General features: G+C 44.8%; 2 protein-coding genes across 4 annotated transcripts; one reads left to right on the top strand and one right to left on the bottom strand.

The window, feature by feature from the left end:
• The first annotated feature begins 38820 nt into the window (after nt 1-38820).
• On the top strand, nt 38821-43874 carry LOC115542799 (zinc finger MYM-type protein 1). Of its 2 annotated transcripts, XM_030355217.1 has the most exons (4): nt 38821-42035; nt 42962-43076; nt 43171-43324; nt 43491-43874. In XM_030355217.1, the coding sequence occupies exon 1, from the start codon at nt 39192-39194 to the stop codon at nt 41307-41309; it is 2118 nt and encodes a 705-aa protein (XP_030211077.1). In that variant the 5' UTR covers nt 38821-39191; the 3' UTR covers nt 41310-42035; nt 42962-43076; nt 43171-43324; nt 43491-43874. The 2 variants fall into 2 exon arrangements, with proteins under 2 accessions (XP_030211077.1, XP_030211078.1); XM_030355218.1 differs by lacking the exons at nt 42962-43076; nt 43171-43324.
• Nucleotides 43875-44174: 300 nt separating this feature from the next.
• LOC115542800 (uncharacterized) lies at nt 44175-45143 on the bottom strand. 2 transcript variants are annotated; one of them, XR_003976617.1, is made up of 2 exons: nt 44624-45140; nt 44175-44425 (listed from the first exon to the last, which is right to left on the bottom strand). XR_003976617.1 is itself a non-coding variant. In XM_030355219.1 (2 exons), exons 1-2 carry the CDS (start codon nt 45091-45093, stop codon nt 44246-44248), a joined length of 645 nt encoding a protein of 214 aa, XP_030211079.1. In that variant the 5' UTR covers nt 45094-45143; the 3' UTR covers nt 44175-44245. The 2 variants fall into 2 exon arrangements, 1 of the variants encoding a protein (XP_030211079.1); XM_030355219.1 differs by having other exon boundaries at nt 44175-44420; nt 44624-45143.
• Between the last annotated feature and the right edge of the window lie 21128 nt (nt 45144-66271).

Here is a 66271-nt window from a genome sequence, read left to right as displayed (position 1 = left end):
GTGTGTAAATATTATTAAATGTTTAAAGTGAATGGGATAAAAACGCTAGATTCAACCACTTCAAACGTGAATGCCTGAGATTTGCCATATTAAATGCACAAATGTAAACAGGGAGAAAAGAGGTTGTTAAGAGTTCCACTTTGACCACAGGGGGTGCTAGAACTCTCACCACAGGGGGTGATATAACCATGGCTATAACCCTGACCTTACGGGGCGCTATAACTCTGACCACTGGGGGCTCTATAACCCGTGGCCAAACCTAAGCGGCCACGCTGTATGAGACATTATTCTGAAACTTGTCAAGCAAAGTAATCTTAACAGTTTGGAATCTACAGCTGGTCACTTTCACTGGCTAAGCAAAATGAATCCCGAACAGTTGAACCTTAGAATTGATCCTGAAAGCCTGTCCTAGAATAATTCATTTGTAGTATTCCGTTTTAGGTCATCTCACTAAAGGTCACTTAAATGTAGCCTATTTAAGCTCACCATGTCCAGTATTCAGAATTCAAAGAATTTATACACAAATGCGTTCTATTTTTTTGCCAAGCGGAGCCAACCGTCCTGTGCACAAGTATGCAAATTAGCCATGTGCGCCAAACAGAAGACAGACGCAATGTATAGAACTGATTGTTGTGCATTGTTGTGGATATGTAGTTGTGGTTGTTTGTGGTCTTGGTGAAACAGCCTTGCCTTGGAGATGGAGTGATTGTGTGAATGTGCGAGAGAGAGCGCACCTGCCGTGGTGATTTTGGGCTTATATGTGATCAATGATGTATCTGTCTGATCGTAGGTGTTAGCTGTAGATGGATGGTTAAAGGGGACTTATTATACCACCAGGTGTGAGTGTGATTAGCCTTACAAGCCGTTTCGAAAATCGGCCTAATATGACATCACTAGTGGGTGTGTCCGCCTAGATCTGTGCTGGATAGATCTATCTACCAGCCTACCCAGTGGACTGAAGTAAACATTGCTCATCTATCCAGCACAGATCTAGGTGGACACACCCACTAGTGATGTCATATTAGGCAGATTTTCGAAACGGCTTGTAAGGCCAATCACACTCACACCTGGTGGTATAATAAGTCCCCTTTAAATAATGTCACGAGATCGGTCCTACTGCAGGCTCTCATCTGCAAGTGCACTGATTGTGTGCCCGTTCAAGTTGTTGATGAATGGTCACTTTTAGGTTTTCTACCCAGTCACCACAAAAAAACACATTTGGAACATATGCGCTGTGGCACGCACATGGTTTGTGTGTGTTACATTGAAGGCAAACAAAATCTAATCGTTTTTTTTTTTTTCTCACTAGTTTTTATACTTAATTTTTACTTGATCCGCTGACCGCTTGGGAGCCATCGGAGTAGGCCTACATATTTTTTTAGAAGAAAAGGGTTATGTGGTAGGAACGTTAAGAATTCTACTGGGATATTTATAGATTCATGGCTCAAATATTAAGGATCATGCTTTTGACGTGTAGCTAACGCATTTACGCGGTCAGCGATCCGCTGCCAGGCTTTGGTTTTCCGGGTTGCAGAGGCTTTAGCGTTCTCTTTTCTTGTGATAATGTCCTTCTCCTCGTCATAGCTCTCCAGGAGAACCTGGAATTCCATTTCATTGAAATAAGTGGCCCGTTTCGCCATTTCAATCAGGGTTTCCATGATCCATACATTACGTCTTTTTAGGTTTGGCGTGGTCGCGAACAACCCTGTGTTGACCAACCCCGAGTTGATTGAACTAATGCATAACCGCTGCTGTGGAACCGAAAACTCTGGGTTAGTCGGCATAGGGTCAATCAACCTAGAGTTCAGCGTTAACTCAGTTTATTAAACCTCCGTTTGTGGTATACCCCACAGATATGAAGAAGCAGCTAGCCTTTAGCCATATAAACGGGGTCCCCAAACACGGCCGATATGTATCCATCATATTTCCAATCGATAAATAATTTTGGCGCCAGTGAAACAAGAATTACCGTAACCATTTAAGATTAACATCGTTTCTAGGTTAAATATTGACATTGGTAGGCTCTGCAACGTCTGAAACGTTGAGCATTTGTGATAGCCCCCTCGGGCTACAGCGGGTGGAATTCACACACTCAAGCCTCAACATTAATCATCTGGCACATATCATATCGAAAATCTGTTTCGATATATTTGTGGATCAAAGTGTGTGGATTTGGTAAACGTTTGAAAGAAGATTAACAGTTACAAATTGACCGAGTTGCGAAGTCTGAAGTAGTTGAAGTGTCAGAAATTGGGCCGATGGATTTGACGTCCTCCAAATTGATTCATTCCCAATTTCTTCCAATTTCTCCCAATTTATTCGTCCTCCATATTTCCTAATATGTCACCTTTAAAGTGTAATTCTGGCAAAAATTGAAGCAAGGGTCTTTGCTTTGGCCTGTAAACGCATTAAATACTTTTTTCACTAAAAAGTCGAGTATAGTGTTCGCTCAGCACAATGTTTGGCTTTCATGTTATTGGCTAGGGGCACAGCGAACAGGCTTCAAAATTTGTAATTTTAGCCACTATAGCGCAAAATAGCACCAAACCTCTGCAGTAGCATGATTAGGGTCCCTACACATAAGATGAAGCATCAACAGCTTAGTTAGCGTTAGGGGTGTAACGATTCATGCGATGCATCGATGAATCGATTGTCAGTACCGATTCAACTAAATCGATCTGCTAAAATAAATAAATAGAATGAATCGCTTTGGCTTCACCAATAATCGATATAAATGGTTTAAATCGTATGAATCGATTATGATTAATGTTTTAAGACTTAGTTTACACGTTTATTTTGTGAAGTGCAGCTCGGTAATCCGTAACTCTGTCATCAGCTAGTCAGCTTGCAAGGAAGTCCCACGAGAGTTTTTTTTCTCCCTCACCCTCTACTGGTGCATTTCAAACATGGCAGAGAGCGGCAGCGAGATTGTTAATGCACCAGCAAACTTGAAATCCAAAGTGTGGAAGCATTTTGGCTTCGCAAAGAATAATGGTAAAATTGACAAGGGGTGTGTGACGGGGCGCATAGCTTCCGTCAATGTTGCCTGTGTGTGTTTGTCTTGTTTGACTATGTATTCCGTTACCTTCCTACTGTTTTAAAATCATTTATCAACCATGTCATTTATCATGCGCGCTACGGCAGTTTAAAACAATCTTGCAAGTACCATCATTACAACGTTCTGTTTAATACCATTTACCATTAACGTCACCTGTTCTGTTGCAATAACCATTCAAACAAGTATGTCGTTGTCAAATTCCAGGTTTGTTTATTTCGTTTAAAAGTTACATGTTAACACAGCGTAAATGTTCGTCTTATCAGCGTCTCCTCTAGCCTGGTTCTACCAGACTCTCGTACTTCACTTCATTTCATTTCATTTGTACAGAGAGTCTGGACCTAATCAATTGACAAACGTTAACTCACTTGAAGGCGGGTGTCTGTTGAAGTTTAAAATGATTGGATCTGCCCAGTGCCACTCTGGATCTGCCATAACCAATCGCTAACGTTTGGTTGTGACGTATGTCATGCGCCGGGAATCACGCGCAGGTTGTACACAAACCAAACACCTTGCGCGTCTGCACGAAAATGTCCGTCAACGACAGCTGCAGGTTTTGTTCGTCAAATTTAATTTATCAGGGAAAAATTGCACATTGTAAATCAACTACCGACCTACAACAACAACTCAAACTGGCGTACGACTTTATCGTCATTGTTCTCAGACATGCCCTCTGTTCGCTGATTGGTGGCCGCTGTGGCGGCACCAGAAAACCAAATTACATACAGCAGGTCCAGACCTAGTACTGAAGGGAAATTCAAATTGAGCGGAAGTACTTAGGCGGGCGGAGCCAGGCTACGTCTCCTCTAGGGGACTCTCTAAATCGACGCCACTTCGACCTGGGCTGGACTTTACGTCCTACGTCACTCGCTATGGGTGTGCATGTGTGCGCGTAGCCGTCACTCGCGATGGGTGTGCATGTGAGAAAGGTTTTGGCTTTTAGTGTCTATGGGTTGGTAATAACGGTTCTGATGATTTTTCTGATGGAAAATTGGTCTTTTATTTCCATAATCTTTGTTCAGTGAACGCATAAACCCGTTTGTTAGTTAGCAGTTAAACAAATGCGATCTCTTTGTTTACAGTTACCAACGACCAACGTTTAAAGGGGACTTATTATACCACCAGGTGTGAGTATGATTAGCCTTACAAGCCGTTTCGAAAATCTGCCTAATATGACATCACTAGTGGGTGTGTCCGCCTAGATCTGTGCTGGATAGATCTATCTACCAGCCTACCCAGTGGACTAAAGTAAACATTGCTCATCTATCCAGCACAGATCTAGGTGGACACACCCACTAGTGATGTCATATTAGGCAGATTTTCGAAACGGCTTGTAAGGCTAATCACACTCACACCTGGTGGTATAATAAGTCCCCTTTAAAGACTGATGATTGGGGGTTCGATTCCCTAGTGATGCAAGGTTTTTTCTTTCATTTTGGACTGCACACACATCGCGAGTGACGGATACTCGCACAATGTACACACATCAGAAGCCGCGTTTACATGGCACATCTGATCCGCATAGATTTCTATGCGGCATAGATCTGTTCCTAAAATGTGTTCCGAATGTACTGTATACATGGCAGTAACAAAAGTGTCCGTTATGTCTCTCGCGCACACCTGACACATCGCTGGACCGTCGGCGACATAATGGATGTCTTATCACTATCGGGGGTTTTAAATTAGATTTTAATGAAAGCACAGCAGGAGAGAGCTTTTCTCTGCCTGCTCCTTCAATTAAGAAGGAGCAGCACAGCGCAGCAACGTCAATTTCTCGTCAGATCTTTATATTTACCCTAAGCTCCGTCGCAAACAAGAGGAATTTGGATGCGAGTCCGCAGCCAAGACTGGTGGGAGAGAGTGGTCTTACGGAAATTTAGTGACCAGGAATCCTCGAAGGTCCAATTGCGCACTACTGCAGATGCCATCTCTCTAAGTTAAGAAGTATTTTAACGTTCAGCCTGCAAAAGTACTAGTAGTAGCCTACTCATTTACAGTTATTTCGGACGCAACACGTCATTAATAAACACCCGTGTCCCGTCGCTAAGCAACCGGACACGCTTACCGGACTACTTTTACGGAGTGATAACAAAGAGGTGATTCAGGCAATAAATCCACTTTCCTTGACAGCGGTGAAGTTCGGTGTGCTTAAAAGTACCGACGGAGCTCAGTGGACCAATGGCGAACTACTGCGGCTGCTCTAAGTTTAACCCCAATCTATTCGGAATAAGTGTATACATGGCGATTAAAACGGACTACACCACCTCTTCTATTCGGCCTAGAATCTATGCCGAACAGATAATTGTATTCCGAATGAGGCGTATACATGATCATTTTCTGTTCCGCATAGAAATCTGATGTGTTCATGTAAACGCGGCTACTGTCTTTACAATTTCTAGGCAACCGAAGTTTGAAGATTGTCAAGTGGTTAACTCTTGAACTAAGACCTGATGGGTTAGTGGTCAGAGAACAACTCATTGTTACTGGGGTTAAGGTTAGGGTAACGGTAAGGGTAAGACACAAAGTGTTTTTGCAACACAATATTTCTTACAATAACAAAGTTCAAAGTATTGATGACTCCAGTAGGAAACTTAAGATACCTAGAGAAATGCCTGAGTGCTCACAAAACATCAACAAGTCAGCAGTGTGGTACAGGGTGATCATTTCTGATATACAGTACAAAAGCTGAAACTATTAGCCAGGAGTGGGAAAGATGCAGACGTGGGAAGCAATAAGACACACCAACACACAGTTGCCTGTTGTAAAGTGGTTCAGAGTTTAATAGAAATAGTTAGGGTTAGCTGGTATGGCGTTATCTGGTATGGCTATAGTCTAATGTTAGCTTAGTTCGTGTTGTTTCGTAATGTCATTTGTAGAAATATAGGCCGTTTCTCAATTCGCGTACTTGTGCGTGCTCGTGTGCTCGTGGACTCGTGTAACGTCATCAGTCGTTGCCCGAGCACTGTTCCAATTCGAAGGGGACTCTATGGCCGTTTCTCAATTCGCGTACTTGTGCGTGCTCGTGTGCTCGTGGACTCGTGAAACGTCATCAGTCGTTACCCGAGCACTGTTCCAATTCGAAGCACGCATCAAGCGAGTACTGTCGTAAAACCCGGAAGTGTTCTTGATGCGTGCTCGATCTCGCCGTTTCACCAAGCATGCATCGGAGGTGGCTCGTGTGTGCTTGCAATCGCTATAAATCCCAGGATGCATTTCGCACTCGCAGCAGTACGATGGCGGACAATATGGAGAAGACGCACAACTGTAGCTTAAAGAGCCCATGCCATTAAAATCACATTTTTCCTGTTGTTTGTTAAATAACATAGGTCTGAATAAGTTTGTGAGCTGTGGTAAGTTTGAAACCTATGCAGTTTGTCTTCTGAATGCAATAGGCAATGAAAGGAAAAAGGCAGAAGAAATGAGCCAATCTGGATAAGGTGACACTGTGACGTAGCGTTGTCAAACTATTATTCATGGCCCTGCCCACTTGGTTGGTTCGTAACCACCCACAAGAATTCTGAAGGAGTCGTGATTGAGCTAGTGCTAAATGCTAATACGTGTATGGTAGTTGCTTAGTTCGTAGTAACAGGCTAGTTACAGAATTTTGAATGCAATGGCAGAACGACATCGAAGTACATGAACTGCGACATGCTGCCTGCCGCCGGTTGCCGCGGCGCGAGGCACCACCGCCGCGAAGCACCACCGCCCGGCAGCGGGCAGCCGGGCGGTGGTGCCTTGTGCCGGCAGCAGGCAGCAGGCAGCGCGCGGCTCTGTCTACTACAGATTGATGTGGAAGTGGAAGAACCAGAGACGTCGGAGAACCTGACGAAGTCCTTTGTGATTCATTATATCGTCTGGACGTGCACACAGCTTTTGGCCGTGATAATATGTATTATTTGATATAGATATCTATGTATTATATGATATTATTTAGATATAGAGCTCCAGGACTGTAACGCAAGTGTTGTACACTTCCTTGTTATTTGGATAACCGTTCTGCTGTTGGTGTGATGGCGCATAACCAGAGGTGGGTAGGAACGCGCTACATTTACTCCGTTACAAATACTTGAGTAACTTTTTGGATAAATTGTAATTTTAGGAGTAGTTTTATTGCAACATACTTTTACTTTTACTTGAGTAAATATTTGAAGAAAGAACGGTACTTTTACGCCATTCCATTGGCTACGTGACGGTCGTTACTTTGTTTTTTTAGATCTTTTCTTTTATTACATGCGAGATCTATTTCTATCACGTGAATATTCCTTAGCCCAAGTGAAGGAGTTCAAGTACCTCAGGGTCTTGTTCGCGAGTGAGGGTACTATGGAGCGTGAGATTGGCCGGAGAATCGGAGCAGCGGGGGCGGTATTGCGTTCGCTTTACCGCACCGTTGTTACGAAAAGAGAGCTGAGTCGCAAGGCAAAGCTCTCGATCTACCGGTCGATCTTCGTTCCTATCCTCACCTATGGTCATGAGGGTTGGGAGATGGCCGAAAGGACGAGATCGCGGGTACAAGCGGCCGAGAGGCAATTGAATAACGCCTGCACACACACACAGGCACGCAGGCACGCACAACGCAGAGTGGTAATCGGGAGAGTTGGGAAAATTCCCTGTGGCCCGTTAACGGGGGGCGCCGGGTCAACGTCGACTCGCAACCAATTCGGTTTTGTCTAGAGGAGTAACTGAGCGCCCCCTCCCGAAGTGGCACAGCCCAGGTCGGCCTTGAACTGCGATTGGTCAGAAAGACGTTACAGCTAATGACAACATTGAACTCTCATGCAGGCTCGAACAGAGTGACACACAAACACACACACACACACACACACACACACACACACACACACACACACACACACACACACACACACACACACACACACACACACACACACACACACACACACACACACACACACACACGTTGATGTATTTAATTTTGCAAAGATTTAATTTGTTATTGTTTTAGTTCAAGGGTTATACATTTTTTTTTAAAGACCTTATTTATTTTATTTAAAAGGATGTTATTTGCATTATCTTTATTTGAACATTGCTGTTTTATATTTTGTTGGTGTCTATTTTGTACCGTTTGTGTTGCTCTGTTTATTTAAAAAATAAATCGGAGAAACTCAGTACTTGTACTCTTGAGTACTTGAGTAGTCTTTTCACTGCATACTTTTTTACTCTTACTTGAGTAATTATTTTTACGAGTACTTTTACTTCTACTTGAGTAATTCTAATCTTAAAGTAACAGTACTTTTACTTGAGTACATTTTTTAGCTACTCTGCCCACCACTGCGCATAACACGTCGGACTCTCGTCTCTGGTATTTCTACAACGAGACTCGTAGTGGGGGTTATCTCAGCCATGGTTGAGAATGAATTGGGGGAAAGGAACATTGGCTTTGACTCCCTGAAGTAGGCATGAACCACAACATGGAGGAGAAAGGGATTGTTGACCGCGGTCGTCTCCCGCCGGAGCCTCGCTGCCGATGGACCACCGCTTCAGGAGGCGGTGATTAGCGCTGACCTCTGCCGAGGCGGCGGGAAGCAGGGCTCAAGCGGGATACATTCGCGGCCAACAATCCTCTTCTCCTCCATGTCGTGGTTCATGTACTTCAGGGAGTCAAAGCCAAAGTTCCTTTCCCCCAATTCATTCTCAACCATGGCTGAGATAACCCCCACTACGAGTCTCGTTGTAGAAATACCAGAGACGAGAGTCCGACGTGTTGTTTAGATCCTAATAACAACTCCAGCAGCGTTACAGTCCTGGGGCCTTTGGCCGTGATAATATATATTATGATATAGATATCTATGTATAAAATGGGTTTCTAAGAGCCATTGCGATACATCCACCGTAAACAGAGCGCATGGTACCGTGGCTACAAGCTGCTCAGGGCCAGGTGATAATATATATTATAGATTATATGATATAGATATCTATGTATAATATGGGTTTATAAGAGCCATTGCGATACATCCACCGTAAACAGAGCGCATGCAGGGCCAGGTGATAATATACATCATATATTATATTATATTATATTATATAGATATCTATGTATAATATGGGTTTCTACGAGCCATTGCGATACATCCACCGTCAACAGAGCGGCGAGCGCATGGTACTGTGGCTACAAGCTGCTCAGGGCCACAGCCCCACCCCCCTCCTTGACCTGCCTTGACACACCCACCGTAACCAGAGCGCATTGTACTGTGGCTACAAGCTGCTCAGGGCCACACCCCCACCCCCCTCCTTGACCTGCCTTGACACGCCCACCGAAACAGCGCGTTTGGGGGAAGCTCAATGTGCGACTGGTTTGGAGTGGCTGTAACTCTGCACCACGGCTGAATTTCGGGGACGTCTTTGAATACTGTGTTTGTAGCCCACTAATACCTATATTAAAGCATCCATAAATAGCATGGCATGGGATCTTTAAGTTACTCTTAACTTATATATATATTTATATAATATAATAATAATATAAGATAATATATAAATATATATAAAGTCGTGTGTGTATAGCTTATACACTTGACAGGACACGCATATCTTTTCAATTTTTATTCATTCAGAATATTTACATACTATTTGAAAATGAAAGAGGCTGGGACTTTGTTTTATATCATTTGTTTATATTGTTCAGTAGTATATGCCTAAATGAGGCCGTAGCACAGTTAACGGACGAGCAGAGGTGGTGACGTCATCGAGTCCGCTGCTGTTCCAATCGCAGGTACGTACTCGCGTGCTCGCAAGTATGTGCTTGAAGTACAGACTTGCCAAGTACGTGCCTGCAAGTCATCGAGTCCGTAGTACGCGTGCTAGGAATTGAGAAACGGCCTTAATCGACGCCACTTCGACCTGGGCGGGACTTTACGTCCTACGTCACTCGCTATGTATGGCGACACATTAGTGCCATAATTCACTAATGTGATAAAAGATGCATTCGGGCGTATTATATTATTCCACACGCGTAGATATTAACTGCGAGCGCGCAAATGATCTCTGCGCGCGCAATACAGCCTCTCGCGCGCGCAAATTACCTCAGCGCACGCAAAACAGCCTCTCACGCGCGCAAATTACCTCAGCGCGCGCAAAACCTCTCGCGAAAGATGTTTTTACGCTCTCGCTCGAATTTAATTTTGGCACTATGGGGGAGGGAACCAAGGCAGGGCGGGCTTTCCTATGATTGGCCGTTTCTGAAGGGCGATATTTGATTGACAGCCCTCCTCAGCCCTCCTCTCATTCAATTCTGAATTGTACAGTAAATGGCTGAAACGATAGTTACGTATTGTAACTCCAGATTCTATGAGTATAGGCGCAGCCTTTTAAGTGTCGGCCTCATTGTCCTTTAAATAGCTGAAGAAAAGCTGTTTATTGGGAGCAGAACGTCCGCCGGCGCCCGACTATATCTGCGAAATGCGGACGTCGTTGAGGCACGCCGCACGCGGACGTAATTGAGGCCCACGCTGTTGGTGGGCGGGGATTACAAATTTTTCAGTGCTACGGCTCACGCCTAGGGATAACCCAATAGCGATAGCCTTAAAAGGCTGCGCCTATACTCATAGAATCTAGAGTTACAATAAGTAACTATCGTTTCAGCCATTTACTCTACAATTCAGAATTGAATGAGAGGAGGGCTGAGGAGGGCTGTCAATCAAATATCGCGCCCCAGAAACGGCCAATCATAGGAAAGCCCGCCCTGCCTTGGTTCCCTCCCCCATAGTGCCAAAATTAAATCTGAGCGAGAGCGTAAAAACATCTTTCGCGAGAGGTTTTGCGCGCGCTGAGGTAATTTGCACGTGCGAGAGGCTGTTTTGCGCGCGCTGAGGTAATTTGCGCGCGCGAGAGGCTGTTTTGCGATCATTTGATCATTTGCGCGCTCGCAGTTAATATCTACGCGTGGGGAATAATATAATACGCCCGAATGCATCTTTTATCACATTAGTGAATTATGGCACTAATGTGTCGCCATAGCTATGGGTTTGCATGTGTGCGCGTAGCCGTTTGTCTCAGGGATCTGTGCACGAACTCCCTTGCACTACAGATTATGAGCGTCAGTGTCGTACGCGATTGAGGGTGGGTGACATTCCTACAGTCTGTGATGATAGGCTATTTTTCTACAAATGACTTGTACGTCCATACCAGAAGCGAATACAGCGACCAAATCGCCGGAAGTCATTCACTTTCTATGGGCAAGATCGACCAAAGCGACCAACGCAACCAGCGGCCAAAGTTGAGCGACCAGAGCGTCAAAAAGAAGTTGAAAACTTTTTAACTTTATGCAAATGACTATGACGCGCTTCAGCGGCCAAACACTGACAGCCAATCGGAATGTAGACGCTCTTCGCTTGCGTGGATCCCAGGGAACACCGGCAGGCACATTGGTTCCTACCTACCTTTATTCACTCACTGAACAAAATGTCGGCTGAAGTATTAATCGCGGCTGTAACTGGGCACCCGTGCCGTGTTCCAATACCCGTACTTCCATGAGTACACTTAAAGGAAGTACGCTATCTGCACTATCCGTACTCACTTGAGTACGCTAATTCTTCAGATGTGAGTGCTGTTCCAAATCGAGTACTCTGTGGTGCACTTACCGGAAATGACGATCACGACTGCCGCCGCGGCTCCTCCCCCGCAATAAACATCCCGCTTTGAACGGTGAACTCTTTACGCCTAGCAGCTATAAAAAGCTATAAAAACTACAAAATGACTATTAATGCAGGCTTTGTGGAAAATACGCCGACTTTTGCTCAGCCTGGCTCCGCCTCTTCCGCCACGTAGCTAAGATGGCTGCCGTTGAGTACGGAGAGTGTCCTTCGATCCACACTTCACGATTAGCCCATTTTGAGTGCGGCATCCGGGTCCTTGAAGTATACTTCTTTCGCCGGATCTGAATTGGAACGTACTGCGTACTCAAATTTTGAGTACGCAGTACGGACAGTACGGGTATTGGAACACGGCCCCGGTGTTGTATGAACCAAACCCTTTTTCAGTTCAGAGATCAAAACGCCATAGTGGTTTGGATACCAAGTGATGACAAGCGGGATTATTTATACATCTAGAACGTTCGTATTTAAGCGGGAATCATTTTCATTTGCTCTCCATGCCACCAATCTAACCAACCAATCGCGTGTAGCATGCTTTAAACAAAACCAAAAAAGTTTTTGAAATCGTCACATAAACAAACTAATCGACAAGACGAGGGATACGACAAGGGATATATCTCTTGTCTTTTATCCCTCTATTCCCCACTATTCACGGAGCCTGAGGTGAATAATTGTTAATTAAATAGTCTAGTGTTACGTATTTTAGGAACACAAGCTGTATTTCCCTCACTTAACCAATAGGGGGTAGGACCAAATATATAAGCCGTAAATACTACACATAGCCACAAGGGAAAGCAGGACATTACTGAAGGCTACAATAGATACTTTAGCCACAGAGGGCAGCATCACAGACCAGGCGAGGAAAACCGAGGATTACGTCACACCGGTTTCTCTCCAAGTCTTCCGGTCCTCGCTGAGTCCATAAAGAAGACCACCTGGCCACGAAAACTTTAGAACTCTCCCGGCAGCGATTACCATACGTGGGTTTGTGGCTAGGATCAGCTAGGAGAACACTCTCGCACGTGCTAAGGCACATCTCCAATCTCTCTTTACTTCAGAGCATCAGTTTACCATACCGAAAATACTTTATACAAATAAAGTCTCGTTAAAGCTATTCCTTTGGATTCGACCCCTCTTTCCAAGAAGTACATTGCAATTTGGTAACCCTGACGTGATTGGAAAGTTCCGGACCGTGACTTGCGACCGCGGGGCCGTCGGGAGCAGTACAAGCTACTTACAGGCGCCACAAGAAAGGTAAACAGAACCTGTTGTCAATGACTAAACTCTGTATAGTTAGATTAGTAACATTAGGTGAATAGCTTGTACTGCCTTCGACTGGTTGCGGGGACGTGTAATCTCGGACTGGTTTAAATTCATACAGCCGGTTAGACGAACGGCCTAGGATACGCTAACAGATTGAAATTGAATAACGAGCTCACGAAGTAAAGGGCTGGGAGTGTGTTTTATATGGGTTTGTAGATAGACTGTATCCAATCCTGATTAGATCTAAATGTTTGTACCAACGTGGGAGACGTATTACCTGTGGTTAAGTGTTATTTATTTGGTGATAAGCTTCGAGTTCAGCCGGGCCACCATAAGGTATATTTATTACCGACCATAAACTTCTGAACTCTTACGGCGGGGCGAGGAAAGGTCAGGTTTTTAACGTTAATCTAGCTTAGTTGCATATTGAACCGGAGGCTTGGCCGGCGTTAGCCAAGGAGTTCAAATCTAATTGATTCCTCACAGCCCGGTTCATGTAACATCTAATGTGCAATTTTGGTTAGTATAAAACGCAGCCGTAGAGGTAGAACTTACGCAGTACAACCCATCTGCTATCAAGTCCCTCGCTAACCCGCCGTGGGGACAAACTTGCTGGAATCTCATACTTCTTATAGAGATCCAAAACTAGTTTGTTTCTGCAGCATTTTGGATGTACCACGTGGTGTACGATTTAAAGGGACAACGCGTCTTGGAAACGTGCGTTTCCTTTGTTCGTACCTCCACAGTCTTTGTAGTCTGAGCCCTTTTTGAAACAAACGCCATTGCTCAAGAGCAACAGGGGGCCTCGACTTAAGTGTTACATTCTCTCTCTCTCTCTCTCTCTCTCTCTCTCTCTCTCTCTCTCTCTCTCTCTCTCTCTCTCTCTCTCTCTCTCTCTAGAGATATGTTCTATCTCTCTCCAAGCACACACTTATTGAAGACAACAAGTGTCATTTTTGACCTGGGTGTTTTGATAAGGCAATGGTAGCCTGCACAAAGGGACCCCCGGTGTGCTCTGTCTGTCTGTCTGTCTGTCTGTCTGTCTGTCTCTAGAAATATGTTCTCTCTCCATAAAAATATTCCCTTTAAAATCCATCTGTTTCAAATGATAACAATGTTTTGGCAGTTACTTATTCAGCCAATGGTATATAATTGTCACATTTCACTAGTCAATAGCTGGAAGTATTATATTGTATATTTCATTCCAATATTTGAGGTATTCCGCACGCTCATTAAGTGCCCTCATCCTCTACGAATCAATAAATCCATAGCATTAAGTTGAAAACCATCGGTAAAGCAATAGTTTCTGACGCATAATATTTTGGCTATAGTTTTGTAACTAATAGAATTCAACATCTATGGGAGAACAATATTTATGCATACATGTGATAAATCTGTAAATCCACTTTGTTTGTACAGACATATTGCTTTTGGGCAACCAGGAAGGTTGTTCCACAGTTTCAATATGGAATATTGAAAAGTAATTAACGTTGTACAATCTTGTAACTCCCAATTCCTCGCTCTTTCTCTCTGTCTGCCTGCCTGTCTAAAGATAGGCCCTCCCTCACCCCTTAAATTCCTTCCCCATCCTTTAGTCCCTATCTCCCACCCCCCCCCCTCATAAAGACCCCCCCTCATAAAGACCCCCCCCCCCCCCCCCCCTTCCCCAGAGAATAGAACGAACCCCCACCCTTCCCACATCACCTCTCTCTATCTCTCTCTCTATGTCGCTATTTTTAACAACAATGACTTCTATTTGTAGTTCCCCTTATCATCCAAGGATCTCATAGGGCTATCCGTGTACATATAAATTTACACAAAGCGCAGAAACAGAGTGTATTAAGAACACAAATTGCGGTTAAGTGGTAGCCTTATGCCATAAGGTAGCACCGTTTTCAGCCGGACAGATAGAACTCTGAGAAGTTTCTGTAGTCAGCTGATACGCATGTAGTTTGCACCGCAGCCATATTTGTAGTTCTTGGTAGTGAATCCAACCCCCCCAAATCCCCCCCTTCGTAGATCTCCTCGTCTCTTCCTCCCGCCTAAACCCCCTCTCGTAAATTCCCTCCCCACCCTTTTTTCCCTGTCTCCCACCCCCCCCCTTCCCCACAGAATAGCTTTGTCTTAAATGCCCCACTGGCGTCGTTTTGAGTACTTGTCGTTAACGATTGTTCATGGTTATGGGTGCGAGGTAAGGTCCTCCACTGTCGGTCTCTGTGAAGATCGAGCCACAAAAGAACATTAACGAGAGTTCCAATCATTATTATCTTTAACTTCTCCCATTCTTCTGAACTTTCCTGAGGCCGGCACGGTCTGTGTTCCTAAGCAATAGCTCCATTGCGGACGGTCAGAGTAAATACCACCTATCTGATGATCCGCTAATAACATCCAAGACTGCATGATTACTTTTATATTCAAGTCTGTTGATATTTTGTTATTAAAAACGATGAATTATTAATCTACAAGTCCCTCCTAACCCTTTACACTCGTAAAAGTCCCCACCACCCCCCCTCCAGGCCCAGTCTAACACCCTGTCCCCTCACTGGCCTTCCATCTCTCTCTCACTCCAACCCCGTCTTTCTCCGCGTCTCCTCCTCCACTGTCTTAATGAACCCCATCCCCACCACCAATCTTCCTCCCTCTAAACCCTCATCATAAAGACCACCCCCCAGCCTCTCCCACGACACATCTCTCTCTCTGTCGCTATTTTTAACAACGATAACTTGTGTACATATAAATGTACACACAGCGCAGAGCCATAGTGTATTGAGAACACAAATTGCGGTTAAGTGGTAGCCTTATGTTATAAGGTACCACAATTTTCAGCCGGACAGATAGAACTCAAAGAAGTTTCTGTAGTCGGCTGATACGTATGTAGTATGCACCGCAGCCATATTTGTAGTTCTTGGTAGTGCCCCCTACTCGTTAACACGAGATTATTCCCAATTACATCTCAACATCTCCAAATGTACCACAAATATATAACTATTATGAGTCCCAACTAGACTACCCCCAGCTTTCCAAGTAGCCGATCTCTTGCATTCGTACTAAATTTGTTCTCTTTTCTCGTCAGGCCTTGGCAACCCGAGCAGTAATGGATGCCCGACATTCATCATTTTTAATCGTTAACATTACTACAAATATTCTCTTTTCTAATCAGGGAGTGGCAACACAACGATCAGTTGCCCACGATCATCATTTTACTTCTGTGCATAAAATATTAATTCTCTTTTCTCTTTAGGAGGTGGCAACACAAGCAACACAAGGTGGCAACACAAGCATTATAGTTGCCAAACACTCATCTTTTTACTTCTCTGCATTGATCTTAATTCTTTCTCTCTCCAGGAAATGGCAGTATAAGAACGAATGCCAAACACACGGACAGTAATTATTATTTTTTTTCAGGTTGCTGAGCGCTTCTGTCTATTCAACATGCGTTTTGTGTAGCAAGACAGGTAGAGAACCAGGCTGGTTCAAATAGACACGGGGTTCAACTGCTAGAATAATATGTCTAATTAATAAATGGTGCACATGGTTTTAAACGGTGCCCAAGGAGGGAGTTAGCTCAACTGCGGTAGACACAATTACAATACGTTTTTTGCGAATATTAAAGGTACATGGGTTAAATTCTACTATAATCAGCTACTACATACGAATAGACTGAATAACACTGCGTGAGGTGTTCAAAGGTCAACTATTGCTTCCATTGGAGCGATTGCAATAGATATAATATCATACCACCAATATGCATGCAATATCTTGTATTCAACAATTAGGAATGCCGGATTCCAGAACCGAAAGAAGTCCTACAAAAGGACACCAACCCAGGGGTCTTGCATCAAACCAGATCCCTATACGACAGTTACACGGTGATCTTAAGATAGGAATAATTATCTAAACTCCGCATCATGAACGGTTAGCCTTTAAAGTTGTCCATAGCATGCATACCGCTCGTCCACAGAAGTCCGGGGATTAACCAGGCCTGGGAATTCTTATTAGAAGAGTTTTGGGATAACCTGCCTCATAGGAGAGCAGAAGAGTCCCCCCCAATAGAGGATCCTGAGGACAAGCGGTAGAAATGCATAGTTCAACAAACCTGACGAGGTCCAAAAATACCAAAATAAGAACGATTAAAATATATATTTCATTGCAAACTATAAAAAACGTTACGGTAACAACAGAAGTATGATGCCTAATATTGAAATGCAGATTTTTTTGATATTTAAATTTAAGTTTTGTATGTTTGTATTTTCCCATGTGGTCTTGTCACCCTGTTATTCTGCAGGGTCGTTCAAAATCCTTTGAGGTTAGTGGAAATCAGTTCTCACTCTGTTCCTTTGTTGTCCTGTGTTGGTTTGGGCCCGTTATCCTTGATCCCCAGAGAAGCGCAGAGACGCAAGTGATAAGGAACGGCCAACCCCATATTTATGACATCTTAAGGAATGATGACTTAGATGACCATATGGTTAACAAAGGCTTTTGGTTTGTTGTGAGGCAGCTGTCCTCAGCAACACTTCTGAATGTGTAAGAACTCCTGGCCACTCAGCAGACCTCTCTGCGGACCCTTTAGAAAATGAAGGGCTCCGCAGGAAGAAATCCCATCTGAGGTCTCAAATTGTTGAATAATATGCTTATTTTTAGGTCTGTCTAGCATGTTATGATGCATCTTCGTTCGTGCTTTTCTTACAAATGTGTATATAGAGATAAAAATAAAATGAAAATAAAAATATAGAATGAAAACAAATGGTGGATTCATATACCATGTGTAAATGTCCTCTTGTGTGTGCCAGAGCCACCAAAATAATGGAGGTTACTCGACTGTTACATACACGAGGGAATATTGAAAGCATACCACATATAAAACTAAGATAATCAGAAAATGGTTCATTATAATTAACTTGTAATAACATTTGCTTCACCCAATAACTTCTGAATTTTTCTTTTAGGTTCAGTTTTTGTTTTGTTTATAGAATATCACCATATATTTAATACCAAGATGTGCATAATTGTTGTAAGTTTGGATGACTCTTTATTCTACCTAGTTTAGACGGTTTTGATTGACCTAGCTCAAGATTCACCAGGTGTCAGACGTAGGATTGTGGCACTTCCTGGGAGCCCCCGAGCCACACGTCGACTGCACCAGGTGTCAAGACGTAGGATTGTTGCACTCCTTGAGGAGCCTCCGAGCCACGCGTTAATCGACTAATCGTTCCTGCAGAGTTCTGAGGTGGTAACGGTGGAGCTCAATGGGAGGCTCCGGGAGAGTACAATCGCGGGCTCACACGGGGAGTGGTGGCGGTGGGGCTCATGGGGAGGCCCCGGGAGAGTTGTCATTCGCGGGCTCACACGGGGAGAAATCGGGTGGGTCAGTAAGTCAGAAGGTTGAATTAATGTATCGATTTGATGTTGACCAACAAAAAACTAGATAATTATAATAATAAATACTGTTCATGTAATGGTATAGTTAGGTCTGGGACCTGCGTAGCTAAAAAAACTGTTTTGGAAATAGTAATGAACGTGTCCGGGACATGTATAGCTATAAAGTAAGTAAAGATAAAACTGGGTTTTACTTTACTTCACTTTGCTAAGACATATTCACGTTTGATGTGGTATGCAGAAAGTGGCGCAATAGGATGTTGTGCAGAGAATAAGGCGTATTCACGTTTGATGTGGTATGCGATGTACATAGGAGTGAATCAAAGTGTGGACAACATCAAATGCGAGCAATACGTAGAATAAATGAAGATTAGGTCATCCAATATACATAGTTAGTGTAGGACAATCGGGTAGTATAATGAAGGTAACTGTTGAAACCAGATACGGTTACAAAGAAGTGATGTTGAACGTACAAATTTTAACATTGTAATTTCCCTTTTTTCATCATTTTGGGTTTATAAGATAAGAAATGGGTTAGCAATACATCTGCTCGCCAGGGACAATATAGGCTCAATTTAGATTCAGAAGTAGTAGGTTAACCTTTCAAATGCCACTGCTACTGCTGTAACGCTTTGATACAACGTCAGCGTCTCATAGTCTGATATTTATTTTTACTCTGATAAGTTACGGCGCATCTGACTCATGAAACATTTACGGTTTACTGCATTTAACTACAGCGTGGTCTCAAGACGGCTGCATAGACCCACAACTATCGACCTTTGGTTTTGTATTTACTGGTCTTCATATATCTTCATAATGGATTGGTTTAGGTACAGATGATTAAGGAAAGGAACTTCAACTTGGTTGCACTACACCGTTGTTAGGATTGGTTAATTCTAATGCGCATGGCTGAAGCAATGCGCAAGGAGGGATGTAGTGTGAATATTAAATCAAGGTTGAAGGTTGAAATCAGCTCAGAATAAGGAATGGGACACTCAAAACAAAAATTTAAAATCCGCACAAGCACTAAATAGATCAATTATAATACAAACATGTTTGAAACGCATACAATTTTCAGGTCCTATGTTTCCAGAAGCAAGGTGAGTACAGTGTATCACTCTGACACAGCTAACTTTGCATGTAATGCTTACGGTTAGATTCATGCTTACACTTACATTTCTAGGGTCCCATAATGGACTTCCATTAGAACAATTAAAAATAGAATTATAGGAAATGTTTTTGAACAACTAACTGCTGTACATGAGTTTGTATTTCTACAATAGAAACAAAAGTTCCAGAACCAGATGCAGACACACCCGGAGCCGATAAACTGCCTCCGCCGAGCAAGGAGCAGTCACATGAGGAGTTCAAATAACGGCAGGAGTTGAATTGGTTCTGTTTTGCTTGTCCACCATATAAAAATTATGTATATATATATTGTTTAGATAAATTTCATGCATCATAATCAGCAACACTTTGTTCAGTTTAACACATAAAGTTAAAAGGAATATATATAGATATGGAAATGTTATTGACAGAGCAAGGAGGGATAAATGCGATGATAGGCACAACGTGTTGTACTTTATCCCCAATAACGCAGCTCTGGATGGGTTGCTGGCATAATTACAATCCCTCAGGTTAGAATTGGCAGAGAACTCCGGCATTAATGACCCTTTCACAGGTTGGATGGAGACTATGTTAGGGAGGTGGAAAAGCATGATCCAGTAAGTGCCCGTTGCGGGAATAAATGCAGAGACCGTGTTAATTGTCACCGGCTGCCGTTGTATTCCCTGTGCACGAGGGCTACTGCATCTGCTGATCCCCACAGCAGTGGGCGCTACACAAGTGCCAGGCGACATTCATGCTTACATAGGAATCAGATATAATCAGTTGAACTTGAATGAGATACCACCTGAGGAACCCGAACCTATCCAGTTACAATATATAGAATAAAATGCCACCATTTGTAGCACCTGTGTCTAAGATAATCAATATCCTGGATTTACTTGAATAATTAATTATTGAACCACCAAGACGAGTTGTGTTTGTTATAATATAGTATTGTTTGGTTGCGAGTACAACTCGTTATTTCTGAATCGCTGCATTGATAATGGTACTGTTGATCTTCCTTGAGACGATTGTTTTACAGGCCACCTGTTGCTGACACGACGACGGAGAACTTGTGAGGAGGCTCCCATGGTGTAGGAGTAACCTCTCTGAGATGAGCCCTTGACAAGGAGGGACGAGTCTTGGGTTCATGAATTACAGACCCGACGGCGACAGAAAAAACAATGAACTCCCCAAATCCATGCCCAAACCACCCACATGAACCGGCACACCAATACACGAAGATCACTTGAACTCCCCAAATCCATGCCCAAACCACCCACATGAACCGGCGCACCAATACACGAAGATCACCTGAACCCCCAAATCCCTGCCCAAACCACCCACATGAACCGGCGCACCAATACACGAAGATCACCTGAACCCCCCAAATCCATTTTAGTTTATCAATCATTTTGAAATTTTAAAATTGTGTTATGACCATCAATTTTTACGTTACTTTTGCACCTGTTGAATATTTTATGACCTTGTAGCACATGACCAAAAGTATTAGCTCAGGATTTCTATTGATAGTTTTGTTTGTGTGCTGTTTGGCCATGTGATTGTATGATAACAAGATTCATGTTCATTGTTGTATTGTTAAATAATGACCTGTATTTTCAACAAGACCCACAACGTGAATGCCGTCTCAGTATTATGGGGACGCGTAGTGGTTTTTCCCCTCTCTTCAAGAGGTCTTTCCGCGACGGTTGATGGTGTTGATGATAGATTCTACTTTGACTATGTTTTCGGTGTGGTAAATGGTGTTTATGATTTAAAATATTATTGTATGGTCATCTAAGATGACCAAGGAGGGACTGTTACGTATTTTAGGAACACAAGCTGTATTTCCCTCACTTAACCAATAGGGGACCAAATATATAAGCCGTAAATACTACACATAGCCACAAGGGAAAGCAGGACATTACTGAAGGCTACAATAGATACTTTAGCCACAGAGGGCAGCATCACAGACCAGGCGAGGAAAACCGAGGATTACGTCACACCGGTTTCTCTCCAAGTCTTCCGGTCCTCGCTGAGTCCATAAAGAAGACCACCTGGCCACGAAAACTTCAGAACTCTCCCGGCAGCGATTACCATACGTGGGTTTGTGGCTAGGATCAGCTAGGAGAACACTCTCGCACGTGCTAAGGCACATCTCCAATCTCTCTTTACTTCAGAGCATCAGTTTACCATACCGAAAATACTTTATACAAATAAAGTCTCGTTAAAGCTATTCCTTTGGATTCGACCCCTCTTTCCAAGAAGTACATTGCACTAGATAGATAGATAGCCTAGTCAAGTCTTTATTAATACCAAACGACACAAATCGTCGGGAATCTAGCGATTCCCGACCACCTCGTCCTGTGTGGGCCGAGGTGTTTCGGCCCACACAGGACAGCCTACAAGACCACACAGAACAAGTCTGACTGGACATACACACAATACATCACATTACAACTAGACACGCGTTGATAGATAGACAGACAGATAGGCCTAGAGATAGATAGATATGTTCCATTGTTTGCCTATGCCTTGCGGAGCCAACCAGTCCTGTGCACGTATGCAAATTAGCCATGTGCGCCGATGTCTATTTGTTTTGAGTGCAGATCATGATTTGCAGATGCAGATCAGTGAAACATATTTTAACCAGCCTACTACAGCACGCAGGGCTTTTTGTTCTCGGTTGTAATTAGCCTACATTTTAGGATTTTTTTTATATTGGGGGGAATCACTGTCCTACTTGTTGTCGAAGCACTTTATCCAACAATCAAAACCGTCTCGGCAATATGGCCAAGGTGTATGGGAGAGTTCACTCTTTGATATGGCTGTCTGTAGGGCCTACTAAAAGCATACGGCTCCTTTAAATGCGTCTGCATAATTGAATTGTACGTCATGAGCGACCAAAGCGAACAGAAAAATTCGCAGCGAAACTTTGTGAGCGACCAAAGCGACTTTGACGCTTTGGTCGCTCCTGGTGTGGACGTACAGTTACTATTACTAGCGATTAACATGACGAAACAACACGAACTAAGCTAACATTAGACTATAGCCATACCAGATAACGCCATACCAGCTAACCCTAACTATTTATATTAAACTCTGAACCATTTTGCAACAGACAACTGTGAGTTGGTGTGTCTTATTGCTTCCCACGTCTGCGTCTGCATCTTTCCCACTCCTGGCTAATAGTTTCAGCTTTTGTACTGTATATCAGAAATTATCACCCTGACTTGTTGATGTTTTGTGAGCACTCACGCATTTCTCTAGGTATCTATGGAGGTAGATTTGTGTCTTTATTATGCAATCAAAAATAATAGGTTTGAGAGCAAAACTTTCCACACTGCAATCAAAAAATAGGTTTGAGAGCAAAACTTTCCACACTGCAATCAAAAAATAGATTTGAGAGCAAAACTATCGACACTGCAATCAAAAAATGTTTTATTGCAAGATAAATTAATGTGATAAAAAAAAATATTAATGGGATTCCAAAAGTTTTGTTTGCGAATCCAAAAGTTTTGTTTGCGAATCCAAAAGTTTTGTTTGCGAATCAAAAAGTTTTGTTTGCGAATCCTAAAGTTTTGCTTGCGAATCCAAAAGCTTTGCTTGCAGTTGAGCTGAATCTCGTGGGCGGGACCTATGCCGAAAGATGTAAGACACGTCTCTATTGGCCAGTCTCGATCGGAGTGACAGCTTGGCAACATCCACAGTTAGTAACGAGAGAGGGAGCTCCCGATTCCCGCTCTGTCACATCATGGACTTCAAAACTCCCTCTCTCGTTACTAGGTTTGAGACAAACAAAACTTTTGGATTCCCATTCATATTTTTTTTATCACATTAATTTATCTTGCAATAAAACATTTTTTGATTGCAGAGTCGATAGTTTTGCTCTCAAATCTATTTTTTGATTGCAGTGTGGAAAGTTTTGCTCTCAAACCTATTTTTTGATTGCAGTGTGGAAAGTTTTGCTCTCAAACCTATTATTTTTGATAATAAAGACACAAATCTACCTCCATAGGTATCTTAAGTTTCCGACTGGAGTCATCAAAACTTTGGACTTTGTTATTGTAAGAAATATTGTGTTGCAAAAACACTTTGTGTCTTACCCTTAGCGTTACCCTAACCTTAACAACCCCAGTAACATTTCTTCATCATAAACTACAAGTTACGCAAAATGGCATACAAACATCGAGTCCAATATGAAAGAAAAAAGCTAGCTTCATTAAGGAATCGAACCCCTTATCCCCGCGTTAATGAGTTGTTCTCTGACCACTAACCCATCAGGTCTTAGTACATGCGATTCAAGAGTTAACCACTTGACAATCTTTAAACTTCGGTTGCCTAGAAATTGTAAAGACAGTGATGTGTGTACATTGTGCGAGTATCCGTCACTCGCGATGTGTGTGCAGTCCAAAATGAAAGAAAAAACCTTGCATCACTAGGGAATCAAACCCCCAATCATCAGTTGGTCGTTGGTAACTGTAAACAAAGAGGTCGCATTTTGTTTAACTGCTAACTAACAAACGGGTTTATGCGTTCACTGAACAAAGATTATGGAAATAAAAGACCACTTTTCAATCAGAAAAATCATCAGAACCGTTATTACCAACCCATAGACACTAAAGCCAAAACCTTTCTCACATGCACACCCATCGCAAGTGACGGCTATGCGCACACATGCACACCCATAGCGAGTGACGTAGGACGTAAAGTCCCGCCCACGCTACGTCATAGAACGCCGACAAGCACTGTTCCAATGTTGAGGACACTCGAAAGCCGCGCCATTTTTGCGTCCTTTGTTTTTGAGAATTCCGAGATTTTTCAAGGATGCATCGCTGCATCCTAGACGAGCCAAAACTACCCACAGTCCTCTGCGTTCACTGGGCGGGTTCTTGAAAATGGCAGAGCAGTACGCGTTCAAACGAAGTGAAGTTATATTAGTTTTCAGAAATATTTTGTGCCGTATTGCTTTTTATAGATTCATCATGTTAATGCAAATCATCAAGCCTAAAGACCTGTGCCACTTTTCAAACGTTTTTGCAACTTAATGATACGTTGCTATATTTTGCATGGACGTAGCTGGTGTTAAACACCACTGTCACCAATGTCAATTTACTCGCTCACAAGAATACATTATTTATGTAGGCTATACCTATTTATGTTTGTGTTGAATCGTTTTTTTTAGGGTCAGCCCAGCAAACGGAGGCTTTTGTGCGCCTTAGGGTGGCGCACAAACATTTGTTTACCGGTGGAAGGGATAGTGCCACTATCCAATGTTGTAAAATTAAAGGTTGGGTAGGTGATTCGCTTTTTTGGCCATTCTTGCAAAATTACTTGAAATCCTTATCATAACCCGCTTACAGCCACTGAGTTAGAAGTACTGACATGAAAATTAAACAAGTCAATCATCTGTGGAACGGGCAGGGCTCGAAAAACTCCAGCCAATCATTTCCATTGCCACCGAGTTGCATTGGACAGTAAGTACGTCAATCAAACGGTCGTACTGCACTCCCCCTCCCCCGCGCCCCGCGCGCGACCCCTTCGTGCAGTACTCGTGACCCAGAGCTCGTGACCCAGAGCAAGCTCCTGTTTGTTGTTATCCTGCGGTAGCTACTGGAACTAGTTAATCCACATTTGGACCTAGCAGTAGAAGACAATTTCCATGGCAGACAAGACGCCACCATCCCCACCACCACCACCACCACCAGCAAAGAGAAGGAAAACTCTTTTTCAGAGAGTAATTGATAATAAAAACGCTGAAAGAGAAAAACTGAAATCAAGAATAATCCTAGGCGCTGCTTTCGAACGTTGGCGGCAACTGAAGGACGAGAAAGGTCTAAAAACCGATGCTTGTGTGGCGGTTGACCTAGTTTCAAAGTTTATACCGTTTATACTCGGTAATACCGGTGTGGAGACGAGTGTATTACTCGGTGTGAAAATGTCCACACCGTGGCAACCCGAGTGAAGACCAGGACTTCCAATAAATTATATGAAACAAACATACATTTTCTAAAAATAGTTAGGATTTATGTGACCGTTTAATGTTTAGAACATCTGGTGCAACCATAGCAGCGAGAACGTATTCTCAGCAGGGGGTGCTGGGAAAAAAAAAACTCAGCCTGCACTAGACTCGCAACTCGTTACATTGATAAAAGATGTATAGCAGCGCAGCTCAATTACACCAGTGCATGCGCGCACAGTTGAAAATCGATCGTTCACATCCAGCTGCTCACAGAACAAGTTTAGCGCACCACCGCTACCCTCACACTTTTTCATATAACCTTTTTTCAGCACTAGGTCATATGAGCATTAAATAAATGCTGCGTCTCAAAATGCCTTGGACAGCAGCGAGGATGACTCGCTTTGCTACGGGCCGAAACAGTTCGGAGCGACCACAGCCAGAGCGAACACAGCGGGGCAGAGGAGTGTCAGGAATTGTCTTTGGTGTACACATCAGTACGGCCTATTTGCACTACTGTTTAGTGGCAATGCAGTGTTTTATTCGATGCCTTTTTATTTTCGTATATTATTTCAATGAATACAATTTATTTATTCATAAAAACCGGATCTGGTCTTCAAATCTTTTTTCCAAATATAGGTCGTCTTACAATGGGGTTTGTGTTTATATTCGGACCAATACGGTACAGCGGGCGCTCACATGACGTTAAGCATTTCCTGGTGTAGCCTATAATGTGACGCTTCAGAACCTAAAATCCCGTTTCTCCCCGTTGACACGACAACACATAACCGGCGTTTTCAGAAATCTCCACTTTGGCCGGAGTTTTTAGAAATGATCGTTTTCTGTGATAAGACAGGGCCTCGGACAGGGGGTGTTGCAGCACCCCCAGCACCCCTACTTCCCGCGGTACTGGGTGCAACTTACAGCTGAATGTAGTGCCATGTTGTTAAACGAAAACCTACGCTAGCCTGGCTCGCTCTCGCGCATCTCTGTTCGCGCTCGTGCATGATTGCGCGTCCAGGTACTTGGAATGGGTGGAGTCAGAGTCAGCGTTGAAGGAGAGGGGGTAGGACCATTTGAGTTGTGTATTTTCAAAATCTGCTGGCGTTTCGCAAATCACCTACCCAACCTTTAATGCACAATTGATCATTTGCAATGTTTGTAATTTTTAATGAACGTATATAATTGTATTTTATATGATATAATTATGTGTTCAAAGCACTGGTAGATTGTAGGCATATATGAATGAATGAATCAGATCAGTTAAATAATATATCCAAATAAATACACGTTTATCATCTCTTTCTTTGTATTTCCCCCCCTGCATAATAGTAATCAACCGTACTGTAAATGTGATGCATGAATTAAGTTCTCAGACAATTTCACTTAGTTTTATAAAAATTGAATGGATTTTCCTTTTAATAAAGACAATTCGATCAACCACAACAAAGCTTTTGTGACTTCCCCAAAGAGGCTCCATGCGAAGGAGACATGACCGCATTCATAACAGACAAAAGTCAAATAAATATCGATCAGCTTGATTGCTGCCATGTTTTATTCATAAGCGCACATGTGTTTACAAGCGGACACGCAGTATTAAAAAGCGGAAGCGGAAGCGCTTCCACACTACCAAGTCGTTCCCAAAGTCCGACGTTACAAACGCTAGGAAGCACTCGAGCTAGCACTCTAGTCTCATCTCCATAGGACGCGACTAGCAAGGACGCGTCCTAGCAAGGCTGCAGCCTTCACTTTGGGAAACAGCCTCGATCTCGCCGTTTCACCAAGCATGCATCGGAGGTGGCTCGTGTGTGCTTGCAATCGCTATAAATCCCAGGATGCATTTCGCACTCGCAGCAGTACGATGGCGGACAATATGGAGAAGATGCACAACTGTAGCTTAAGTTACTCTTAACTTATATATATATTTATATAATATAATACTTATAATAATAATAATATAAGATAATATATAAATATATATAAAGTCGTGTGTGTATAGCTTATACACATGACAGGACACGCATATCTTTTCAATTTTTATTCATTCAGAATATTTACATACTATTTGAAAATGATATATATCACACATCATCAGCTCTCGGGGTCGTGCGGTGTATTGAGGCACGAGAGTTGGGCCGCCATTTGAACCTGTGCTCCCGTCTCGTCCTTCCCGCGCTGCTCGCCACATTGGCGTCAGAAGTGGGATGTGGCCTGCCCACGCGCAGAGGGATTTGAGCTTCGCGGTCGAGCCCATGGATAACGCACCCTGCGCTATGGGAGCGCAGCGCCCCCCTGTGGACACGACCGGAAGGGCCGGAGAACCAGCAGCTGCCCACCGCCCCCTGGTGGCAAGGACAGCGGTTTGGCTACCGAAGTTCTCCGGGGTAACGCAGCTGGAGCCATACCTGGCCCAGTTCCGGCTGGCGGCGTGGCACAACGGCTGGGGTGCCGAGGAGGCGGTTGTCCACCTTGCTCTGGCGTTGGAAGGGACGGCAGCAAGGGTGCTGCTTGACCTGGACCAAGCGGACCAGCGAGACCTTCAGGCCCTGATCCGAGCACTGGAGAGGCGGTTGGGTGAACGGGTCTCCCGCAACGAGAGCAAACAGTTGCTGGCTTCTCACCGCCGCAGGGAGGAGGAGAGCCTGGGCGTCTACGCTGCTGACGTCCAGCTCTTGACCCGACGCAGCTACCCGGAATTCTCTGCGGCTACACGGGAGGCCCTGGCGCTCCACGCTTTCCTGCGGGGACTGCAGCCGGAGAGTCTTGGGCAGCATGTCCGCCTCACCGAGCCCCATACCCTCGATGCGGCTCTGGACCAGGCGGAACGGGCTGAGGAGGAGCTCTGCCGCCGTGCATCCGTGGACGCGGCTGGGGCAGCGGCCGCCCCAGGCACAAAGAATGTGGAGGTCAAGTCCAGGCAGCGGAAGGGCCGGATCCGGACGGCCACCCTTCCCGCCACCGAGACGGCTGAGGCTTCCCTTGCGCAGTGTCGGCAGCTGGGGCTGGTCGAGGACTGCGGGTGGACGGGGCAGCGTGCCACTCATCCTTGCCGGCGTGGCCGTCGGAAGGCCTCTGCAGACAATTGGAGACGGGCGTCCCAACCCGAGGGGAAGGCTGCACCGCAACGGGGCCGCTACTGGCAGGGGCCAAGGCGGCGGCGCCGGCCCCCTGAACACTCGGGACTGTGCATTGGGTGTTGGGGTCGTCGGGACGTCTGACCCCTAAGGTGGGGGCTGTGTGGCGACTCCTACCCCCCGGGGAGTCTGGATAATGGGGTATTCATAATGTTGTTTGGGGAAAAGGGGTTTTATTGTCTTTAGATAACTTGTTTATGTTCTTAGGTTAAGTGGGGTTAACGGGTTTGGGGTCCTTATTGTTTGTGTGTAGTGTTGTCGGCAACCGTTACCCGGAGTCGTATGTCCGTCGGTCAGGTGTGCCGTGTTTTCTGTTATGTGTGTGTGTTTGAATAAAGGCAGCTCTCGGGGTCGTGCGGTGTATTGAGGCACGCGAGTTGCGCCGCCATTTCAACCTGGGCTCCCGTCTCGTCCTTCCCGCGCTGCTCGCCACAATATTGTTCAGTAGTATATGCCTAAATGATGCCGTAGCACAGTTAACGGACGAGCAGAGGTGGTGACGTCATCGAGTCCGCTGCTGTTCCAATCGCAGGTACGTACTCGCGTGCTCGCAAGTATGTGCTTGAAGTACAGACTTGCCAAGTACGTGCTTGCAAGTCATCGAGTCCGTAGTACGCGTGCTAGGAATTGAGAAACGGCCATCTTATATGATAGACGGAGCATCCAATGCTACCGCCTACTGGCGCTGACGAGACGCGGGGCCGCCATCTTGGAGTGGTCATCCGCTCCACTCAGTGTAATCCGTTTGGCTGGAGCAATGAACTGTCAGCGCATTTAATTAATCATACCTCACTGAATACCACTGATTTTCATGCGTTTTTTTGTCATACGTGTAGCTATGATAAAGGCCACATGGTTTGGCATGTTTTATTATTCAATACTAATTATACCAATAGTACGGTAATGTTAAATCTTGCTTGTGAAAAGTAATCCCCCGATTCCTATTATGGATTGTCCGCCGATTTGAGCAGGAATACGCTGAACAACAGCCCGGCATCCTGTTTCTGCTGCTGCTCCCGGTTGACCACTCCAAGATGGCAGCCGTATTTCTCGCGTCCCAGCAGCCAATACTCCGTCTATCTATGGACGTTTCTCAATTCGCGTACTTGTGCGTGCTCGTGTGCTCGTGGACTCGTGAAACGTCATCAGTCGTTGCCCGAGCACTGTTCCAATTCGAAGCACGCATCAAGCGAGTACTGTCGTAAAACCCGGAAGTGTTCTTGATGCGTGCTCGATCTCGCCGTTTCACCAAGCATGCATCGGAGGTGGCTCGTGTGTGCTTGCAATCGCTATAAATCCCAGGATGCATTTCGCACTCGCAGCAGTACGATGGCGGACAATATGGAGAAGACGCACAACTGTAGCTTAAGGCCCCGTTTACACGAGGACGCTTGCGGGTGAAAACGACGAAATATTTTATCGGAAGTGCCTTTCGTTTAGACGGTGACGGTGTTTTTAGGGCATGAAAACGCATAAATCTGAAGCCACCCTCCAGAGTGGAAAAGTTGAATACGCTCCGCTGTAGCGTTTCCGTATACACTGCCAAGACGCAAAACACTGCTCAGATCTGCTCACGTCGCGTACGCGTTTACGTCACATACATGTGCCAGTACAAGGAAATAAACAAACATGTCAGATTATTTCCATGCGTCTGACCTTCAAGCTGCTCTGGCAGCTCTAACAAGCGTACAGGAGTCTTTCCACGAAATGTACAGGATATGTACAGATAGTGTTACTGAACAGAGAAGGATCTTTTTGGTTTTTGCGGCACGGATACGAGAAGAAGGAAGATTCTACGCATGCGCTCAGACATGGCGGTGTTGTGTGATAGTGTATCACAGCACCACCTAGCCGCCTTTTCCTCCCGAAAACGCTCGTCTAAACGCGGAATAAAAAGTGAAGACGCAACGCCACTTTTGCGTCTTCTGGTCAGACCGTCATCGTGTAAACGTAGCCTAAGTTACTCTTAACTTATATATATATTTATATAATATAATCATAATAATTATAATAATATAAGATAATATATATATATAAAGTCGTGTGTGTATAGCTTATACACATGACAGGACACGCATATCTTTTCAATTTTTATTCATTCAGAATAGTTACATACTATTTGAAAATGAAAGAGGCTGGGATTTTGTTTTATATCATTTGTTTATATTGTTCAGTAGTATATGCCTAAATGAGGCCGTAGCACAGTTAACGGTCGAGCAGAGGTGGTGACGTCATCGAGTCCGCTGCTGTTCCAATCACAGGTACGTACTCGCGTGCTCGCAAGTATGTGCTTGAAGTACAGACTTGCCAAGTACGTGCTTGCAAGTCATCGAGTCCGTAGTACGCGTGCTAGGAATTGAGAAACGGCCTATAAGATGTCTATGGTTGCAAGTACACACGAGCCACCTCCGATGCATGCTCGGTGAAACGGCGAAATCGAGCACGCATCAAGAACACTTCCGGGTTTTACGACAGTACTCGCTTGATGCGCGCTTCCAATTGGAACAGTGCTCGGGCAACGACTGATGACGTTTCACGAGTCCACGAGCACACGAGCACGCACAAGTACGCGAATTGAGAAATGGTTTCCCAAAGTGAAGGCTGCAGCCTTGCTAGGACGCGTCCTTGCTAGTCGCGTCCTATGGAGATGAGACTAGAGTGCTAGCTCGAGTGCTTCCTAGCGTTTGTAACGTCGGACTTTGGGAACGACTTGGTAGTGTGGAAGCGCTTCCGCTTCCGCTTTTTAATACTGCGTGTCCGCTTGTAAACACATGTGCGCTTATGAATAAAACATGGCAGCAGTCAAGCTGATCAATATTTATTTGACTTTTTTGTGAGCTTTGTTGTGGTTGATCGAATTGTCTATTAAAAGGAAAATCCATTCAATTTTTATAAAACTAAGTGAAATTGTCTGAGAACTTAATTCATGCATCACATTTACAGTACGGTTGATTACTATTATGCAGGGGGAAAAATACAAAGAAAGAGATGATAAACGTGTATTTATTTGGATATATTATTTAATTGATCTGATTCATTCATTCATATATGCCTACAATCTACCAGTGCTTTGAACACATAAGTATATCATATAAAATACAATTATATACGTTCATTAAAAATTACAAACATTGCAAATGATCGGTTGTGCATTAATTTTACAACATTGGATAGTGGCACTATCCCTTCCACCGGTAAACAAATGTTTGTGCGCCACCCTAAGGCGCACAAAAGCCTCCGTTTGCTGGGCTGACCCTAAAAAAACGATTCAACACAAACATAAATAGGTATACATAAATAATGTAATCTTGTGAGCGAGTAAATTGACATTGGTGACAGTGGTGTTTAACACCAGCTACGTCCATGCAAAATATAGCAACGTATCATTAAGTTGCAAAAACGTTTGAAAAGTGGCACAGGACTTTAGGCTTGATTATTTGCATTAACATTATGAATCTATAAAAAGCAATACGGCACAAAATATTTCTGAAAACTAATATAACTTCACTTCGTTTGAACGTGTACGCCATTTTCAAGAACCCACCCAGTGAACGCAGAGGATTGTGGGTAGTTTTGGCTCGTCTAGGATGCAGCGATGCATCCTTGAAAAATCTCGGAATTCTCAAAAACAAAGGACGCAAAAATGGCGCGGCTTTCGAGTGTCCTCAACATTGGAACAGTGCTTGTCGGCGTTCTATGACGAGCGTCCTTAAAAGGGCGGCCGTTGAGCATGCTTCCTTAAAGGGATAGTTCACCGGTGGGAATATGAAGGTTTTATGAATTAAATAATTCAATGTATTATAAATGTGAAAAATAAATTGAAATTGGTTCATCCTAGCCTGAAAAAAGGCAGAAAGAGTGTTTTCATGGTCTCTCTGGCCCAAAGTGAGAAAACCTCCAACTACCACAGTGCATTGCGCTCGCTGCCCCGCCCACCTGTTTCCGTTTAAAAGGGGGAAGGACCCATGCGAGCAAACAAACTTTATTCACAAAGTTATTCACGAACCGTCGTTGACTAGTTTTGACTCGTTTTTCCAAAAGCAATCATGCCCAGTGGTTGTTTGGTACCCGGTTGCACCGAAAAGTCGAGGTTGGGACAGAGTGTAAGTTTTCACGGTTTGCCAGTGAACATAGGCGTAATTTACGGGGGGGTTAGAGGGGTTATAACCCCCTCAATAATCAGATCCAGCTAATATAACCCCCTCAATATCATCACACATAATTCAGATGAACAAAAAAATGAAATATTCTGAATTGATACCTTGTTTGTTTTCTTTATTAATTTAATTTGTCAGCAAGATAGTATCATGTTTTGATAATCTGTAATGTACCCCCCCCCCCCAGCCCACCGACTACTTGGTATTACCCGAACTATTTCGCAAGGTCGCTGGGATGAATAGTAAGAGAAGACTAACTGTACGTCCACACCAGGAGCGACCATAGCGTCAAAGACGCTTTGGTCGCTCACAAAGTTTCGCTGCGAATTTTTCTGTTCGCTTTGGTCGCTCAAGTCGCTCATGACGTACAATTCAATTATGCAGACGCATTTAAAGGAGCCGTATGCGTTTAGTAGGCCCTACAGACAGCCATATCAAATAGTGAACTCTCCCATACACCTTGGCCATATTGCCGAGACGGTATATACAAAAAATCCTAAAATGTAGGCTAATTACAACCGAGAACAAAAAACCCTGCGTGCTGTAGTAGTTAAAATATGTTTCACTGATCTGGATCTGCAAATCCTGATCTGCACTCATTCGTCGCATTCAAAACAAATAGACATTAGCGCACATGGCTAATTTGCATACGTGCACAGGACTGGTTGGCTCCGCAAGGCAAATAATGGAACATATCTATCTATCTAGGCCTTTCTGTCTATCTATCTATCAACGCGTGTCTAGTTTTAATGTGATGTATTGTGTGTATGTCCAGTCAGACTTGTTCTGTGTGGTCTTGTAGGCTATGTCCTGTGTGGGACGAACCACCTAAATGGATTCCCGACGATTTGTGTCGTTTGGTATTAATAAAGACTTGACTATCTATCTAGACTATTTAATTAAAAATTATTCACCTCAGGCTCCGTGAATAGTGGGGAATAGAGGGATAAATGACAAGGGATATATCTCTTGTCTTTTATCCCTCTATTCCCCACTATTCACGGAGCCTGAGGTGTGAGCCTCGTCTTGTCGATTAGTTTGTTTATGTGACGATTTCAAAAACTTTTTTGGTTTTGTTTAAAGCATGCTGCACGCGATTGGTTGGTTAGATTGGTGGCATGGAGAGCAAATTATAATGATTCCCGCTTAAATACGAACGTTCTAGATGTAGCCTATAAATACTCCCGCTTATCATCACTTGATATCCAAACCACTATGGCGTTTCGATCTCTGAACTGAAAAGGGGTGGGTTCGTACAACACCGGGTGCCCAGTTACAGCCGCTTTGGTCGCTCTTGCCCATAGAAAGTGAATGACTTCAGAAAAAGGGTGAATGACTTCCGGCGATTTGGTCGCTCAATTCGCTTCTGGTGTGGACGGACACTCCGTCCACACCAGAAGCGAATTGAGCGACCAAATCGCCGGAAGTCATTCACTTTCTATGGGCAAGAGCGACCAAAGCGACCAAAGCGACCAACGCTACCAGCGGCCAAAGTTGAGCGACCAGAGCGTCAAAAAGAAGTTGAAAACTTTTTAACTTTATGCAAATGACTATTATTCGCTTCAGCGACCAAACACTGACTGCCAATCGGAATGTAGACGCTCTTCGCTTGCGTGGATCCCAGGGAACATCGGCAGGCACTTTGGTTCCTACCTACCTTTATTCACTCACTGAACAAAATGTCGGCTGAAGTATTAATCGCGGCTGTAACTGGGCACCCGGTGTGGAACGACCCAACCCTTTTTCTGTTCAGAGATCGAAACGCCATAGTGGTTTGGATATCAAGTGATGATAAGCGGGAGTATTTATAGGCTACATCTAGAACGTTCGTATTTAAGCGGGAATCATTATAATTTGCTCTCCATGCCACCAATCTAACCAACCAATCGCGTGTAGCATGCTTTAAACAAAACCAAAAAAGTTTTTGAAATCGTCACATAAACAAACTAATCGACAAGACGAGGCTCACACCTCAGGCTCCGTGAATAGTGGGGAATAGAGGGATAAAAGACAAGAGATATATCCCTTGTCATTTATCCCTCTATTCCCCACTATTCACGGAGCCTGAGGTGAATAATTTTTAATTAAATAGTCTAGATAGATAGATAGTCAAGTCTTTATCAATACCAAACGACACAAATCGTCGGGAATCCATTTAGGTGGTTCGTCCCACACAGGACAGTAGCCTACAAGACCACACAGAACAAGTCTGACTGGACATACACACAATACATCACATTAAAACTAGACACGCGTTGATAGATAGATAGACAGAAAGGCCTAGATAGATAGATATGTTCCATTATTTGCCTTGCGGAGCCAACCAGTCCTGTGCACGTATGCAAATTAGCCATGTGCGCTAATGTCTATTTGTTTTGAATGCGACGAATGAGTGCAGATCAGGATTTGCAGATCCAGATCAGTGAAACATATTTTAACTACTACAGCACGCAGGGTTTTTTGTTCTCTGTTGTAATTAGCCTACATTTTAGGATTTTTTGTATATTGGGGGGAATCACTGTCCTACTTGTTGTCGCAGCACTTTATCGAACAAGCAAAACCGTCTCGGCAATATGGCCAAGGTGTATGGGAGAGTTCACTATTTGATATGGCTGTCTGTAGGGCCTACTAAACGCATACGGCTCCTTTAAATGCGTCTGCATAATTGAATTGTACGTCATGAGCGACTTGAGCGACCAAAGCGAACAGAAAAATTCGCAGCGAAACTTTGTGAGCGACCAAAGCGTCTTTGACGCTATGGTCGCTCCTGGTGTGGACGTACAGTAATGCTAACTGTACATTAATGGGTATGAAAAGGACACTCAAAGGCAGCCAGGGCCAGACAACAATTTTTATTTGTTGGTCGTCAAAGGAGCCAAAAGCCAAAAGGAGTAAAAATCCTGACGATAAGGAGGTAAATACCCGTATTGTTAAATTAGGTGTTATCATCCACTCTATATTTTTTCACTACCTGGATAGTTTACGCCTCCATTTAAAGTGGAGAGGGACCTTCACTTTCCCCATACAAACCCTCAGAATAAAGAGGTATCAGTGGAGAAACAAAATAATTTTCGATTGAGAGCATAATTTCACATTCAAACAGTATCGTTGGTGTGCTATGTGCAGTAAAACCAGACGATCTGAATAATTCCTGATTCATGCCAGATATTTATTTCCCGCTTTGTAAGAGCTAGCTAGCTAACTATGTGAACTTTATATGATTAGCATAGGCTACGTTGTAATGGCATCGATAGACGTCCTCAAACTAAGATTCTAGAACCCACTGCCTCAAACGTACTCGGTTACGGGTTAATTAATTTACTTAGAGATGTCATCCATTGACAGCTAGCTCCTGTGGGCTAGTTCAGAGGTTACACCTCTCCTTTTGAGCGTGCACTCCTGTACTGTACACACTAGGGATGTGTCGGTCGCGACTGATTCGTTACAACGAACGAATCCCGAACGTGAACGACAAGAACTGGTTCCCCAAAACAAGAAGAACTGGTTCTTTGATTCTTTTTTTTTAACATAAACCAAACATATGGTCACGTAAATAAAATATACAAACGAACAGAGCTCCGTCTCCCCGCGACTTCCATTGATTGAGTCTACAACTTTCTCAAAGATTCAGCCAATGAGAGGTAGCAATGGTGTTGGAATGGCACCTGGGTAAACCAATGACAAGGCGGTACCGTCGAATATGCGCGCTTTCTCTGTCTGACGTATCTTGGGTCATACCATTCGACTCATATATCCCCCTACATTCTTTCGAAAATAGACTTGACCTCCATCTGTTTATTGGATAAACGCATTTCCCAATCCCAGGAGTCTTTGCTCCATTCTACGTCAATTTAAGAACAAACAAAGAAATTAAACTGCAGTTCGTATTTTTTATTTATGACCATGCAAGTTCTGTAATGCCTGAACAATGAAGAATTAAATGTAAAGTAAAATAAAATTATAAATGTAAAACCATGAATGAAATATAGAGAGTAAGCAAGTGGTATAAATATTGGTGGGACGTTCGACATACTATATAGCAGGCATCTCCAAACGGCGGACTGCGGTCTTGACTGTCCTATCCGGGCCCACGACCAATTAAAAAAAAAAGAAAAAATTATAAAAAAAAGTTTTTTTATTATTTTTTTTTTTTAAGATGTAATCTGACGTAACGAACGAATCAAAACGAACGAATCAAATAAACGAATCGTTATAGTGAACTGAACTGAAAGAACTAGTTCCCGGAAAATAATCATTTTGCCCATCCCTAGTACACACACATACACACACACACACACACACACACACACACACACACACACACACACACACACACACACACACACACACACACACACAACGGTTAATGACGGTGCATGTGAGTAGGCTTGCTCGTAGGAAACATTGAAACAACATTATTGTTATTATTATTAATAATAATAATAATGGTATTATTATTATTATTATTTTATACAAAAATGTGTAGCAGTCTAAATGTGCTAGTAAGTGGGCAAAAGGAGTTTAAAATGCTTTACAACTTTTTGGTGAGGGAACACATATTCTCCAAAACTGATACCGATACCACCTCTCTCAACCCATTTAATATTTTTTTATATATCAGGAGAAGAGGGAAAGAGAGGGAAATGGCCAAGGAGGCGACAGAGGGTCAGGTGACCAGAAAGAGAGAGAAGAAGAAGACAGAGGGGGCAACAGAGCAATTGAAGGAGAGAGAGGAGGCGACAGAGGGACAGGTGACCAGAAAGAGAGAGAAGGCGACAGAGCAATTGAAGGAGAGCGAGGAGGCGACAGAGGGTCAGGTGACCAGAGAGAGAGAGAAGAAGGAGACAGAGGAGTTGACAGAGCAATTGAAAGAGAGCGAGGAGGCGACAGAGGGTCAGGTGACCAGAGAGAGAGCGAAGAAGGAGACAGAGGAGGTGACAGAGCAATTGAAGGAGAGCGAGGAGGAGACAGAGGGCCAGGTGACCAGAGAGTAGGGCTTTGACTTTGAACTTCGTGATTCGAATATAATTCGAATATCAAAAAAAATAAAAATAATTCGAACGAATATTTGGCAGCCCTTAATATTCGAACCTGTTATGGGCAGGCCAAGAGGGAGAGACGTCGGAGAACCCACGCAGTCTATTCATAATATTGTAATGACCACGGAAGAGGCAGTGAATGAAGTATTGATTAGACAGCGATTTATTAGAAACATAATAAACAGTTGGAACACGCAAGACCGGTAACCATAGCAACGCCGGTAAACAAACCTCGCAAAGCCCAATCAAGGGCTGAATCCGAATACTCATACTTATAGTATGCATTTTGTAGTACGCCAGAAATATAGCGCGTCCGAATGCTCAGTGTGCATTGTGTAGCACGGAAAACGTTTCCGAATGCGTACTACCGCCACAGTATACAACGGTAGGTCACTACGTTACCAGACTACGGGTGTGGTAACGAACGAAGAAGAGATGGCTGACCCGACACTACCAACAGCGGCTTAGAAAGACGTCATAGAAAGCGGCGAAAAAAAGAGACATTAAAAATAGTAAAAAAGTAAAGTAAGTAATTAAGTAAAAAGACATTTTTAATTTAATAGCAACGATGACAAGATGGAAAACAGGTAACTTATCAAGGTAATTTTGCCGGCATCTGAGGGGAGACACGTCATCTCCAAACATCCGGTGGAGTTACGGCGGTGTTCGGAAGAGTTCAGAGGCGTTCTACGCATAGCTGTAGACCGTTCTAGGCGTTCTACGCATAGCTGTAGACCGTACTACAAGTTTAGTACGGTCAAGTAGTAGACACTGAACATAAATAGTATGTACTAAGTACTCGGATTCAGCCCAGGTATTACTGAAGGCATTTAATGGTCAAAATATTATTAATAAATATTCGAATATATTCGAATACTAATATTAATAAACAAACGAACTTCGAATATGATTTTTGGCCAAAAGTCAAAGCCCTACCAGAGAGAGAGAGAAGAAAAAGGAGACAGAGGAGGCGACAAAGGGTCAGATGGCCAAAGTGAGGGAGAGAGAGCACAGAGACAGGCAGCGCAGGAGGCACAGATGACCAGGTAAGAGACCTCAAACAAAATTGTGCATGCCATACACTGTCAGAACACTGACGTTCTGTTGACGTTGTCAAACTCTAGGCATTGTTATAATAATAATATTAATAATAATTCATTTAATTTGTAACATACTCTTAATTCTGAGGAATCCCAGAATCCCAGTTATGGGTTTTAAGTGTAAATAAAACTGTAGATGCCCTTTCAAAAAGTGCTGACTTATCTTGACATTGCTCATTGTGCCTAGTATTTAGTTTTGAATGAGAGATCTTGTGTAAAGTAAGTCATTTGGTTGCTGTGGTTTCCTCACAGAGGGTCACATGATGAGGGCAGCAGTCAGGCAAATGAGCAGGTGAGAACACAAGGGAACATATTTTAGCTGTGAAGAGCATTATTGATCAATACATTCATTTAATAGGATTGTTATTTCAGAGAGTGACAAGTTTTCATGTCATATGTTACAGGATATTGAGCCCCAGGGATTTGATGTTTCAGACATCCTCACCTGCACAAAGCCTGCACAACCTGACCCTAAGCTTATAGTAGTGCAGAAGCGAGATAACTGTGTGTTGTCTTTTCAAGAGAAATGGTTCAAAACTTTTCCTTGGTTACATTACAGTGCCACTTTACAAGGAGTCATATGTTTTCACTGTGCCAAGGTTTTTTTGAATCAGCCAACATATGCAAGCAAGTGTAACCCTGCCTTTGTGAGTGTAGGCTTTAGAAATTGGAAAAAAGCTATCCAGAAGTTCTCACAACATGCAAAAAGTCAGTTGCATATCCATGCCGTGAACATCTATGCACAAAAAGGTAACACTATAGCTTCACAGCTTTCTTCAGCTGTTGCCAGACAACAGGAGGAAGCAAGGTATGGATTGATGAAGATTGTAGGCTCAATCAAATACTTAGCTAGGCAAGGTTTACCGCTACGAGGTCATGTGGAAGAGAAGGGTAATCTATCCCAACATCTGAAAGAAAAGGCAGAGGATGACCCTGCTTTTCAGAATTGTTTAGAGACACGCAAGCAGGATTACACAAGTCCTCTCATTCAAAACGAGGTACTAGGCATAATGAGCAAAGACATTATAAGAGGAATAGCTGACACTATTAGATGCCTCCCAGTCACACAGTTTGCCTTGATTGTTGATGGGACACAAGACATATCAGGTCAAGAACAAGAATCTGTATGTCTTTGTTATGTGGATCATGACTTAAATCCTCATGAGGAATTCATTGGGATGTATTCAGTGCATGAGACCACAGGAGAATCTCTTGCAAATGTAGTATTAGATGTTATCTGCAGACTAAATTTGCCATTGTCAGCTCTGCGTGGGCAGACACATGATGGCGCAGCAAATATGTCTGGCAAATATTCTGGAACACAGGCTCACATTAAGAAGAAACAACCACTTGCTTTTTATGTGCACTGTGGAGCACACTGTGTTAATTTGATAGCACAGAAGGCATGCACAGCTTCTATAGTTGTGCGAGATGTCCTTGACTGGGTTCATCAATTAGGAGTTTTGTGTGGACAGTCTGGCAAATTCAAACATATGTTTCATACGATAGCGATATCTGACCACGGAACCTCAAGTGCCCTGAAACCACTTTGTGCAACTAGGTGGACCGTCAGACACGGTGCCATCCATTCTGTTTTAACACAGTATGACTCAATCCTCACTGCCTTAGAGGAAATGGCAGGGACTAATTCTCCCACTGCAACCACTGCAAATGGTCTATTTCAGCAGTTTATGAGAGGCAGCACTGTAGTTGGTCTTGTGATGGCACAAGCAGTTATTGGAGAGCTAGAGTGTCTCAACAGGTCTCTTCAGAGAAGGACAGAGACTGTTTCTGGTATTCGGGCTGCTGTTTGTAAGGTTCAGTCTACTCTCAATGGCAAGAGGAGTGATGAGGCCTTCCAACACCTTTTTGAGAGGGCATCTACAGTTGTGAATTCTGTAGACTTAGAACCCATAACAATGCCAAGAGTTCGACAACCACCCAAGTGCTATGGAGAATCAAGTGGATTCAGTCCTAAAACTCCTATAGAATATTACAGAGTTGAGTTTTATAAGGTACTTGACACCATTCACACACAGTTCACTGAACGTTTCCAGCAGGGTGGTCTTCTTACCCTCCAAAAGCTGGAGAACACCTTGCTTTCTGGAAATATTGATCCGGTGGTTCATGACTACCCAGAAATTAATGCCCAGCTGCTGGAAATCCAGCTACCGATGTTCAAACACAATTACATGCACCGTTCCTGTGGAGAGGCTACACACATTATCAGAGAGTTGCCAGCAGAGGTGCGAGGATTATTTACCGAAGTCGAAACTCTGATGAGATTACTCCTTGTGGTACCAGTCTCGTCCTCTGAGGCAGAGAGGAGCTTTAGTGCTCTTCGACGATTAAAAACTTGGTTACGCACAAGTATGTCACAGCAGAGGCTGAACCATGTTGCAGTGTGCAACATCCATCAGGACAAATTGGACCTCTTAACTAAGAAGTCAATTTGTGCACAGTTCATTTATTTTACACCAAGATGCAAACAGGTGTTTGGTGCTTTTATGTGAAATGCTTTTATACTTCTTTTGTATTTACCTGCTTTTGTTTAGATGTTGATAGTTTGAGCTGGTGATGCCCGACAATATGTTTATTGAATTGTGCATTTGTATTGAATTGTGTGAATTTGCTGGATGTAGGTGTCAATAACACAGTGATGCAATTGATTAATCTTCAAGTTCTTGCGTGTTTTTTTCATAAGATAGACACACACAAAATCAATTAATGGGAAGCTGCCACTGCTGACTAATGCTTAAACACTGAATTTTACTACTGTGTCATTATGGCATAACTAGTCAAAAAGAAGCCAAAATCAGTAGAGGTATCGCAATGTATTTCTAATACAGGAACGGCCAATTGGCATGTTACCTTTTACACAAGAAGATGATTGATTAAATAAATAAATAAATATGCCGCGAGTTTAACCCCCCCAATGGTAGACCCAAAGTTACGCCCTTGCCAGTGAAAGACGCTCAGCGTTGCAAACTATGGCTGCGGGCGATAAACAACCCCAGAGTTGGAGAAGACACCGGGAAGGAAATTATAAAAGGAAAAACGATATGCAGTATCCATTTCAAACTGGAGGAAGCTATCCAGATGGAAGACTTTTCGGCAAGATAAGGTCCGCACTCAAACCAACTGCTGTTCCGTGCGTCTTCGCTGTGGGCCCGTGCCCAGATGACGAACAGGCCGGGGCTTCTAATGCACCTCCCGCAGCGAAACGCAGTCGCCTACAGGTAAGACTGTCGTAATATTCTACTATATTTCTGTGCTGCTACTAGTGAGCACTTCAGTTTACTGCTAGAGCTCACTAGCAGTGAAAAGGGTCCTATGTTCCCCGTGCCGTTTGCGACTCCCGGAGCTCTTAGTATATAATATAATTTGTATAATAATATCACGGCCAAAGGCTCTGCGCATCCGGTTGGCCGTAGCGCGGGGAGCTCTCGTAGGGATTGGGCTTCTCGGGGTTTGTTTACCGGCGTATGAAAAGACTGCGTCAGGTTCTCCGACGTCTCCCTCTTCCACAAAGGTAAACACATGCAATGGTAGTTTTCTCGGCCGGTATTTGGCAGTAATGGTAGAAAAACTAACATATCGGGGAACATGGGACCCTTTTAGGGAAAAGCGGTCCTTTGTTCCCCAGTCTCATACAAAGAGGGGAACATAGGACCCGGGGAACATAGGACCCGGGGATCATGGATACGCTCCCTCGGCTGCTACCCGGGTCTCTGTGTGCTTAGCTTAGCTTAGCATACTGTCGATTTCGCTATGGACGCCGGGGATGAGTTTTGAACGAGCATTGCCCGTTGCCTTGCGCTAGGTATGTAGTATGTACTGTTGTGCCCACTGCACAACAAATTGCCGGCATGAGTTACCACTGAAATCAATGGGTCAGCGGGTGAGATCGGTCGTCAAGATGGTGGCGCAAAGCTACAGTGACGTCACGTGACCCAAACGAATAGCAGCTATCGGGGCAAATTGCTAAAATAGTTAAAAAACAAAGTAGCCTAAAGCAGGAAAAAAGCCTTTTCAGTGAGTGATATAATCTAACATTATACTAGGAAGCAAATGCATATTTAGCAGTTTTATTCTTGTCCCTACATTCAATTTTTGTGTGTGTGGTACCAAAAACATGACAAACTAAATGCCTGTGTCATTACAGAACGCTGATAGTGGTCATGGCGCATTGACTCTCTCTGCATCCTCCAACCCGCTGAAGACCTTCCCTTTTGACATCCACACCAGTGAAAACCTTTCCCTCGGACCAAGGACTATCAGTAAGATTCTGAAAAGGCTACTTTACAAAATCACTCCGTAATGATCATGTTTTCATTCTCATATTCTTTTCCCTTTTTATTTTATTGCATACAGGCCCGCTGGAGATCTTTCACAGTGCAATGCTCAAGTACCTCAGTACCAAAAAGGCAGGGATTCTCTTTCCAGGGAATGAGAGAAAGGGGTCATCTTGCATGTTTGGAGCACAATGAAAACATTGTCAAAAGAAAGCAGGCCACAACCAAGACAGGTGTGTAGTAAAAGTGGCTCAATGAAGAATCAAGAATATAATTTTCACAGCTTACACGGTTTGCAGATTTAGCTGAATAATTCGGGTATTTCATTTGAAAAAAGTACAGCATCTCAAATGTTGCCTTTATAGTCTTATCTATAATTATTTGTAATTTATTTTGCAGGACAACCACGCTTCAACCAAGTGTTTTGCAGGAGATCCAAGCAGTGGGTCGTGAAGCAGATTTTTATTCCACACACCACCCAGTTCATTGACACACGTTCATTGACACACATAACCAGAAGACGAAACCCAACGATTCTATATAAGGTTTCAACATCCTCACTTGCCCTGCCCCAGCCTGCGCTGCCACCTAACATTGCACCAGTGCCAAAACCACCAAAGGAGGCGGCAGTGGCTGAATTAAAAAGGCGCTTCTGAGAGGGACATCTGACCTATTTTATCTATTTAAACGTATCTTTTATAAAACATTTGTTTTCAATCTTATCTTTGTAAATATTGGATCATTTTCCTTTGTGAATAAAATCTTATTGTTTTTACTACCTTACCTTGGACTCCTGTATAAACCCATGTTCACCATAACAAACTTCACTGCAATAATTATTTAAATTTCTGTCATTACATTTTTTGTTGCAAAGTAGGTTCAACATACAGCCATCATGGATGAATGTAGCAAGAATAGATTTAATTATTTTAGGTATCATTTGTATATTACTGTACATCAAACATATCAAGTAGGCTATATGTAAACCTTTTCTCCCCAGTTGAAATAAGTGTTCATCTTATACAGCAGGCCTACTTTAGTGTAACATAATTTGGTATAGTAAACAAATCACAACAACCAACATGAATTTGAAGTTTTATTCATAAAATATAAACTATATACAAAAACAAAACGTATGGTGAGTTTGCTAAATATCACAGCTCATCTTGGGCATCTACCGTCTCCTGGTAGCCACGGTACTGCCCATCTTGTGTTGGGTAATTAGCCCTGATGGCCTGGACAACACACGCTGGCAAAACAAGGCGATTGCCTCTCCCAAGTCTCTCACCTTGCAGTATCCACTCCAGGAAATGTCGGTAAGATGTTAGCCTATACTGTCAAAGAAAGAGAACAAAATTAGCAAAGCAAGATAAATTATGCCTTGAGTAGCCTACAGCATTACACAGACTTGAAGCTAACGTAACGTAGCCTATGCTCTGCCAATAAGGTCGGCTACTTTCGGATAACTACATTGTCACGTTCCCCGTGACTCAAAACTATTGTAGCCAATGTGTTAGTAAACAAACACTTACTCTGTGCTCAGACGTCCGTTTCTCCCGGCGGGCTTTGGCTGGCGTTTCCAGTTGACTTTCTGGGTACGGAAATAAGTGTCCAATACCCAACGGTTCAGATGAGGCGTAAAGCCTGGGTGAGATGTTACACACACGGCCCCTTCCTCGCCAGATTCAGCCATTTCATCGCGAAGAAACTGGCATCGCTGAAATTCGCTGCAGCACAGGGACTCTTTGTGAGTCTCCATAGGTGAACAGAGCAAACAGGTACACCACCAGTTCACTCCGGCGCGATCCGGCTCCTCGGCAACAGGCAAGGCTTGTTCAGCTGCAGCCGCAGCAGCCTCCTCCTCTATTCGTCTCAGTTCTTCCTCGCTGTATTCTGGCTCATACAAATAGCCCTGAATATTACAATGCAGCAATATATTTTCAAACTCAGCTGTTGCTTCTGCCATGGTCAGAGGTTTGTGTCGGTCTCCCGTCCCTCTCATTCCCCCTCAGTACGCGAGCTGAGCGTGCAAGCGTGCAAGCTCCCGCCCCCTCTCATTCCTTATTGGTGGAAAAATTTCCGGCAAATTTGCCACCAAAAGTGTGTTGTAGTCCTCGGCCCATCTAGCGGGAAGAGAGGTTTCTCCCGAAATGACGTCAAACGCGTCATTTGACGTCATTTCGGGAGAAAATTTGATGAGAAAAAATGGGCCAAGGGGAGACTGGTTTAGACTGATATTTTTTTATATATTAATTTACATTACAATAGCGATTTTATAATGATAGAACTCCGGTTCTAAATGGGTGAACTATCCCTTTAATAATAATAATAATAAAAATAAATGAAATTTATATAGCGCTTAATATGGTACTCTAAGACGCTTTACATATTGGCCTATCAAAACGATGTAAGACAGACTAGGAATAAAAGAAAAACAGAGGTTAAACATGAAGAATAAGGGAGTTAGGTGGGGAAGGCTAGTGTGAAAAGGTATGTTTTGAGGGCAGATTTGAAAGAAGAGAGGGTTGGAGAGACTTTGATGTGGGAGGGGAGTGAATTCCAAAGGGTGGGGGCAGCAACTGAGAAGGCCCGATCACCCCAAGTCCGTCGCTCAGTCCGTGGAACTTGTAGCAGGTTGGCAGAATTGGACCTGAGGAATCGGGAGGGGGCGTGGTGATGGAGGAGGTCGGCAAGGTAGGGGGGGGGGGGGGGCTAGGCTGTTGAGGGCCTTGTAGGTTTCCTTGACATTGGGAAACAGCCACGGCCTCCCTCTCGTCTAGACTATGGGTGTGTTCGAAACCACCTACTTGCTTCCTACTCTTACTAACTATGACGTCAAATTGAGTAAGCAGAACGTAGTAAGCGAGTTTTAGGTAAGCGAGTAGTATCCGAATGTCTTCTACTTCCGGAAAGATTTTGTGTAAGCATCGCTAGCTTACTAGACGTACTCAACTGCCCCAGAATGCACTGCGTCTATTCAAAAGAACAATGGAAGCAATGGCGCTAAACGGGGAACTTAGGGTTAAGAAATTAACCAAGGTTTTCTGATATATGAGTGAGGTATCTCACTATGGGACACGCCCCTCGCGCTGTCCCCCAGAAGCAATTTTACACTACGCCAGTCGTGACTGGCCAACAGACGTGACGTCTGCCTGCAGAGGAGGGGCTCCCTCCTACTACATAAGCCCCGTCGTCACGTCATCTCTTCAGTCTAGGCAAAACACCTCTTCCTCGCTCCGGGCAAGGAGGGTGGTCTGGTGAGATACCTCACTCATATATCAGAAAACCTTGGTTAATTTCTTAACCCTAAGTTTTCTTTCAATATTCATTCGGTATCTCACTATGGGATATAGTAACTCCCGTATTGCCAAAGAAGTACCAGTGCAAACCCATCAAACAGGCATGTTCACCGATCCAACGCTCAAGACTGTGTGAGACAGATTAGGCGCAGTAACATCCAACCTGTAGAATCTAGCGAAAGTGTGAGGCGTCGCCCAGCTGGCAGCCGCACATATCTCTTCCACTGAGACCCCCTGAAACAGTGCCCAGGATGCGGACATGCCGCGAGTCGAATGTGCGCGCAGGCCGATAGGGGGTTCCAAACCCACGCTACTACAAGCCATGGCTATAGCCCCCACGATCCAGTGTGATAAACGCTGCTTCGAGAGAGGCTTCCCCAGATGTGACGTAGCACATGATACAAACAGCTGCTCCGATTTCCTGAATCCAGCCGTCCTATCAACATAGACGCGTAAAGCCCGCACCGGGCAGAGCGCATTCAGCCGCTCCTGCTCCTTGGAGGAGAAAGGGGGAGAATGGAAAGCCAACAGCTCAATAGGGCGGTATGACACGCAGAGTCGAATACCTTGGGAACAAACGCAGGGTTCGGCTTTAATAGAACCTTTGAGTTCCCCCGCAAAAACTGCATACACGTCGGGCTAACCGACAGCGCATGGATGTCACTAGTGCGTTTAGCCGAGGCCAACGCGAGCAACAAAGCCGTCTTAAACGAGAGCGTCTTAAGCTCTACCTGTTGTAAGGGCTCAAACGGTGGGCGTGACAGTGCATCAAGCACCGTAGATAAATCCCAAGGAGCAGCCAAGCTCCGCAACACCGGCCGAAGACGGCGTGCACCTTTCATAAACCGGCAAACGATAGGGTGCTGACCTGCCGATTTGTCCCCAAAACCTATGTGACAAGCCGATATAGCGGCCAAGTACACTTTGACAGTGGAGAAAGCCCGGCCTTTATCCAGCAAATCCTGTAGAAATGTCAGAATAACAGGCACGGGACTCTGGAAAGCTATTTCCCCAGCTTTCGCGCACCAATCCTCGAACGCACGCCATTTCCCTTCATATGCGCTACGCGTGGAGGAAGCCCTGGCGCCCTGGATAGTCGTAATGACATTCAATGGGAGTCCAGCCGTCGTTAGGTTCATCCTTTCACGGGCCAGGCCCATAGAGCCATGCGCTCCGGATGAGGATGGAAGATTTCCCCATGCGCTTGCGTCAGGAGGTCCCTTCGTAAAGGCAGAGGCCAAGGCTGGCCGCACAGCAACTGGACTATTTCCGCCAACCAATATTTCCCCGGCCAACGGGGGGCTATAAGGATCAGCGCATGACCCTTCTCTCGCACCCTGGCGAGAGTAGGAATGATCAGTTCTAATGGGGGGAAAGCGTACAGGAGGACGCGCGGCCACTCGTATGCCAAAGCATCCAGCCCCATTGGGGCGCTCCGACCGGTTAGGGAATAGAACAGAGGGCACTGAGTGTTCTCCTCTGATGCAAAGAGATCGACCTCTGCTCGACCGTATTTCTCCCATATCTGGTTCACGACCACGACGTGGAGTTTCCAGTCCTTGTAGCAAGGGTCGCCCCTGGACATTAAATCTGCTCCCCAGTTCCGCGCGCCCGGCTCGTGTGTTGCTCTCAGCGACAATAGGTGGGCGTTGCCCCAAATGGTCAGTCTGTGTGCCAACGTGTGCATTTGAGGGGAGCGCAGCCCCCCCTGACGGTTTATATACGCCACCACCGTGGTGTTGTCCGTCCTGACTAGAACATGTTGCCCTCTCAGAAAGGGAAGAAAATGTTTCAGCGCCAGTGACACCGCCTGAAGTTCCAGGCAGTTTATGTGAACAAACTGCATATGTGAGCTCCAAGTGCCATTTACTGATCTGCCCTCGTATACGGCTCCCCAGCCCGCCCGAGAGGCATCCGTTGAAAGGACCTTCCTCGCCAGGACAGTTCCCATGGTAACGCCTGTAGTCAGAAAGTACGCGCGTCCCCAAGGGCGCAGCGCCGAGACGCACGCCATGGAGATCAAAACCCGGCGATGGCCATGGCACGTCGGGTTCAGTCTGAGTGATGCAACCCATCGCTGAACCGGCCTCATATGGAGGCGGCCAAGTGGGACTACTACCAGCGCCGACGCCATCAGACCCAATAGTCTGAGGCACGTTCTGAACGTCAACATCGTCCCCCTGCGAAAAAGTGCCAGACAAGCCTGAAAGGCTTCCACTCTCTCCGCGGATAGACGTGCTTTGAACGTCACTGAATCGAGGCACAAGCCTATGAACGTTATGCTTTGAGTAGGGACCAAAACACTCTTTTTCACGTTTATTGTGAAACCCAGGGACACTAGGTGCGATATGAGTACGCTGGTCTGCGCCTGAGCCTCCTGGGGCGACTGTGTGGCTAGAAGCCAGTCGTCTATGTATGTTGCCAAACGCATTCCCTTCAACCTGAGGGGCGCGATGGCAGCCTCCGTGCATTTCACAAACACCCGTGGACTTAACGAAAGGCCGAACGGGAGAACCAAATACTCGTACGTTACGCCCTGGAAGGCGAACCTGAGATATTTCCTGTGAGGGGGATAAATGGCGATATGGAAATAAGCGTCCCTCAGATCTATGCTTGTGAACCAGCCTCCCGGGCGCACGAAGCGTATGAGAGCGGCGTGTGTCAGCATCCTGAAACTGTACTGTCTCATGTATCTGTTCAGAGCGCGTAAATCTAATATCGGCCGGAGGCCCCCTCCCTTCTTCGGGACTAGAAAGTACCTCGAGTAAAAACCGCTTTGGTTTTTCTCCGGTGGCACTACCCGAATTGCCCTTTTGTTTCTTAGAGAGGTGATTTCCTCCTGTAGAACCTGAGCATTCTCTCCACGGGCCTGCGACTGCAGTATCCCGTTGAAACGGGGAGGAGTGGACGCAAATTGGAGCCTGTAGCCGGCGGTTACAGTTTTTATAACCCAATCCGACGCACCACATGCCCGCCACTGTTGAGCCCGGCCAGCCAGCGGTCCCAGCGTCGCTGGTTCCGCTGTCGTGCCGGCCCGAACGGGCGTGGTGGGTTGCGCACCGGAGCGCACGCCCACCAGGCACCGTCTTATTACGTTCTGTTCCTTTTTTATGTTATCATTTTTTTCATTTTTTTTTTTTGTTTTCACAAGCAGCTGCGCCCTCGGCTCGGACCCTGGATGCGCGCTGGCAAACATTTTTAATGAATAATGATTTGGGGAAGGGGGACACATGTGTGATGTTGGGCACTGGTGTGTGCTTGTACACATGCATGTGTCTGCGAGACACTGCTGCGGCTCCACCGAGCTCTCTGCAGGTCCGACCCTTCTCTCCTTCGCGTCGTGAACTGTGAAGGCTGTATGGCCTTCTGCACGCCTTTTGCAGGGCTTGGAACATGCCCTCTGTAACCCTTCTTGGAACTGGGTTTGGAACAGAACACCTAGGGGGGACGGCGACGGCATCTGGCCGGGCCTGCCGCACCCCCCTGGTCGCAGCGCCTCAGGTAGCGCGCCGTTTCTTCCCGGCCCCCTGAGTAGCCGAAGGGGCTGCACGGCCACCTGGCGCCACCCCGGGCGCGGGTGGCTTCCTCGCCCACGCGCCACTGTGCTCCGGCGCCTTGTTCTGGCCCCGGCCGGCCCCGTGGGTTGGGTGGGGCTGACGCTTCTGGCCGCGGTAGGCCGGCGGAGGAGCGCGGGGCTGGGTGAACACCTGGCCGGGTGCGTTGGCGGGGAAAGGCGCTCTTCTGGGAAGACACAGTCGCAGCGCCTCACCCTCCCTCTTTTTTTTCCTCCCAGCGTTTCAGCATGACATCATACGCCGGGCCAAACAGGCCTTTCGGGTCCACAGGCACGTCTAGGAGTTGGGTTTTCTCCCTCAGAGAGAGACTGGAGAGGTTCAGCCACCTCGCCCTCTCCTGAGCGACCATCAGCGCCATGGCCCTTCCGGACGCCTGGACAGCGCTCCTGTGAAGGCGCAGGCACAGGTCCGTCACCACGCACAGTTCATCCCAAAGGGCTGGGGTGGGTGACGAGGACATGTCGAGCTCGAGCTCAGCCTGGTAGGCCAGCAGCAGCGACGACGCGTTGAGCGCCTTCACCGTCGTCGCCATCGCCTTGTAGCCCTTCTCGGTCATTGATGACTGGAAGGAGTCGGCTCTGGACGGCAGTGTAGGGCTCGCTGAAGTCATGGCGGACTTCTGCGTGGGGTGGAGGTGCGACGCCAGCAGTGGTTCAACCGGAGGAAGATGGGAGAACCCCTTTTCCTCCATACCGGCCCAATCCAACCCCGATCCACCCTGGACGGGGATCTTGGCTGAGAGAGGCTTGCCCCAAGACCGGGTCGCTTCCTCCAGGCACTCGGGAAAGGCCGGAAGTAGCAGGCTGGTTGAAGCCTTCGCCTTCGGGAGTCGCTTGCCCTCGTAGCGAGATGTGGCGGTCTCCACCGGGGCCTCCGGCCACTCGATGTTTAGCCGCGCAGCCGCCCTCTTGCAGGCCTCGTGTAGGTCCATGCTCGGGGAGGGGGTGCACGCACCGCCCACCACCATAGGCGACGCGGTGCGGGGGGAAAAGGAATCATCATCCTCGTCAGAGCCGAGGCTAATGGATTCCCCCCCCCGACTCGGAGTGATCGCCCTCGGCTTCGTCTGGCCCTTCCAGCAGGCTAGCCTCGAAAGCGTCGGGCTGAGTCAACTCCAGCGGCTGGGAAGCGTCGGTGAGGTCCACCTCCGATCCCCAGCTGGTTCCCAGTGGGGCGGAGAGCCCCCGGGAACCTCCCGCTAGCTCCGGTAGTAGCGGGTCGGTTACCCCCATTACCGGATCATCTGTGCTGAGCTTCGCCTGCTTAGTCAGCCGGCGTTTGCGGGTTTTATTTGAAAACCGTGCGCAATGCTCGCAGGTAGGCGGGAATGCAAGGGCAGCCTTGGCATGTTCCAGCCCAAGGCAGCGAATGCAGGCGGTGTGGCTATCCGCTCCCGACATTTTGTTCCCGCACGCGCAGAACTTTGTCGGAGGCTTCCCCGAGCCCTCGGTTAGGGTAGGTTCAACCTCTGACTGCATGTTCTCGCCTTCCGTTTATGCCGGCTGCTGTTTGGTGACAGGTCAGCCGGGACACGGGTGTAGCTAGTGTAGATGCTAGCAGCTAGTATGGATACTAGCAGAGGCTACTGTTTGGTGACAGACTAGCCTACTTCTTCAGTCTCACAGAGGTCAGAGGTAGCGATAGGCTAGCGTTCGGTGACCGAGGGGTTAGCTCGCTCAGTGAACAGTGTGCTAGTCCGTCTACGACTTCTGTCTGCGAGGTGCTTCTAGGAGCGAGAAGAGGTTAAAGACTGAAGAGATGACGTGACGACGGGGCTTATGTAGTAGGAGGGAGCCCCTCCTCTGCAGGCAGACGTCACGTCTGTTGGCCAGTCACGACTGGCGTAGTGTAAAATTGCTTCTGGGGGACAGCGCGAGGGGCGTGTCCCATAGTGAGATACCGAATGAATATTGAAAGAAAACCGCAGCAGCAGAGCCCACACAGCCATACCGATGTAATTGTTTAATAATTGTTTTTAACACATCACCGCAAATCCTTAGGTCGAAGATGTACTGTGACGTTAAATGTGACGTTTATATATTTATTTATAATATTTATTAACGGCGCCCGGCCGGTAGGTTATAGACGGGTTTCTGTGCAACGTCATCGCAGATGTGCGCGCGCAGCCAGGGGGCAGAAAGCGGGACATTTGTCATTTGTTTACCAGCGGAGTCAGCGGAGAACGAAAATGACAAGGAGCTGTTGTGCTGTAAACTGCACGAATCGGCAAAAGGATGGATGGAAACTGTTTAATATCCCGAGAGGATCTCATCCTTTTGCCAAGAGAAGAAGAAGATTGTGGCTCCAGGCCATTAAAAGGGCGGATTGGGGTCCCGAAGGTCCTAAAGGCGGCGAGAGTCTGATGCTGTGTCTGTGTCCGAGTCTGTAGCTGTGTTGATGGATGTGAATATAGCAGCTTCTGGACAAATGTTTTTGAGGGCCTGAAGATATTCCGTTGTAATTGCTGAGTGAAGGAGGAAATGTATTTGTAAGGATTGTCACATAAGAGGGAGCAATTTTAAAATAACATTTAGGCTATGATTTTATTAAAATGCTTGATCTGTAAATATTGCGTTTAATTTATCCCTGCAGAAAAAAAAGTGAAATTATTTGTGCATTATTACATAAATTCAGTGTGCGAAATACTCGTCAATATTCGGGGGGTTTGTAGACCTATTTCTTCCTCACTAGTTTTTATTTTTAATATGCGGATCGAGAGCGAGCGAGTATGCGAGAGAGAAACAGGTGCGCACCAGATTTCACGTTGCAGACCGACGCCGGCAAAAACTGAAACAATTAGTTGAAGAGAGGAAAAACACAGAATATACAGAGATTTATGCATTTATATGTCCAAGAGACGTCAGGACGTGAACGAGGGAGGATTGGATGGTGGCTCAGGTTTAGTGAAACTCACTGTCAGCAGCACATCTGTCAGCAGCTGCTCCAATCACACACGTCACAAACTTTATTTTGAAGGGACAGACAGATGTTGATTTTGGTAACAGTGACTTTGTTGCCCACACACATTACGTATGTCGGCTTTTGTCTTATCCTCTGCAATGGGGGGGGGGGGGGGGGGGGGGTATTTCGCACACTGCCTAAATTATACCAATATATAATAGGCTAATAGCCGTCACTCTCCTGAAGATTCAATCCACTGCGGACGGTTGTGCGTAATAGTTCACATGTATCAGCGCGTTCACTCTCATAGGCTACCTGGTATGTTTTGGGGTGTTGGTGTATGATGGACTTCAGGCAGCTCAGTCAGGTGTCGCTTTGGTCGGCTGAAGTTGATGTTTTTCAACTTTTGTGGCTCAACCCTTTTGCGGGACATGTCCTTCCACTTGTTTGGTTGGGAAGTGCAGGCGACCTCCTCCTCGGTGCGTCTGCGCCCTGTTAACTCAACCTGGCACATGATGGCTGCAGCATGGCTGCAACAAGAAGCAAGACTGGTGCGATGGATAGATCTATTAGTAAAAGTAAGTGAATTCAGAAGCTCACAATATCTGCTGTGTGAGACTTACCCTGCCATGCATGTGCAGTTAGCTGTCAGGATGTACCCTATATCCCTGTGCACGTACACCCAGGCATCATAAGGTTTTGCCTTTAGTCCCTGTCTCTGACTGGGCAGGACACCTGCCCTCAAAGCGCAAAACCCTGAACTTGTGTCAAAACATTTTAAGTTTTGCACATGACCACAAAGAACATAATTATATGCGTCCGAAGATTTGTATGCACGCAAACTGTCCTTAGTGTACACACTAGGCTTCTCAATCAGATAACTGTATATGTCGGGCCATGTTATAGCTGGCCATTTGGACATATCTGCAATCCATTCCTCACTCGGAATACTATATGGGTCTGGTAATTTCTCACCAGTGCTGAGGACCAGTTTGTTCAGGTAATCGGTGCAGTCTGAGCTGCTGAGGCTGTTGATGTAATTAGTCTGAGCCATCTCTGTCAAGACCTAGCTAACAAGCTGTCAGACCAGAGGCCTGTTTCAGGTAGCTGGTTTAACATACTCTGAGTTTAATCCTGCGCTCTGAGTTGGTTGACTCAGAGTTCAGGGTTGAAAAGCAACTCTGGGTTTTCGGTTTCAGAACAGGTGATCAGCGTTGGGTTAATCAACTCTGAGTATGTTCACTCTGGGTTGAGGGCGTGCCTGTTGACTATATAGAGCCATCATCAATGGATCTCTGATAACATGATCAAACATGGACCAAAAGCGTAGATCCGATCCACTTACTTTTCCCCCACGGAATTGGAAATTCTAATGAACGTGTATGCCGAGCAGTTACCCATTTTAACAAAAAAAAAAGCAATACAGCCGCGGCAGCGAGAGCGCGAGAGAGAGCTTGGCAGGAAATAGCTGAACAAGTCAATGCGTGAGTCAAATAAATTAGTAAAATAAAATAAAATAAGACGAAAGTTTAATATCTTCCACTTATTCAATATGTAAATTGTGTGTGTGTGTGTGTGTGTGTGTGTGTGTGTGTGTGTGTGTGTGTGTGTGTGTGTGTGTGTGTGTGTGTGTGTGTGTGTGTGTGTGTGTGTGTGAGTCGATTTACGCAACCCCGAGTTGCCCCACGAGGACTTAACAGCAAATGAAGTACAAAAATATAGTTTAAACAGGTAAACTAATGTTTAATTGAAATCAAATCAATTGTGCTGTTTTGCCTGCTCTACCTAATTTAACAGCTATGTTCAACATGTATTATATATTTGTATACTATATTTAAGCAGTAAATGTAAGTAGTACATTTCCCAGCCACCCCAACAATGCCAAAATTTGATAGGATTTAGATATATTAGAAGGCTACACCTAGGCAAAATGCATTATAAATATATATGTGTCTTCAAAATAGCGCTTACTGAATATTAGGGTAACATTTTCCTCCATGTTAGCAAATCGAAAAAATGCAGAGGCCCGGCAGACTGGAGGGGGTCCACCACCTGCAGCCCTCACAGAGGCTGAGGAGATGGCCCTCAGCCAACAGAGTATGCGTCCTGTGGCTGAGAGCATCCCTGGGGGGAGCTCCTCTGATCCCCCCCACCCCCCAGGATAGAAGTGCCTTTACAATATAAGAGGTTGGTTATTCAAAATAATTAAATATGTACACGCAACCCAGCGCGTTGCAAATTAGATGGGGCAATATTCTGGCTCAAGTAATAATTGCACTGTCTAATCATCTTCTTCCAGTTACTGATGGCGTCATCGCCCTACTTGAACCAGATGCCCTCAACCTCCATGCAATTGTAACAATTCAAAAGATGCAAAAGGATGCTTTGGAGATCCAAATTTTGGAACATAAGTTATAGGTGGGTGAGGTGCAAACTGGGATAGGCTACTGTTCCCTGCTCTAAAAACATACCCAATATAAATGACTTTTTTTTTTTGTGCTTTCAGGAAATAAAAAAATCCTCATAATAAGTACATTGTCTTTATTAGAACACGGGCTGTGGTGGGACAAGTTATTTTGTTGAACAGTTTACTCAAAGGGTTTTACTTCAGTGAACAATGCAGACGATTATGCTGAGCATGTGCATGTAGAGAGGAACAGCATCTGGTTAAAAGCAGTAGCCTACCAGGGTCTTTTTCTTCTTAAAATTAGTTTCTTGACTTGCAGCAGTTATAGGTCCGTGGTTAGTCAGCTACTCTGATCATGGGAAAGCCACAACGTTGAAGTGACTGTAGTACAGAGCGGGTGGGATGCACGGGGCGGATCATTCTGCACATGCGTTAATTGCGATAAAAAAAATAAATAAATAAACTTAAAATATGCCCCCGGTGCGTTTGACAGTTAACATGGGGGCTGAGAAGGTGGTCTAAATAAATGATGGATTGCGCTGAAAAACGATAGCGCTCGTGAAGAAAATTATCAGGAAAATAAAGTATATCCAACCGGGGTCTTAATAATCGTTCCTCACGGAGATTCCTTCTGAGGATCGCAGCCTCTACGTCCACAGGCTCTCGTAGAAAAGGACATGCTATTTCTAACACTTCCTTCTGTCGGAGAGCTGCCTTCAGCCTTATAGACAACAAACTCAGAGTAGGTCTAACCACCTCCCGAGCAGGTTAGACCCACGGCGTATGTTGCCGCAGCAACTAACTCTCGGTTGCGCTGAACCTGCTACCTGAAACGGAAAACCCAGAGTTTCCACTAACTCAGAGCGAACAAACTCGGGGTTGCCTCAAAACCAGCTACCTGAAACAGGGCTCTGTAGTGTAAAACTATATTTACAGTGACATTGGCGTTTTTTTTTTTTTTTTTAAATGTTGGCAGGCCGTAAAGTAGCCTCGCCGTAAACATTTTTACTTTAACTTTGTTAGCGTTAACTAACATTACGACCGTGCTCCTGATATTGGAAACATCTAAAACAACCGTCAAAACCTGGTAAGTTGAGTGAAATTCATGGACATTTCAGTAAGTGTTTTTATGATTTGTGATGCAATGAAAAACAAAGCGATTTTTCAGTAAAATTACATTTTATTGCAACTGTGTCAGGGAGAACTTACAAGCAATACGGCATCTACATTGATATCAGTTCACTCCGAAGCAGGCTTTTGCCCCCTGACTGCGCGCGCACCTAGTATTGTTTGTACACAAGAAACCCGTCTTCTGAGGTGGTTAAGTAAGAACGGTCTTCCGAACGTCGATTACTCAAAATGGATTACTCAATCATTATTTAAGGATTCGAGTAGTAAGCCAAGTATTTAGTAGGTAGTAAGGAGTAATTAGTAAGTCATTTCGAACACACCCTATGGGGAATGTGTGCCGCGTCAACGGGGTTTAAATTAACGTCATAACTTCCGGGTAAACCGGAAGTGACCCCGAGTTTTTGTAATTATGTTTATTGCGGTTTTTGTATATTTTGGCTATGCCAAAATCTAGCAATAATATAAAGCTCCAGTATGCTTAAGTTCGAATAAATGTTTTTGTGACTCTCAAGCCCATTCAGTTTGTTTAGTGAAAAGTATTTTTCTTTTTGTTGATTTTCGTTTTTTTTTTTACATCACATTATTGCATGTTTATTTCACGGATATAGAATTTTGGTTCAAAGTTACTGAATCGAATCATGGTTTACAGAATCGAATCGAATCGAATCGTTCCAAAAAAAATAATTGTCCTTGAATCGAATCGCCAACTACTGAATCGTTAATCGAATCGAGTCGTCTGAAGCCAAAGATTCACACCCCTAGTTAGCGTAGCAAGAGTTTATGAAAAAAGACTGTTTTTGAAGTCTGTGCTTACCGGTAGGTCCATGTTTCCAGGAAGTCCACACAAGATTACCGGCTACCGTAAATAATATAAGAGGGGCGCCAACTAATTCAGCTTAACAATCTCCCCTCTCGATACTTGGCTGTTTTAAATTTGTTTGCATCTCTATTATATTATTTACGATAGCCTGTAATCGACTTGTGGGATCATGTCATTTACAGAGAAACACAAAAAAGCAAATCTCCAAACTAGGTAATTTGTTAATTTCAACCAGGTATCTCATATTGAGACACATACCCTTTTGCTATTTATGGTCGTGGTTCCTTTACTTTTGCTATATACTGTCACGTTGAAGGTTACAACACGACAAGGAGCTCCACCAGCTGGATGAATAAATGAATGAATGAAGGAATGAATGAATGAATGATCATTATTTGTCAAAGTTCAGGTACAGGTACGGGTACAGCGAAATTTGGGAGAGCTCCCCCCTGGTGCTTAAAAAAGAGAGGAAAAGGAATATACATAAACAATACATACAGTTTGATAAAAAAATAAACATTAATACACATCTAATATAAAAAAAACAAAAACGGAGTTAAAGTGCAGTTTAATGAGTTGTAAACATGATAACCCAATATTGCACAAGTCCTTAGAAAGTGAGGCAGGTAGATAAATAGAAGGTTCACAGTAGGTAATTGCACAGTTCCCTAATAGCTGCCACATGTTATGTGCGAGTGCGTTATAGTACGAGAGGTCAGGTTTTGGTAACGTTCAACGCCTGTATGGCCCTGGGGTAGAAGCTAGATTTTGTTTGGTTTTGTTTAGTTTGTCCGTGCAGCCATAGTCCTGAAACGGATCCCTGAGCGCAGCAGCACAAAGTGTTCGTTACCCGGGTGGGTTGGATCCCTGGAGATCTTGGTAGCCTTCTTGAGGCAGCGGATGTTGTACAGTTCCTCCAGAGAGGGGAGAGGGCAGCCAATGATCTTGTGGGCCGAATTAACGACCCGCTGTAGTGCCTTTCTCTCTGCAGCTGTGCAACTGGAGAACCACACGCAGATACAGTATGTGCTTATGCTCTCTACTGAACAGTGGTAGAAGGTCACAAGCAACTCCGACCTAAGGTGGTAGTTCCTGAAGACTCTCTGGAAATATAGTCGCTGTTGTGCCTTCTTGATGATGGCTGTGTTGTTGGTCCAGGACAGGTCCTCCTGGATGTGCACTCCCAGGAAGCAGAAGGCTGCGACCCTCTCCATGCAGCCACCGTCAATGAGCAGGGGTTGGAACACTGTCTTCTTCCTCCTGAAGTCGATCATGACCTCCCGGGTTTTGAGCTGGTTCAGCAGCAGGTTATTAGCCTTGCACTTCTTGCTCAGCTGCTCCACCTCGTCCCGGTATGCGGTCTCGTTTCCCCCTAAGATGCGGCCCACCACGGTGGTGTCGTCCGCATACTATGTGATGTCATTGCTTGGGTGGACGGGGATGAAGTCGTGTGTATAGAGGGGGTAGAGCAGGGGCCTCAGCACGCAGCCCTGACGGGACCTGGTGCTGAGTCTGAGGCCTGTGGAGGTGTGGGAGTCCACCCGCACCCTCTGGGGGCGGTCAGACAGGAAGTCCTTAATCGAGGTGCAAGTGTTGAGTGGTAGTCCCAGGTTTGTCAGTTTGAACACCAGTCTGTCCGGAAGTATAGTGTTGAACGCCAAGCTGAAATCCACGAAGAGCATTCTGGAGTGGAGAGCCATCGCGATGGCGTCTTCTGTGGACCTGTTGTCTCGGTAGGCAAACTGGTGTGGGTCTAGTCTGGGCGGCATGGATGAGATGATGTGGCTACGGACCAGCTTTTCAAAGCACTTCATGGTGATGGGTGTGAATGTCACCGGGCGGTAGTCGTTGAGGCAGCTCACCGTGCTTTTCTTTGGGACCGGGATGATTGTGGAGTTTTTCAGGCAGGGTGGGACTATGGCCTGGGACAGGGACCGGTTAAAGATCTTGGTGAGGACTCAGGTCAGCTGGTCAGCACAGTTCCTTAGCACACGTCCCGGAAAAACGTCCGGCCCCGCTGCTTTTCTGGGGTTTAACGCCTTCAGTGTGCGTCTCACCTCGTGTTCTGTGAGGGTGAGGCTGCTGGGGGCTGGTGGGTGTGGGGGTTGTGATATGGCTACCCCCCTCGGCCCCATCTTGAATCGCCCGTAGAAGGAGTTCAGCTCTTCCGCCAGCTGTGGGTTAGCCCCGTCTGCTGAGAAGCTGTTGGCTCTGAAGTTGGTCATGTGCTGGACCCAATGCCACACCCGCCTCGAGTCGTTGCTCCGGAAGCAGTCTTCGATCTTGCCCTTGTACTCCACCTTGGCCTCTTTGATGCCTTGGTTCAGGTTGGCCCTGGCGATGTTGTAGAGGGCCTTGTCCTTTAACCTGAATGCGGAGTCTTTCTCTCTGAGCAGCTGCAGCACCTTTCTGTTCATCCATGGCTTTGTGTTGGGGTAAACCCGGACACGCTTGTCCACAGTGAACGAGTCTGCACAGTTCCTGCCGCGTTGGAGGACCGTTGATGTGAACCGTTCGAGGTCCTCATGCTCGTATTCCTCCCATCCTGTGTCATGGAGACTGATCTGTAGTGGCGTGGAGTCTGCTGGCCAGGTTTTGACCATCCTAGTGGTGATTGGAGCACTTTTCCTGATGGGGGTGTACGCTGGAATCAGAAGGATTGACACATGGTCTGACTGGCCTAGGTGAGTCAGCAGTCTAGCTATGTAGGCTAGTTTAATGTTGGTATAAAGATTTCCCAGTGTATTTGCTCCCCTCGTGGGCCGTGGCACATTTAGGCTACGTTTACACGATGACGGTCTGACCAGAAGACGCAAAAGTGGCGTTGCGTCTTCACTTTTTATTCCGCGTTTAGACAAGCGTTTTCGGGAGGAAATCTGCGTGCATACGGTGACGCAAAAGTGTGTGGAATTCGATTGGGTATGCATGCCAGGCGGCTAGGTGGTGCTGTGATACACTATCACACAACACCGCCATGTCTGAGCGCATGCGTAGAATCTTCCTTCTTCTCGTATCCGTGCCGCAAAAACCAAAAAGATCCTTCTCTGTTCAGTAACACTATCTGTACATATCCTGTACATTTCGTGGAAAGACTCCTGTACGCTTGTTAGAGCTGCCAGAGCAGCTTGAAGGTCAGACGCATGGAAATAATCTGACATGTTTGTTTATTTCCTTGTACTGGCACATGTATGTGACGTAAACGCGTACGTGACGTGAGCAGATCTGAGCAGTGTTTTGCGTCTTGGCAGTGTAGACGGAAACGCTACAGCGGAGCGTATTCAACTTTTCCACTCTGGAGGGTGGTTTCAGATTTATGCGTTTTCATGCCCTAAAAACACTGTCACCGTCTAAACGAAAGGCACATCCAATAAAATATTTCGTCGTTTTCACCCGCAAGCGTCCTCGTGTAAACGGGGCCTTAATGTGCTGGTAGAATTTCAGAAGTACTACCTTTAGATTGGCGTGATTAAAGTCCCCCGCGATGATCTTGACTGCCTCAGGGTCCATGCTCTGCTGTTTTCTGATGGCGTCATGTAGCTGAGCTAGTGCTTTGTTTGCATCAGCGTTGGGAGGTATGTAAACAGCTGTGAACAGCACGGCATTGAATTCCCTCGGGAGGTATGTAGGCCGGCATTTAACTGTGATATAATCCAACTCCGGGGAACAGTGGCTACTCACAGTTCTAGTGTGGGAGCTCCAGCTGTCTTTAGCGCTAATTAGTAGGCCGCCACCACGTTGTTTCCCACTAGCCTTAGTTCTATCAGCTGGCAGGAGGAGTGTAATTTAAAGATCACATATAGATAATCATCGGGGGCGGGTTAGTAACTTATACTTTCATGGTCGGTAAACAATGCCTCTGTGTTCGCTCAGATCTCTCCCTTATGATGCTACAATGCTAACAATGCTAGAAAACGAGAATATTTCTGCATCCGGCATGTCATGCACTAGGGCGTGGCTAGGTTCCCATGATGCGGAAGTAAATCTCTCCTTGATGTTGCCATGCGCAAGCAGTTTCCATAGGAATTAATGGGCGCCATGTATTAATCCGCTGTCCTTTTCTTTATAGGTCCATGATTTTACTACCCTTGAATACAAACAACCCCTGCTTCGTGTTCTTACTTCACCGTATTAGTCAGTTTTTTACAGGCTTCTTATTTTCATAGTTGTATTGGTGTTTTTCTTCTTCGGACCCCGGCCATTTCAGGGGCTTCCGGGCCACAATTTCTATATTCCCAAACAGGTTTACGAAGATCTCATAAATATTCATGAGCTGAGCTACAAAGGTAGTATTACGCATGCGAGTGGACTTGACAAATGTACGGAGCTCGATCGAGCAAGCGGAGGTTGTTTTCATCAGTGTTTGTCTGTCTGTGTGTTTGTTGGTTTGCAAAATAACTTGAAAAGTTATTAACATATCTCAATGAAACTTTCAGGATATGTTCATAATGGAAAAAGGAACAGATGATTACATTTGGGGGTCATGGGGTCAGAATATGTTATTCCATGCAGCATGTTTCCCGCTACACCTAGGTCAATGCCTTGGAGGCCCATGAGAGTAGAATCGCCATTTGATTTGTGCAAGGTATAAACATGGAAACATTGGGGCGGCGGGGGGGGCGCATCTCTAATGAAGATGATGCTAAAATGTGGCTAGAAAAATACCAACAGCTCACCAAAGTGACATTTCGTGTTGAAGCAACAAAGGAAAAAAATGGATGGGTGAATCTGTTCAAGGTTTTTTACCGATGCCAACACAAGACTCCTCCTCGGTCTGAACAGCTAGTCAGAAAATGTCGTCCAAGAATACGAAATGTCCAGCGAAGCTAGCTATGACTGTTAAAAGGATTCCTGGGAAACTGTTTAGTAACTGCTGTCAACTGGTTTATGAATTGACCTCCAATATTGTGAAAATTGGGATGTTCTTCTTGAAATTCTGGGCTATGATGATTGTTTTAGTATGACTGATTGACCTTTCATGCGTATTGCATATGGTGACATGTTTCATAGATTTCAGTAAGAATAATACATAATTAGAATAAATGTATTGACAAGAAAGATTATTAATCGAACAAAATCTAAGTAGCTTTGTGGGCAGTTCTATGGCAATGTCCCTATTTTACCGGCGCAAAAATGACTCTTGCGCCCGGCGCAAATCTAAAAAGGATTGGTCTGAAGTAGCCTAATTACCAGTAAGTGTGGTTTGGGCGTAACGTGCAATAAACCAATGAGAGTGCCAGCTCCCATCCCCTTTAAGAGCCATGAGCGCATTTGGATCTGAAGAGTTGATATTTTGACAGCGCGTCTGCAGTCTCCGATGAGACAGATGCACATGCATTTCAAAATTCAAATGGCTCAGTTTATGGCCAAATAATATGGCCTAATTCAAGCATGGATTAAGGTTTTCTTCCACAAATTCAGAAACACTGAGTCCTCAAATAAATTTCGGCAAAGAAAACTTAACACACATATGATATGCGGTAACTGTGGTTCTATCATTTAATGATATAGAGCCTACGCAATACATTATAAAAATCGTTTCTTATCAGTATTGAATGCATTATCGTTATCGGCTTGTTTTCCTAATATGCATGTGTCCCCCCCGACTGTTTTATGCGTTACATGTTTAGTTTGCGTGTGTTTAAACAGGTGGACGTACGCCCGCATTCATTCATTTTTTTTAACACTCACTCGCGGTAAAAAAAATAATTCTCACGATCAAATACTAATCAATCCTAAAAGTTATGGGCATGTACACGATGTCTGTGTCAAGAAAATATGTGTTTGCTGTACGGTGTTTGCAGATGCATTGATTTAAAAGTACAACTTATTACCGCTTTATCAGCTGATCTTTCCCAAATAATTTACCAAGAATGTGTGACTAGGTAGATGAGAAGCAAAGTGTATGCGCAAGGTGCACAAGCAACATTATGCATACGCCCTTAAAATAACATCTGAACAACGTGGTTTCTGAAACTGCAAAATAGCACCAGGGAACGTTTGCGCCAGAACACGCATCTGTAACACCCTAAGGCCGTGTTCACATCTAGCGTTTTTTTTAATCTGCCAGGGCTTCATATATATTCCTATGGAGCAGAGCGTTTCTGGAAAAAGTCACGGCCGCTTTTTTAAAAGCCTCTCCCAGCGTTTTTTTCTGCCATACGGAGCGTTGAAAAAAGTTCAACTTTCAGGAAGAAAGCGGCCGACGTCAGGCGTCTTTTGGGCAACTGACCAATCACAAGCGGAACATTGACACTTCGTCACGAAGGAAACACTCTACTGTCAAAACAAGAAACAATGGCAGACAAATCACTCGGGAAAGTGCCGGTGGAGCGATTAATAGTTTTAATTACAGAACATGTCGAGATCTACAACATGTCTAATGGGCTCTAGCCTGGATACGTAGTAGGCGAATAATGTCGGGTCTAGAATGGATTCGTTGCTAGGCGATAGAAAAAACGCTCTCGGCGCTTTTAGGGCCAAAAACGCTGCCAGCTTTTCTTTTTGTTGAAAAAACGGTTGGCTCAACTTTTCCCTATTACAAAAAACGCTAGATGTGAATGTGGCCTAAGAAGGGGAGAAATTAATAACCACACTCGACACATTGCTCTCTCTGTCGCGCCGTCGACAAGAAATGAGGCATCGTGGCCGAGAGCTTCCCTTTCCGGGTTGGGTAAGCGTAGCTAACCAATCAAAAGGTACTCTTCCAGGACACGTTTAAAATGACTTTTTAAACCTTATAGTTATGAACTATTTGAGTAAATTCTCTTTTAAACTCTCTTTAACCATTTTAATTGCTTATTGTATTTACAATATTACAATAATAGATTCCTACCATTTTAATTGCTTATTGTATTTACAATATTACAATAATAGATTCCTTATGAAATCAATCAAAATATATCTATTACACCTCCTCCTTTCACCGAACCACCCCTTGGGGCGCAAGATCATTCCCTAATTTACCGACGCGTGGCGCAGGAGGGAAAAAAAACGCTCTGCGCCAGTTGCAAACTAGCAACGACACATGCGCCAGTGAGAAAGTAAATTTCGCCGGATGCAAGATAGGGCGTGTCTGATTTCAAATCACAGAAAAGTGAGATTTCAGTTTTCTTTTTTTTTTTTTTTTTTTAAGTGCTTCGAAATTGTCAGCATAGTGTCAGTACATATGACAAAGTAATTTCAGGTTATTTTATCGATCTATTCTAAATTAGTCTCACAAAAGCAGTGACACATATGCATGTAATATCCGATGATTAAATGGAGTCCCAAATTTAGTTACACTGATAAAGGCAGTAAAATAGGATTGTATCTTGAATAACAGAGAATGTAAAATCATATCCTATGCATGTCATATCAAGTTTAAATTCATGAAAGTAGGTCAAATGTTATGTACCCACTGTTTGTAGCTGAAGCAAGAATTGTTGAAAGCTCAAACTTGATCACGATTTACGATGAATGATCTTGAGAATATAAGTTTGAAGATATATAAAACAGTATGAAAAAAGAACAGTCAGATATTCATGTTAGGAGATGAATCAGTATGATGTGCACTTAGTATATATACATTAATATAAAAGCATGTCTTTGACACGTGTAGAGCATGTATGTTTTATTTTACGTCCTTTTTTTTCTTTGGACAGGTTCCTCTGTCATGAAGGAACCACACTTAAGAACCAGTGATATGCCAGGATGTCATGCACGGTGACTTTCACCCCAACCCAACCATTTCCTGTCCTCAAGGACCATCCTGATAAAGATAATTCATAAACATTGTGTATGCCTATTGTATACTCTTGACGGGTAGTGTGTGCATTTGTTGCTTATGTGTTCGTATACACGTGTGTGGGTGTGTGTCTGTGTGTTTGTGTACATTTTTGGTTGCTCTTGGTGCATGTTTGTGCGTGTAATTTGTGTTTGCGTTGTGTGAATTGGTCTACACAAGTTGGTGTATTTGCGTGTGTTGCTCTGTGAGTTGTTTGTATTGTGTGTGATTTTTTTTTTTTGTTCATTTTCCCCTCGCTGCCCCCAATACCAAAAATCTTGTCTGTGTGTGTGTGTGTGTGTGTCTGTGGAATTTGTGTTGATAAAAAAAAGTATAATGATGTTTATGTTTTTCTTCTCGTGTTTTATGTGCGTGCAATAATTTGTGAGTCCTCTCACTCTGTGTGTGTGTGTGCGTGTTATAATTTTTGTCATGCGCTTTATTATGTGGATGTGTGTGTTCATAGGCTTCAGTTAGAGTGTTGATTGGTATCCTTTTTGGGTGTGATAGAGGTACGCACATTTTCCACGTTCTCTTTCACAAACACACACACACACACACACACAGTTCACATGCGCAGAATATACACGCATATACCGTAGGTAGCAAATTCGTTTTTTGGTTTGTATATTTGTCCACATAGATATATTTCTATATCTCATGTTTTTATTGACAAAGAGTTCACTTAAAATACACACACTTATTTCACACATGCGCTACATACAAACTCTCTCTCACACACACACACACCCTCTCTCTTTCTCTCTCTCCCTATCTCTCTTTCTCTTTCTCCAAACACGCACGCACACACGCACACACACATACACACACACACACACACACACACACACACACACACACACACACACACACACACACACACACACACACACACACACATTTTGTACACCCTAAACACTATAGTGGACGGCGTAACTGTTACGCGCGAAATATTCATGACGTATACCTAATACCTCTGAACCAATCTGGAGGCAGGATTTTACTGTAATAGGTAAACCTGTTTGGGAGAAAGAGATTTTCTTCTGGGCCCTCTATAGCATCGCTTCTTATTTCTATTTCTTAACGTCTTGTGAAAGAGGAAACCAAGGCTCAGTCTCATTCCTTTGCTCCAAGCAAAATCTCAACCCTACGCCTCGCTGTTGCGCCTTCAAGCTCAGCATAGGGTCGTCACATTTTTATTGAGGGGTAAGGGGAAAGGGGGAGGGCTTACATCCCCTTGAGTTAAAATTTTCGATGGGCACCCTTGCAACACTACAGGTGTGAC

This window comes from Gadus morhua, chromosome 4 (assembly GCF_902167405.1).
Source record: "Gadus morhua chromosome 4, gadMor3.0, whole genome shotgun sequence".
NCBI lineage: Eukaryota > Metazoa > Chordata > Actinopteri > Gadiformes > Gadidae > Gadus > Gadus morhua.
Note: the sequence above shows the minus strand (reverse complement) of the source record. Positions and strands in the feature narration are given on the sequence as shown.

Bases quoted from the DNA above. Each gene is read 5' to 3' on its own strand.
- LOC115542800 (XM_030355219.1), bottom strand. From the start codon at position 45,093: ATGAGAGGGACGGGAGACCGACACAAACCTCTGACCATGGCAGAAGCA. The intron at 44,421-44,623 runs GTAAGTGTTTGT...TTGACAGTATAG, and splicing joins AACGGACGTCTGAGCACAGA to GCTAACATCTTACCGACATT.
- LOC115542799 (XM_030355218.1), top strand. From the start codon at position 39,192: ATGTTACAGGATATTGAGCCCCAGGGATTTGATGTTTCAGACATCCTC.